This window comes from Aedes albopictus, chromosome 2, assembly GCF_035046485.1.
Source record: "Aedes albopictus strain Foshan chromosome 2, AalbF5, whole genome shotgun sequence".
NCBI classification, from domain to species: domain Eukaryota; kingdom Metazoa; phylum Arthropoda; class Insecta; order Diptera; family Culicidae; genus Aedes; species Aedes albopictus.
The window spans coordinates 431,708,968-431,781,056 of NC_085137.1; the positions used below are offsets into that span (position 1 = coordinate 431,708,968).

The 72,089-nt window shown below is 41.0% G+C and overlaps 2 protein-coding genes across 5 annotated transcripts; both read right to left on the bottom strand.

Moving 5' to 3' along the window:
* Positions 1–16,661: 16,661 nt before the first annotated feature.
* LOC109426838 (uncharacterized) lies at positions 16,662–22,107 on the bottom strand. Of its 4 annotated transcripts, none has more exons than XM_062853643.1 (5): positions 21,851–22,107; positions 21,315–21,465; positions 20,891–21,005; positions 20,108–20,222; positions 16,662–20,033 (listed from the first exon to the last, which is right to left on the bottom strand). In XM_062853643.1, the coding sequence occupies exons 2-5, from the start codon at positions 21,425–21,427 to the stop codon at positions 19,813–19,815; spliced, it is 564 nt and encodes a 187-aa protein (XP_062709627.1). In that variant the 5' UTR covers positions 21,428–21,465; positions 21,851–22,107; the 3' UTR covers positions 16,662–19,812. The 4 variants fall into 4 exon arrangements, with proteins under 4 accessions (XP_062709627.1, XP_062709628.1, XP_062709630.1 ...); XM_062853644.1 differs by lacking the exon at positions 21,851–22,107 and adding an exon at positions 21,692–21,840; XM_062853646.1 differs by lacking the exon at positions 21,851–22,107 and adding an exon at positions 21,683–21,806.
* Positions 22,108–30,655: 8,548 nt separating this feature from the next.
* On the bottom strand, positions 30,656–41,067 carry LOC109414740 (ras-like GTP-binding protein RhoL). Its single transcript, XM_062849097.1, has 4 exons — positions 40,824–41,067; positions 39,824–39,938; positions 31,043–31,157; positions 30,656–30,973 (listed from the first exon to the last, which is right to left on the bottom strand). Exons 1-4 carry the CDS (start codon positions 40,943–40,945, stop codon positions 30,702–30,704), a joined length of 624 nt encoding a protein of 207 aa, XP_062705081.1. The 5' UTR covers positions 40,946–41,067; the 3' UTR covers positions 30,656–30,701.
* Between the last annotated feature and the right edge of the window lie 31,022 nt (positions 41,068–72,089).

The window sequence follows — 72,089 nt, forward strand, 5'->3', positions numbered from 1 at the left end:
GGTCATCTAACAAAATTATTAACATAATCAAAACATGAGTAATGCGTCCGAAAATGGCACTGACCCATCTTGCCCCGCGACCCATCTTGCCCCGCCCCACCCTACCTGTACACGACCCGTGATCGAAAGTTGACTTTTGGTGGAAATAGTCGCCGCCTACTAGGTTTTGCTGATGCTGATTGGGCAGGCGATTCGGCAACCCGCAAGTCTATGAGTGGTTACGTTTTTATGTATGGAAATGGAGCAATTTCTTGGCGCAGCCACAAACAAACATGCGTTTCCTTATCGTCTATGGAAGCTGAGTACATAGCACTCAGCGATGCGTGTCAGGAAGCAGTTTGGCTCCGGCAACTACTACAGGACTTTGGCGAAAAGCAAGAAGATGCAACTATCATTAATGAGGATAACCAAGGGTGTATTTCATTTGTTCATGCGGGCCGGACATCGAAGAGATCTAAGCATATAGAAACACGACAGTTCTACGTGAAGGATGTTTGCGACCGTGGCGATGTGAAAATACAGTATTGTCCATCGGAACAGAACACAGCTGATCTGTTCACAAAACCACTTGGTACATCGAAGTTAATGCAGCATAGCAAATCCATAGGTTTGCTCCCAGCCTAGTGCAGCGCTGAGTACAACCGATATACGCTGAGGAGGAGTGTTAAAATATGCATCGTACATCGGCTCGCCCCTCGGTCAACTGGAGTCTCCAAGCTTTCTACTGAGTCGACAGGTCTACACAGCATTGCGGAGTTGAGCCCAACCAAGAGAAACCATTTTGTCATTCGTATGTGAACTTACAATCGACGCGGTCACAATAAAGTTGTTCTTTCGTTTCTTGAAATAAAACGTGTTTGATTTCGTCTTTATGGCCAACAATCAACACAATCGGAACTCGTTTCTCTGCGGTTATTTTTTGCAATCCATTTCTCAGTGATATTTTCATATGTGTAACGATCATCAATACTGTAGCAAAGCAGAAAACAATGAGCCTGTAATTAGAACAAGAGTAATCATAATTTTAGAGCCCTAGCCGTAGATGTATGACCCAGCCAACACACGATCGCATATGATGTTGAATAGGATGCAAATGTGGAGGCGATATGCGTACACTTTACACGCGGTTAAATGGAAGCATGTACGCATATCGCCTCCACTTTAGCATCCTATTCTACATGATATGCGACTTCGTGTTGGCTGGGGAGTTCATACGAGTTGTGCGTCAGCCAACATATTTTCTCCCTTTTTCTGGCTATACGTTTTTGTTGCAACTTGGCCTGTCGCTCTTGAACATAATATTTTTTCGTATAGTTGTCGCAGTAGATCGACATGGAATCCTCTCAGAAGAATTAAAAAATCCACCAATCCATTCACGGATTCCTTCAGCAGAAATTTCGTCAGTAGGTAATTCCTTCTGGAAATAACTCATGGATGCTTCTTTTTCAATACCTCTCGGAAATTCTACGCGGATTCCTTCAGGAGTTCCAGCAGGAATCGCAATTCCTTAAGGAATTTTATGTGGGTTTTACCCAAGAATTACTCTTTATATTTCTGCAGGAATGGGGAACTGGGAATTTCTTTCTACAAGAATTCTCCAAAGATTTTTGTTCTGAAATTTTTCCGGAAATTTAAGGAGTTTCTTGTGGAAATTCAATAGGAGTTCCTTCTGGGAATCTTTCACGAGTTTTATTTTTCTATTAGTCCTCTAGCAGTTTCTTCTGGGAATCCTCCAGAAGTACCTACCCACTTGAAATCATTCACGATGGAATTATGGAATTCCTAAAGATACCTTCAGAGGCAGTAAAGATTAACTAAAACTGTCCTAATCTGAAAATCTTTTTAGATTATCAACACGAGGCTAGTTCATCTCGGGACCCACGACCTTACTTTCCTTCCGAAGGAAGAGCCCATATTTTGTGAGTTTGTCTGGAGTGGGATTTAATCCCAGGTCGTCAGTGTGATGGCCATATGCTCTAACCATCCCACTAGTTCTGCTCCTCAAATCTGGAAATTCCCGTATGAAATTCTTGGAGGAATGCCCAGGGAGAATTAAGGCATGTCTGCTTCCGATTTTGACTTCTTATCAGAAATTCAAACTATTGCTGAACTGCCGTGTGCAGCACAGTTGCCCATGTTACTTTTTGACTTATAGTAATCTAAAATAAGAACAATTGTTCTAGCGTTGATTTTTTGTTGAATTTTTACTTATCCAATTCAATTTGCTCAACAATCAAATAGCTAGTTACAAAAGCCACATATCATGCACATGAACAGTTACGGTGAGGATCACTGAACTGAAGGAATTCCCAACTAACATTTATTGTGAATGTAAACGTCAACAAAGCATCCTCAATACGGCTTGATGCTGAGTTACTGTGTTGTACATATGGACGGAAGCTTCTACGCAAGCCCTATACCAATGAATCTGGCGAACTTAATCCACATGTATATTAGTGTGGGTCATCGGAACCGTTTCCTCAGATCAAAGCTTGTTTGGTTCCGTTTTGGGTCCTGAGTATCTGTGCAAAATTTGAGCACGATCGGTTGCGTCTACACTTTGCGCATTGCAATTGAAATTTGTATGGGACAAACTCGCAAATTGTGAGTTCTTCCTTCGGAAGGGAAGTAAAGCGTGGGTCCCGAGATGAACTAGCCTAGGGCTAAAAATCTCGTTAATACAGACAAAAAAAAAAAAAAAAAAAATATGGGATTTTGTATGGGAAAACACACTTTTTTGCATTTTTGTCATAAGTTGAAAAAGTTTGTCTGAAACTTTTTAACCGATACTGTAAAATGATAGCCTAGGATGTTCTGAAAAACTTTGTTGAAGACCACAAAGCGATCCGATGCTTGTGAAAATAGTTATAACAAATCAACCGCATGCATGTGTTTTTTTTAACATGTAAAGGAATAACAATAGCAACAAAATCATGCTGTTTCGCCAAGCAATGCCAACGCTATAACTTTTTTCATAAGCATCAGATCACTTCGCGGTCTTCGACAAAGTTTTTCAAGACACCCTAGGCTATGTTTTCACTTTATCGGTTACATGGTTTCAGAAAAGTTCGAGCTTGTTATGAGAGAAATGCAAAAAAGTGTGTTTTCCCATGTAAAACCCCATACAAACTTCAAACGCGATGCGCAAAACGTAGACATAACCGATCGTGCCCAAATTTTGCACACTTATTTGGGTCTTGAAATAGGATCAAAAAAGCTTTGATCTGATGGGATACTATTGAATTTTTCATTTTTCCATATAAACGATGACCCACTCTAATGTATATGCTGTGCGAGCAGCTTCTATGCCACGAAGTCATAGCTCTTTTCTCGGCTCCTATGTAACCACTAACATCGTGAGAAGGTGCTTTTTCAGCCTTTTCGCAGTTGTTTAATAATAGTTATACGGCATACTCAAGTTAAACGATTAAATATAATTAGGTTATGGATACCGTGACGCAATACATATGGAACTGGAATTATCACAAATTTAATAATTAAAGTACTTGCCGCTACTTGGAATCGAACTCCCGATCTCCGATCCACTGGTCCCGATGATGTCCTCGCTGCCACACTGCTATATATAAATAGCATAGAAAATAGCCCGTTTTGTTTTACTCCAGACAAGGCTTCATAATTGTGCCACAAGAAACCTTACCCAACTTCATCTTGCTGCAAAAGCTTGTGAAACGTCAAACGCAATAATGTTTACATTGAACAAGCTGTGTGGTTGCGCCAACAGATTCTTCTCCGCAGCTTCAAGCTGAAAGAGTGATCTTTAAACGTTTTGTATGTTGGCAACATTACAAAACGTACTGTATAAAAGCAGCTGTTGTAGTGGCTGGGACTCTTAGTCGATTTGCACATCTTCCGGCAAATCTTCCGGCATTGAATTAAAGTGCAATAAAAGCAACCCAAATAATTACACAGCACAGAGATGGATAGCTGTAAAGAATTTGTGTAGTAGCTATATATCCCGCTTAAAATATGTTTTGACAATTATGTTTACAACCGACAAGCCGTGTTGGTAAACCAACAGTTTCTTTATTACATAGAATAGAGTGGAGTAAAGGCAGCCCCAGTGACAAGCAATGGATTTCTGAAAACCGAGTTTGGTAGCTGTATGGTGCTTGTTTTGCAGTCGTGTATTAGCTTATGATTTATATTTGACTAGCTTCCCTTTTAATCAGCGTTGACTGCTTTTATTCGATGGTTACACAACAGAAAGCAAATGACTGAAGCTTATAGCGCTGAAAATGTTAGTTGGGTTGTTGTTCTTGGATCTGGGGTTTACAATTGGCACGGTAAAGGCTGGGTATGCTGCGCCAATCAGATCCCATTGTGATCTACTAGCCTCTGCCCAGCAATTCCTATCCCTACCTCCTCGTGGTACCGGCTGAAAACTACGACAACCTTAGGGAAGATCGGGTAACCAACTCCGGTGGGAATTTTGGTCGTAGGCTGACAGGGAAGAGGGGGGGTGGGTGTTGGCTTCGGCAAACCTGAGCGTCTGTTCTCCAGGAGGAGCTGCTCACAACAGCGTTTGATCCCCATGTAAGTGGCGGTTGATCAACGTCCAAGTGCCAGGGAAGGACTCTAAGCTCAACTGTGCACTATGGTCCTCCGGAAAGTAGGGGGTTGGTGTCAGGCCAGCCGTAAAAAACACTGTAATCAGCAACAGAACAATACGAACCGAGACCAACGGCAACTACACCAGCGAACAAAAAGAACTTACGATTGGAAACTCGGAACGTGGAACTGACGATCTCTCAACTTCATTGGGAGCACCCGCATACTCGCCGATCTACTGAAGGACCGCGAGTTCGGCATCGTAGCGCTGCAGGAGGTGTGTTGGACAGGATCTATGGTGTGAACGTTTAGCGGCAATCATACCATATACCAGAGCTGCGGCCAAGGATGGGATCATTAGTATGGGACAAATATCAAATCCTCGCTCTAGTCGACTTTTTAGATCCCATTTAGGTCCCATATGAACTGTGCAAAATTTCAGCGCAATCGGTGAAACTATAATTTAGCGCAAGCGGTTCAAAGTTTTCATACGATTTACTATGGGAAAAGTTACACTTTCAGATAAAAAATCCCAGAGGTCGTCCCTTGTCTCCTTAATTCAAATCGATCAATGTTTCTTGTAGAAAAATCAATTATGAAACTTTCCTTCGAAGACCGCAAAACAATTGGATGCTTGTGGAAAAAGTTATTGATTTACTACCGATTAGTGATCGAATGAACGGCTTTTTGTTTTGTTTTATCAGCAGCACTGTAGCTGCTGCCTTGGCTGCTGCTGTTTCTGGGGGTGGTGATGCCACCCGCCACCGCATGCAGCAACGACAGCAGCAGTGCTGCTAATAAAACAAAACAAAAAGCCGTTCATTGGATCACTAATCGGTAGTAAATCAATAACTTTTTCCACAAGCATCCAATTGGTTTGCGGTCTTCGAAGGAAAGTTTCATAATTGATTTTTCTACAAGAAACATTGATCGATTTGAATTAAGGAGACAAGGGACGACCTCTGGGATTTTTTATCTGAAAGTGTAACTTTTCCCATAGTAAATCCTATGAAAACTTTGAACCGCTTGCGCTAAATTATAGTTTCACCGATTGCGCTGAAATTTTGTACAGTTCATATGGGACCTAAATGGGATCTAAAAAGTCGACTGGAGCGAGGATTTATTTTTTCCATACAAGCGTGTACCATACTAGGGATCATTCATTTGCAATCATTACCATTCACTTGCAGTTAACTCGCTTCAGAAACATCGTAGCAAAAATCAATGTATGGAACACTTTTTCATTTTTGTTTTACCTGAAACTTTGTAGAAGAATATATTAGCGTAGAATCAACAGTTAAGTCAACAGAAGGCAGCAAACGCAACTCTCCACGGCGTGAATGTAATTTACATTCACCGCGTGGAGAGTTGCCTTCACAGCTCGCTCACGACTTTGGTATGCATGTGCGACCCCAATGTTATTCGGAAAACTTTCAGATAAAACTACAAGGTTAAATTTATCCATGTCGGGGCCCGTGGCGCAGTGGTCCACACGTTCGCTTCATAAGCGGATGGTCATGGGTTCGAACCCAGCCCCGGCACTTGCAATTTTTCGTCAGCTGCTCTTCCCCCCCGAGAGCAGCTGGCACCTGACCCTCTTCGGAGCATATAGCTCTAACGGACCCGGAATTTGGATATCGGCGAACCGCAACTCATAATGGACCCCCAATCGGACTGGAAAAGGAACAGCAGCCACACATCAGCATCATCGTGCTCATCAGTCTACCATGGACAGGGTAGAAGAGTGAAAGAAGCACAAAGGCGGCGACCAGTTCAATAAAGTAGAATAGAATAGAATACATTTAGGCGCTGTACAAAGTGGAAGTGCAGCGTCCAATTGGAATCGCTCACGTAGTACCCTAGTGGGCAAAAGAGCTGTAAATTAGGTTAAGTGATTAAGAATAAAAATTTATCCATACATTGTTTTTCGATAGCATGCTTCTGAACTGAGATAATAGCAAGTGAATGTAACTTTTTGCAAATGAATGGTCCCATCCCTGGCTGCGGCAACACACGCGAGCTGGGAACAGCTTTCATCGTGATGGGTGATATGCAGAGGCGCGTGATCGGTTGGTGGCCGATCGACGAAAGAATGTGCTGGTTGAGGATCAAGGGCCGATTCTTCTTCAGCGTAGTAAACGTGCACAGCCCACACTCCGGAGGCACTGATGCGACAAGGACGCATTTTACGCGCAGCTCGAACGCGAGTACGACCGCTGCCCAAGCCACGACGTCATGATCATCATAGGAGATTTAAACGCTCAGGTAGGCCAGGAGGAGGAACCGACGATTGGTAAGTTCAGCGCCCACCAGCAGACGAACGAAAACGGCCTACGACTCATTGATTTCGCCGCCTCCAAAAATATGGTCATACGTAGCACCTTTTTCCAACACAGCCTCCCTTATCGTTACACCTGGAGATCACCACAGCAGACGGAATCTCAAATCGACCACGTTCTGATTGACGGACGGCACTTCTCCGACATTATCGACGGCAGGACCTATCGTGGCGCCAACATCGACTCCGACCACTATCTGGTGATGGTCAAACTGCGCCCAAAACTCTCCGTCATCAACAATGTACGATACCGGCGACCGCCACGGTACAACCTAGAGCGACTGAAACAACCGGATGTCGCCTCAGCATACGCGCAAAATCTCGAGGCCGCGTTGCCAGACGAGGGAGAGTTCGATGAGGCCCCTCTAGAGGACTGCTGGAGTACAGTGAAAGCAGCCATCAACGATGCAGCCGAGAGCACCATCGGGTACGTGGAACGGAATCGACAGAACGAATGGTTCGACGAAGAGTGCAGAACGGTTTTGGAGGAGAAGAACGCAGCGAGGGCGGTAATGCTGCAGCAAGGGACCCGACAGAACGTGGAACGTTACAATCAGAAGCGGAAACGGCAGACCCGTCTTTTTCGAAAAAAAAAGCGCCACCTGGAAGAACCGGAGTGCGAAGAAATTGAACTGCTGTGCCGTTTCCAAGAAACACGGAAGATCTATCAGAAGCTCAACGCATCCCGCAACGGGTTCGTGTCGCGAGCCGGAATATGCAGGGATAAGGACAGAGGCCTCTTGACGGACGGACGTGAGGTGATCGAAAGGTGGAAGCAGAACTTCGATCAGCATCTGAATGGCGTGGAGAACGTAAGCACGGGAGACCACGGCAACGGAGGAAACGACGACGCCAGTGCAGCGGAGGACGGAAATGAATCAACTCCCACGCTGAGGGAAATTAAAGATGCCATTCACCAGCTCAAAGCCAACAAAGCAGCTGGTAAGGATGGTATCGCAGCTGAACTCATCAAGATGGGCCCAGAAAAGTTGGCCACCTGTCTGCATCGGCTGATACATAGGCAGGATCTGGGAAACCGAACAGCTACCGGAGGATTGGAAGGAAGGGGTAATCTGCCCCATTCACAAGAAAGGTGACCATTTGGAATATGAGAACTTCAGAGCGATCACTATTTTGAATGCTGCCTACAAAGTGCTATCCTGAGATCGTCTTCCGTCGTCTGTCACCTAAAACAAATGAGTTCGTGGGTTGTTATCAAGCTGGCTTCATCGACGGCCGGTCGACAACGGACCAGATCTTCACCGTACGGCAAATCCTCCAGAAATGCCGTGAATACCAGGTCCCAACGCATCACCTGTTCATCGACTTCAAAACGGCTTTCCTGGGAAGCTGACTAGACTGATTAAAGCAATGATGGACGGTGTGCAAAACTGCGTAAGGGTTTCGGGTGAACTACCCAGTTGATTCGATTCTCGCCGGGGACTGCGACAAGGTGATGAACTCTCATGCCTACTCTTCAACAACGCTCTGGAAGGTGTGATGCGACGAGCCGGGCTCAACAGCCGGGAACTAGGCCGGGAAACGATTTTCACAAAATTCGGTCAATTTGTGTGCTTTGCGGACGACATGGACATTATATAATGGTGCGTTACGGCGTAAGATCTACCATAACAAATTTTGATCTTGTAATTTTATAGCATTGTTAATTTAAATGCAGGAAAATTCCAAGTTCGGATGACCCTGGAGGGATCGGTTCTGCTTGTGCCTCTCACTGAGCCGAAATAATAGAAAAAATATCTTTTGATTGTATTTTCGTTCAACTCGTTTTACGTGATTTTTTTTTAAATAAATTGAGATTTTTTTTCGTTGTTTTCGCGTTCTTTTATGTAATTGAGGTTTTTTTTTTTCTCGGATCGCCAATATTTTTTTTTTACGCGTTTCAAACATTTATTGTAGTTTTCCGATGACCCTGGAGGGATCGGTTCTGCTTGGGTCTCTCACTAAGCAGAAACATAATTATTTAAACAATAAATTGAAAAAAAAAATCTCTTTTGATTGCCGGCTTTCAAAAAAATAAATTTTAACCAAGTAAATAACCAATGCCGTGGGTCCATCGCCAGCTTTTTAGGCGAATTCTTGATCTACATTATACATCTCCCAACCACCCACTCCGCAGTACTTATGGGAGTGTTACTGAGTCGGAGGCCTCTTAAGTAAGTGCTACATCAACACTTCCTTCCCCTATCCTAAGTTACGCTAAAGATGGGCGTGGCCGGGAATAATGACATTTGTGCCTTTTGTATTCTTGCATAAGATTGGAGCAAAGTTAACTCCCCGACCTTGTTCCGAAAAGCAATCCGAGCAAGATTAGCAAAAGGTACATGAATGTTGTTAGTATCCAATCTACGAAGTATACCGTAACTACGCTAACGCTAACGCTTTGCGGACGACATGGACATTATCGCCAGAACATTTGGAACGGTGGCAGAGCTGTACACCCGCCTGAAACGTGAAGCAGCAAAGGTCGGACTGGTGGTGACTGCCCCAAAAAGATGCTATGTAGTACATGCTAGTAGGCGGAACCAAACACGACCGGATCCGTCTGGGTAGTAATGTTACGATAGACGAGGATACTTTCGAGGTGGTGGAGGAATTTGTCTACCTCGGATCCTTACTGACGGCTGACAACAACGTGAGCCGTGAAATTCGGAGGCGCATCATCAGTGGAAGTACAGGCTCCAGAAGAAACTGCGGTCGAAAAAGATTCACCCACGCACCAAATGCACCATGTACAAAACGCTAATAAGACCGGTGGTCCTCTACGGACACGAGACATGGGCCATGCTCGAGAAGCTTTCGAGCGACCCGTGCTAAGAACGATCTTCGGCTGTGTGCAGGAGAACGGTGTGTGGCGGAGAAGGATGAACCACAAGCTCGCTGCACTTTACGGCGAACCCAGCATCCAGAAGGTGGCCAAAGCCGGAAGGATACGATGGGCAGGGCATGTTGCAAGAATGCCGGACAACAACCCTGCAAAGCTGTTTTTTGCTACTGATTCGGTTGGCATAAGAAGGCGTGGAGCGCAGAGAGCACGATGGGCGGACCAAGTAGAGCGTGACCTGGTGAGCATCGGGCGCGACCGTTGATGGAGAGCGGCAGCTACAAACGGAGTATTGTGGCGTACTATTGTTATTGTTGTTGATGGCTTTTCGTTTTCCGTTTGGTCCGAGGAGCTGTGCCTCATAAACGCCACTGACTGCGTACTATTGTTGATTATGTCTTGTCTTAAATGTGATGTTGAACAAATAAATGTATATACATATGTATGTGTACAATGGGCTCTACTTTCATCAATGCCCGGGAAAACCCTGCCTGAGGCAGAAAATCCCCGAATACAAAGTTGATACTAAACTAAGCAATTATTCAACTTCTCTAGATGACAACAGAACCCGTTTGCATCAATTTACAAATTTGTCCCATCGCCTACCTGCTTGTAAAACATTTGGCGTAAACGTTCAATTCGTCCTGAGCACCTGTGTCGTATGCAGTGCCGGATTTAGGCCTCGGGGGGCCCGGGGCAAACCCTAAAAAGTGGGCCCCCAGAATCAAAATTTCGAAAAAATGAACCATACAATTACGTTTTTTTTTTCTTAATCTTATGTATTATTTTAGGCCTAATAATGAAAGCTTCTGATTTCTGAACTTCTCCAAAATTCCGACAAATAGAAAATTATCCAAACATTTAATTTGATATTTGGCTCAAATGTCAAAATGCTAGCGTAAATGACATCTCGTTCAGATAGTACATATATTTTAAACTTTCATCCGAATTGAAAACATTTATACAAGTTTAAGAACTTAGCGTTCAGTTGAAAATGTACTAAAACATGCAGCAACTTTATTTGAGATTGCACGAGATCGACGAGTATTTCAAAATTCAGATTATACAAAGATTAGTCTCTTGGGAGCAACTGTAGCAATAAATCTTAATATCTTCAGTAAAACCAAACATAAAGATATGGAAAGTTACAGTTTCCAGGATACTCGGTTTTCAAAACTAGCCTTAACCCCCAAATATCTCCAGAATTCATCATCTTCTCTTTTTCATGATAGCAGCGAACTGATGCAAATAAGTATAAGGCATTTGTTTTCAAAATATAATCATAATCAACAAACGTATGTATAATTGTATAATCATTGTGAAATAATAGATAAATTTGTGAAACTATTGAAATTTATATTGATGTACAATTAATCAAAAGCTTAATCTTTCTTGCACTCTGCTTAGAGACACTTTTTGTAGCAACTTGGAGTCACGGAAAACTGTTTCCACTCGATAAGAACTTTCAAGGGTTTTTAGAGAAAATCGCATATTTTCAAATACTGCACCAAAAATTATGAAACTTTTAATTTCGAATTATTCTTAACCCTCCAATACCCAAATTTTTGATTTTGATCTAAATATCATTTCTCGTCATCTAAAATCAATTAAAACATGTTTTGGAAGCTGATTCTTTTTAATTCTCGATTTCGTGAATTTCAGTTTTTGATTTTTTTTATTTTTATTTTTGAACATCCCCACAGTTTTATATTTTTCCTGGAAGCCAATTTGGATTTTTTGAGATGAAAACATTTTGTGATTTTATGATTATTGTTGAAATATTATTATTTTAATTTTTTTTTCATAGAAAATTTTATTTTCCGTGTAATTTTAAGGAAAATAATTTTAGAGTGAATTCGATTCCCTTAAACTACTAAACAAGGATAGAATGATTTAGGAAAAATTGAAGATATGTTAATTGTAGCATTTCAATACAAAATAAACAATGACTTCTAAAAGGTGACTAAAACATCAATTTTTCAATGATTTAAAAAAAATGTAAATACGCTTTAAAATACACAAAAACTATTTTGAGATATACAGAACAGTCCTAAATATCAGCCAAAAATATAAAAAAAATGATTTTCCACGAAACAAAAATTACAAAAATGCTCAAACTATACCCCGTCTAAAGGCGGGATTGGGTATTAGAGGGTAAATGGCCAAAAATAGTTTAGATACCTTTAGGAACCCTATTATAAGCTCTTTTTTTAGTGTGACGTCCTCACTGGGACACTGTTTCTTACCTTAGTGTTTCATGAGCACTTCCACAGTAACTGTGGAACTGTTATTAACAAAGAGTTTCCTTTGTCAATGACCATTTTGTATGTGCATACCGTGTGGCAGACACGAAGACACTCTTTTCCTAAGGAAGTCAAGGAATTTCCTTTACGAAAAGTTCTTGGAACGACCGGGAATTGAACGCGTCACCCTTAGTATGGTCATGCTGAATATCCACACCTTAACAGCTGTGGCTATAGGAGCTTTGTTTAAAATATAAACGCTCATTCACGTGAATTTTATTTGGTTTCGTTGAAAAATATAAATTGTATTTCGGATTCTTGGGGGGCCCCCTTCATCGGGGGGCCCGGGGCACTTGCCCCCTTTGCCCCCCCTTAAATCCGGGCCTGGTCGTATGTATGTTGTATTAAAAGTTATTACAGTACTATATAGTGCTATATAGTATATATTACTATATAGTATATAGTACTATATAGTACTATAATATATTTTTTGCAATTTCTCATCGTAATAGGCTGTTTTACCTCACGCAAATCTGACAGGAAAAGGCCTACTTTCCCACACCAAATTAGCAGTGCTGTAATGGTTCATTACAGCACTGATTTGCGTTGCGTAATGAACCATTACAGCACTGTTTTCAGTTTTGATCAACTTCTTGATGATTTCTGGACGCAGCTCTGAAAAAATGTGACAAATGCACAGTATGACCTGTTATGATCAGACTTTCTTAAACATGCCTATGAACATCAGTGAACAGTTTGATGAAAAATTTTGTTAAAAACTATACTCTAGCGGTAATTTATGAAATTGCAAAAAACGTTGTACGCAACTCGGTGCAGAACTCGATTTTTCCAGCACTCGTCGTAATTATCCAACTCGGCAAGCCTCGTTGGATAAATGTACGACTCGTGCTGTAAAAATCTTCATTCTGCACCTTGTTGCGTAAACTACTATTTTGCAATTTCTCATCGTAATAGGCTGTTTTACCTCACGCAAATCTGACAGGAAAAGGCCTACTTTCCCACACTAAATTAACAGTGCTGTAATGATTCATTACAGCACTGAATTGCGTTGCGTAATGAACCATTACAGCACTATTTTCAGTTTTGGTCAACTTTTTGATGCTTTCGGGACGCAGTTTTGAAAAATTGTGACAACTGCACAGTTTAACTTATTATGATCAGATTTTCTTAAGTATTGTCTATGAACATCAGTGTGCAGTTTGATGAAAAAGTTTTGTTGAAAACTACCCTTAAGGGTAATTTATGAAATTGCAAAAAACGTTGTACGCAACTCGGTGCAGAACTCGATTTTTCCAGCACTCGCCGTAATTATCCAACTCGGCAAGCCTCGTTGGATAAATGTACGACTCGTGCTGTAAAAATCGTCATTCTGCACCTTGTTGCGTAAACTACTATTGTATTACCGTAATGCTGGCTTAGATAAAGATTCAGAGAACCACACACACCAAAAATCGATTGAGAGTTTCAGCAAAATTTTGCTGAATTTTGCCGAGCTGAAGGCTTCAGCAAAAATTTTGCTGGAATTCAGCAAAAATTTGCTGATTTGTTCAGTAAACTCAGCTGATCACCAGTAACGTTTTGCTGAAATTCAGCAAATTTTGCTGAAAGTTCAGCAAAAAATTTTGCTGGACCCTCGCTGGACCCTTGCTGGAGCTCGGCAAAATTCAGCAAAATATTGCTGAAAGCGTTTAGTGTGCACGCTGCTTAACAATTGTTCCTTACTCTTACTCATATTTTCACTGCTCCTGCTCCTACTGATGCATACTGGCCAACATATAGCTACCATTTCGGAATAAAAAGCATAAAGGAACAAATTTCGCTTCGTTCGAAACAAAAAAAAAACGCTTCACTTTTCAACCACTGAATGGAACATTGTATGATTTTTTTGCTTTTTCGTCATAAATTCGGCAAAGGATTTTTTTCTTGTGCGATTCACTTACCTCTCTAACACTAACAGCACGTACCAGTTAACAGCACTGTGTTAACATCCAGTGTTGCGTTATCGGCCGGGCACTCCTACATAAATACACACACAAATTCAGGAGTTCGAGGATGTACTTCCGCCCCCCATGGAAAGTTTCTACGTGGCTCACAACGATCTACCGGCTTTGATTTCAAACGAAGACATCCAGGATGGAGAAGCTAGCAGTGCGTAGCGTACCGGTTCACGTATCCGAATGTGTTTATATTCATTCATAGCTGTTGCTGTAGTTTGTACGCACCTCCGGCAAATGTTATCTTGGCTTATCTTATCTAATCGTACTTTCTTCCATGATCTGGATTACAGCCTTTAGAAAAAAATTGGAAACCTTCATTGGTTTTGCGGGTTCGTGTAAACGAACGCAATGCCAAATATGTGTATCCATATTGATGGCAACAGTTGACAGACTTCTGGCAACAGTTGTGGGCTTCGTGGCCGTGCGGTTAGCGGCGTCAGTCGTCTAGGCGTTTCGTAAGCCTCGAAGTGCGGGTTCGATTCCCGCTCCAGTCGGGGAAAACTTTTCGTCAAGCGGAAAATTCTCCATTGGGCCACTGGGTGTTATGTGTGTTGTCCGTTGTCTCGTGTATGTAATGTTCAGTCTGTACAGCCTCTGGCTGAAGACGGTGTAGTGTCTTTTAAAAAAAAAATGTCAAGCTTTTCATATCTTCGAGGTATATAAAACATACATTTTTAAATTAGGACATTGGATTTTGTTTAAGCTCACTTGGTTGGAATGTTAGAGTATGATGGTTGTTGCTACTAGAGACCGAGAGCACTCTGCGTCCCCACGACCAAAATGGATGGGGTATTTGTTAGCAGGGTACAATGTGAGATCTGGGAGTCACCTTTGGTCGGTGTGATGCGATTCATGTATAGGGGATATATGTAGTTGATAGATCGTGTGTTTATTACTTCGAAGGAAAAGCGGCACAGTTCGCTTGGTTGCATAACTTGTAGGCGTTATATGACAGACTGATATTGTGCTGTGGCATTTTTAGCCCGCTTCTGTTCTAACTGTGGCTATGAACTTATGAATATAAGGTCTGGGACCATTTGGGCAGGAGGACCTATTTTGGGCACTTGCTGCTATAACTCAGTCAATTTTGAACAGATTGACTTATTTTTTGGGACACGATCAGATTTTTTTTTGAATTCTTCAATCACTTAACCTAATTTACAGCTCTACTGTCCACTAGGGCACTGCGTGAGCGATTCCAATTGGGGGCTGTCCATTAATTACGTAAGGGTTTATAGGGGAAGGTGGGGGTTTGAAAAACCTTACGAGCCATACAAATTTTGTTGGTTCTCATACAAAAAATCTTACAAGGGGGGGGGGGGGGTGTCAAAAATCGTTAAAAATCCCTTACGTAATTAATGGACAGCCCCTTGGAAGCTGTACATACCTTTGTACAGCGCCTAAATGTATTCTATTTATAATTGTACTACATCGAACTGGTGGCCGTTGCGCTGCTTTCACTTTCTACTCTATCATGGTAGAATGATGAGCTCGAGGATGTTGATGTGTGGCTGTTGGTTGTTCCTTTTTCCAGTCCGATTGGGGGTCCATTATGGGTTGCCGTTCGCCGATGTCCAAGTATCCTGGTTCATTTGAGCCATGGGCTCAGAAGAGGGTCAGTGTCAGCTGCTCTCAGGGGTAAAGAGCAATTGACGAAAGTGCCGGTGCTGGGATCGAACCCATGACCATCTGCTTATGAAGCAAACGTGTACGATCAGATATGTACGTATAGTATCTAATCATGTTCAAAAATTCAAGTCAATCGGTTTGAAACTGAGTGAGTTATAGCAGCAAGTGCCCAAAATAGGTCCCCCTGCCCAAATGGTCCTAGACCCTACATGAGTTGTATATGAAGAGAAAAGACAGAAAGAAAGTAGATAGAAAGATACACTAAGAAAAATCCGCATCTAGTTTCCATATGCCCACACATAGAATTTTGCTATCAAGCTTTGCACTCGAAAAATAAATGCATCGCACATAAATTCAAATTACGCATTTAGAATATAAATGCCGCTGCACATATTTTCCATCCGACTATTAGATTTTATGTACAACCTTGCGTGGAGAACGTTTATGTGCGCGCATATAGATTGTAATAATGGAGTGAGATGGATTTTTGCCAATAAATATGTGCGGATTTTTTGAAGTGTACAAAGTAGGAGGAAAGGGACGTACCAGGGATTGAACCCAGGACCTTCTGCATACGAATCAGAAACGATAGCCACTAGACCACCAAACCCGTTTTGAACGATTGACTTAGTGATAGAGAAAACCAGCATTATATTAACCCTTTAACGCTCATGGTGTCTGTAGAGCACCATCACTTTTAGGCGAATCCCACCTAAAGCAGTTCACTTCAATATGTTATAAAAGCGTTTGGGAAGAGGTTATACGCTTATTAGAGTACTTTTACACTCTTATTACTGGTTCAATAGTGAAACTACTGATAAACAATCAGTAACTATTGATAAACAATTAAAAACTTTTTTTACGATTTCGACAAATTGAAGTGATTCCTAACAACTTTTGTTCGAGCACTTTTTATTCAAAGCATTTATTAGCATTCAAAACATTGAAAGAAGTCGTGGGCGGGAAGGGGTTAAAGTTTGGACGAGCGGTGGATTTTTCTTTCACGAATTAGGTATTTCGGGTTGTCGTGTTATCGTTAGTTTATTTACGTTTTTTCTAGCGTATGTGTTCTTAACTTTATAAAAAAAAAACCCAGATTAATCCACCTAGTGGTGATAGTGCCTTTCTCGTCGAATACTACTACTACTCTCGTCGAATAGTACTCAAGAGCCATAAACCGAAGTGTTCCTGAACAAATCATATTTTCTATTTTTGTCACAGTGCTCGTTGACTTATCAATGGGGGAGTAGGGTTGATAAATAATTAATGTATTTGATGAAAAAATACCCAAACAATGAGCAAATCCGCTTAACTCATCGGGTTTGGTAATAAATTTTCTGGAGGACTCTAATTTCACTTTAAAATTTTAAAATGTATTGGTTAAGGGGGATTAGGGGCATAATGGACACCCTAAGCAAATGAGTACGTTAGACCTGCATAACAGAGAAAACCTTAACATATTATCAGTTGGCTTACAACTTTAGTTTGTTTCCTACGTATTTCAATCATTTACAACAGGTAGAATGTATTTATTGTGAAGAAATAATGAAATGTAAATCGTGTGTTTTTTAGGGCTGGCAGAGAAGATACGGGGCGAAATGGACACCCATCGAGTTAACATAACATCAAAGTTAATTAATAAAACTTCTGGCTAAAATAATCCAATTGATTTTTTTTCAAACACTTTTATACGTCTAACAGTATGCAATGCGTGTACAACATCTATTTGTAATTGCCAGAGTTCATTTCGCCCCAAATCGACTACAACATTGAAATTTATATTTCGAGTAAATGCTAATCACAAATAAAATAATTTATCCATTGCTAAATCTACGTATACATGCAGAAAAGGTAGCAATTCACTTGTTTTTATGGTGGACACGCTCAAACACTCGTAATACCTTATTTTCTGCTGCTTTGAAATTATAAGAATTTCACCATATGAAAAACATATTTCAATTTCAATGATATTTAGGTTATTTCGGAGGCATATGAATGGTACCTTTGAAAAATAGAACGATGACTTGTTCCTTTATACTTATGCATTAAAAGTTTAGCAGAAAAGTCAATGGTTTCGGTAAAAAAAGGGGTGTCGGTATAAAAAGGGATATACCCCGATTTCCCCTATTTATTTGTGCCCTTCCTCAAAATGAAAAATTTCTCCATACAACGTTGATTCATCCTACTGTATAATTACGTCTCAGGAATGTAAAATGGTGTGATTTGACAAGAACGCTTCAATTTTTGTTAAGATTTTGTTCTTTTACGCATATTTATCGCTTGCATTGATTTTGTTCACCCTCGTAATTTCAGCGATGCATCCAATCCTGATTCTGCAACACTGCTGGCAATCTTAGGTGTGATCAGAGACTATTTTCTTGCTGCCCTTTTATCTGGTTATCCAACGTTTTTGATGATTTGATGTTTTATAAATATGCATGGGTTTGGTTCACCTTTTTAACTGGCCGGCGGGACACCTGAAACCGGTTCCGGAACACAACCGATTCAGATATGTTATTTGTGGATTGATTGGTAATTATCGGTGACAAATATCGGAAACAGCTTGTTAAGCGTTTCGACCTACTATTCTTCGGTCATCGTCAGATGCATTCAATTTAATTTACCCCTTCAACTTCGTCAGTTTAATATATAAGCGGTTCAGATATGATCTGAAACTATTTTCCTGCTTACCGTTCATCCGGTTATCGATAAAGCCGCTATTTGGTGTGTCGCATGCATAGGTTTAGTTCAGTTTTTTAATTGGTCGCTTCCGACGGTACACCTGGAACCGGTTCCGGAACACAACCGGTTCAAATACGGTATGAAACTATTTTCCTGCTTACCGTTCATCTGCTTATCGAAAAAGCCGCTCTTTGATGCGTCGCATGCATGGGTTTGGCTCAATTTTTTTTATTGGCCACTTCCGGCAGGACACCCGGAACCGGTTCCGGAACTCTACCGGTTCAAATATGGTCTGAAACTACTTTCCTGCTTACCATTCAACTGGTTATCGCAAAAGCCGCTCTTTGATGTGTCGCATGCATGGGTTATGTTCACTTTTATATTTGGCCACTTCCGGCGGGACACCTGGAACCGGTTTCGGGACACAACCGGTTCAGATAAGGTATTAAACTATTTTCCTGCTTACCGTTCATCTGCTTATCGAAAAAGCCGCTCTTTGATGCGTCGCATGCATGGGTTTGGCTCAATTTTTTTATTGGCCACTTCCGGCAGGACACCCGGAACCAGTTCCGGAACACTACCGGTTCAAATATGGTCTGAAACTACTTTCCTGCTTACCATTCAACTGGTTATCGCAAAAGCCGCTCTTTGATGTGTCGCATGCATGGGTTATGTTCAATTTTATATTTGGCCACTTCCGGCGGGACACCTGGAACCGGTTTCGGGACACAACCGGTTCAGATAAGGTATTAAACTATTTTCCTGCTTACCGTTCATCTGTTTATCGAAAAAGCCGCTCTTTGATGCGTCGCATGCATGGGTTTGGCTCAATTTTTTTATTGCCCACTTCCGGCAGGACACCCGGAACCGGTTCCGGAACACTACCGGTTCAGATATAGTCTGAGACTATTTTCCTACTTCCCGTTCATCAAATAATCGAAAATGCCGTGGTTTGGTGGGTCGCATGCCTGGGTTTGTTGCATTTTCATATCTGGCCGCTTCCTGGGGTACCGATCCGGAACACCTAAATGGCCATAACTCCGGAACGGCTGGACCGATCCGGACCATTTTCAATAGGAAACAATGGGACCAGATTCCGCGTCGAATGAACCGTCGGTCGTTAAAATCGGTTGATGTTTACTATCTAAAAGTTAGGTGACCTTTTTTGTACACACACACACACACATACGCACACACATACATACACACACACACACATACACACACAGACATCATCTCAACTCGTCGAGCTGAGTCGATTGGTATATAACACTTGACCCCTCCGGAGGCTCTATCAAATTTTCGTTTTTGGAGTGAACATATAGCCTTTCGGTACACCTTGGTGTACGAGAAAGGCAAAACTATCAAACAGGGCAAGGTAGCTGTTTGTGAATACAAAACAATAAAATTAAATGAACAATTAAACATAATACAAAACATCACGATTCCGCTTCCCAAGTTATCACTAGAACAACATAAGAACTCCTTAACCTATGATATGGAACACAGCCCGCAGCACCGGTCTTCCTTTTCCGGCTCAGGTACACCCTGGAAGCACGCTCGGACGGCTTCTTCCACGGCAAGCTTCACGTTTATGTTTTGTTTCGCCGAACACTCCACAAACGAGTTAGCGTTGATCGTACGTTTGAGCCTTTCTCCTTGGGCCGTGCTGACCTCGGTGTTTATGTCTTTGCGGAGATCCAATTTCGTGGCTGCAAAGAGATGGATATTGTTGGGATTCTATGTCTTGTCTATTGGTTTTACGAGCAAATCAGTTAGAACTTACCTATTAACACAATCGGAATTCGTTTCTCTGCGGTTAGTTCTGGGATCCATTTCGATGTGATATTTTCATATGTGACCCGTTTATCAATACTGTAGCAAAGCATAAAACAATGAGCCTGCAAGAGAGCATGAGAGCAAGAGCAGTCCTTAAATATTAAATTCCTAACCGTAGATGTGTGAGTTCATGGGGGTTGTGCGCCAGTTTGAATAATTTCCTCTTCAAAGAGTGCCTGGGATCGAATCCCACTCCCGATAAACTCACAAAATGTGAGTTACACCTTCGGATGGGAAGTAAAGCGTGGGTTCCGAGATGAACTAGCCTAGGGCTAAAAATCTCGTTAATACAGATAGAAAAAATGCTTCGTAATGCATAGTGCTTGAAAAGATCACCCTCAACAGACTGTTAAGGCACACCGAGGGTGTAGATGGTCTCTTGAGTAACTGGTTCGGCTTCCGCAAGGGGAGGTCGACCGTAGACGCCACGGTCTTCGAAGCTACTTCAAGATCGATTACTAGTATACGACAACGAGGTGGATCAGAAAGTGGATCATCACTACGCTACTCAAATGGATTTCTTCTCCCGCACGAAGCTGGTCTGCTATTTCCCTGTTCATGGTCTGTCGGATCCCTTGATGCAGCATTTCCGGCCGTGGTCTATTATTCCCGTTTAATTCCAGAATATAGAGTAGATACTAAACTAAACAATTACTCCATTTTTCTAGATGACAACAGTACCTGCTTGTATCAATTAATGAATTTATGCTATAATTTTCACCATACTTACCTTCTTATAAAACTGTTGACGTATACGATCATAATCTTCCTGACCGGCTGTGTCGTGTAGCTGTATCGTGTGCCGCTGTCCGTCCAAGGTCATTTCTATCGATTCTTTGTCGTATCTGAGGTTGAAGATTAGAAAACAATCATGAGTGAATACACACCTAGAGTACACACCAATCGATTGCGCGCTTTGATTATTGAAATAGTATCGTTGCCGGCCATCATCATAACGTTGAAAAATTTGAACGCCCGATTGAACAGCATTTCAGTGACACATGCTTGCACCGAAAGCTTGAGGGAATTTTACACCTTTTTCTCGGAGTTCCAGTTTCAAACGAAACAAATTGACGGCAATCGATTCCCACTTGAACGCGCAGCAAAACGAGAATCAGCATTCCTTGCTACCGGTTCCGGTTTCGGCCACTTACATGGTTGGCTGATAGAAATTCTTGAAGCTTTCATCCGTGTAGGCATGCAGCAGACAAGTCTTCCCGACAGTACCATCTCCCACCACAACGATGTTCAGCATGTCGTGCGACATTTCGGTCACCTTCTCTCAACAGGTACCGGACAGGAGATCTGGAATTGGATTGGGAAATTTCAGCTACAATATGCTAAATTGCTTTGGGACTGGTAGTAGTTTAAGGTGGCTAATCCTTGCACGGTTGGTGATGCGTAACGACATCCACGTAAAAGTACGGAATACCCTAGGTTGAACCCTACAAATGCTATCCCTTTATCCAATATATAGAACATTAGCTGTAGATGTAGTTTTGCTGGACACCATTGGATGTACTGTTCTGACCTGCATGTTGGCACTCATGTGGTTTGCAAATATTGACACTGAACACTCATCAAATCACTTCATAACCGCACAGTGCTGAGTCAATCAATCCAAGTCCGACCCGGGAAGCAAACATTCGCCCACAATGGCCACCGTTTGCAACTGAGCTGATTCACTTACCTCTCTGATAGCAGCAGGTACTAGTTAACAGCAATGTTATCGGCCGGGCACTTAATCACCACCTTTGGCCTGCATGAATACAAACGCACACAAACTCAGGGGTTCGAAGATGCACTTCCGCCCTCGCTGGGAAATCTCTGCGTGGCTCACAACGAACTACCGGCTTGGATTTCAAAGGAAGACCACCAGCCTGGAGTAGCAGTGCCTAGTTCACCGGTTCTCGTATCGTAATGCGTTCCTATTCATTCATAGCTGCTGCTGCGGCTGTTGCAGTATGTACGTACCTCCCCGACAAGTGTGATTTTGGCTTATCTTATCTAATCGTACTTTACTTCCATGATATGGACTGTATTGGCTATGTGGGTTCGTGCAGACGAACGCAATCCCAAGTGTGTGTATTCGGCTTGATGGTAACAATCGATAGATTTCTGGGAAATGTCAAGCTTTTTTATCTGCAAGTAATATGTAACACAAATTTCAATTAAGACGTACGATTCAATTTAAAAGCGGAGTCGAATATGCACTCGTGCTCAAAGATATGGCTATAATCTTGATCAGATTGACCAGTTTAACCTTTGAGGACACGCGTCTGTTTGATTTTAAATCTGCATCGCGCTCGCGCTATGTACGGCGAGGCGAGTGAGGTTTTTGGTAGTGTTGTACTTTTTACAACGGCGCGCGTCCTGAAGGGTTAAGGAGAATTTGACAATCCCCGTTTTATAGCTTATCGCTCATTTGAGTTAGGTACTAAACAGTTAATTACTGGAGATTGCTTTTTCAATACATTGTAACGTGAAACAATAATAAAACAAAGTTTTCAGCTTTAGCAGTAGGGATTATAAAACATCACAGAATGCAATAGAAAATATATCAGCGTTCAACATAGATCTGGTCCTCACAAGCTCCTACCTCATGCTTCCACGGGTCAAGCGATGACAAAGATCGCCAGTTAAGAGTTGTGTGCTTAGCTGGTAGTGCAGCCTGGGCACTGTTGCCCTTCTGACTCCATCGGAAGTGCGGCTCAAAAAGCGTCTGTTCTGACATCTGCGTCTGTGTGAAATGCTCCTGGCAGCCCTACTACGGTGGGTAGAGGACCTTCCCAAGTAACCAAAAGCTCCGCTTCCCATGGCAAAATGCACTTTCAAGTTCAGGGAAGTTCAGAAAAAGTTCCGAATGGAACTTTCTGGCTGCTTAGGAGGCTAACGATGAGCCTTGCTGGAACTTCGGACACAAGTTCCGGCAAGGCTCATTGTTAGCCTCTTAAGCAGCCAGAAAGCCTTAAGATGCTACTCGGAACTTTGTCGGAACTTTCAAGTTTATAGAAGTTCAGTTCAGTAGCATTGTGTTCCAATGAAGGTTAAATGTCATTTTTTGCAGAAAATAACTGTTAAAACTTACATGAATAAAAGATAAATTTCAATTTATCAAATCAATAATAATACAAAAAATACAAATAATACAATAATACAAAAAAACATGTCGCCCACTGGATTCGAATCAATAGTCGCTGCGTGAGAGCCCTAGGCTGTACCACATTACTACAGTTACGATTGAGTGAATAACGGATGAAGTCTGACTTGAATCGATTTTCTTTCGGCAGCTACCTTTGAACACATAAACAGTAGTGAAATTAGCTTGACTTTCTCAAGCGTCTTCAGCAGCGCAGCGTTAAGTCAGCAGGCTATCACGCAGGAGAATCCTGTTCAAGTCTACATAGGAGAGCGACGTGTGGGAAAATATAATAATCAGCATTATCAGCAATTACAGACATAAATCACTACACCATCAACAGGTGTTCTGTCAGAAGCTGCTACCAGGCTATCCAACTACGTAATGTGAACTTTCAAGCTCCAAAATTACTTAAAAATAAAGCTGCTTAAGGCTAATGAGCATCCTCGAACAATCTGCTTAGCTAATAAAGTACCCTCTTATCTGAACTTTTAGTTACTTGGGTTAGGCCAACAACATACTGTTCTCGAAACCCAAAAACCGTTACATAAACTGAAAATGAAAGATTACGAACTGATTCAACGGCAACGGCTTTTACCACGAAACAACGGACAAGAATTGGAACATGGAATGTATTAACCCTAGCCCAGCAGGGTAAACTGGCACAAGTAGTCAATGAGCCATGTCGTTTGAATCTTGAGATCCTAGAACTGAACGAAGTCCGTTGGCCTAACTTTGGAGAACACACACGCAGAAAAATAAATTGTAAACACAATTAAATTCTAGTTCAAATCAACCGATTTTTCAGTTTACTATAGCGACAAACTGATTTCTAGTTTAAACTGAACTTTTCTATTGTTTGATAATACAAATATTTTCATTTGTCGAAATTTTTGACAGTTTGTTAAAACAAACAGAGATATGGTATTTTCAACATGAAATAATGGATTGATTCAAACGACTGCACTTTTGCCACTACCAAACCCGGAATGTGATTGTGTTGGTGACGGCAGCAACTGCGGCAGCTCGGAAATCTATTTTTAGACCGTCGGTAAGTGGATGGGGAGGAGAACGACTTAAAAAAAGACAAAAAAGGCGAAACCGATCAACTTTTTGTGGATGCTGTCGTGAGTACCTGCGCGTTATCCATCACGGCCAAAGCTGCACTTGGAAGTTGGCGTGATGGATTTGCTACACCTTCTTCGTTGTGGCGATGTTGGGGTAAGCATTTTATAGATGTGTGAGTGCTTTCGGACCATTTTTATGGTTTTTATTTTGTTGAAGCAAATGAGATTTTTGACATTATATGAAATGATGGTAATCGGTTGTTTTTATCGATAAACTCTAAATGAAAACAATTGAATATTTATTTATTTATTTATTTATTTGCTAATTGCTACTACATCTCTGACAAAAATTGTCACACAGACTGTTTTAAAAAAAATTAATCCTATTCTTAAAAACTAGTTTACTTATATTAAAATCGAAAACGTCACACACTTGATTAAACAATCTACAACAAAAATCCAACGGGTTAAACAGTCCATAGTTAGTGCGGTGGCCAGGAATCCACAACAGTTGCCGATTTCGGAGCTGACGAGTAGGCGCGTAGAGTCTTACGTTCTCGAGAAGGGAGGTGCAGTCGATATTGCCCTTGATGACATCAAAAATGAATAGTCTTTGCAGCATAATTCGACGACTTGCTAGCGGTTGTAGACTTATTAGTGCACATCGTTGCTCGTAGGGAGGCAGTTGAACCGGGTCGTTCCATGGGAGATTCCGTAGAGCATACCTTATGAAACGTTTCTGGACATTTTCGATACGGTTGACATTAACATCGTAGTATGGTGCCCAGACTTGAACTCCGTATTCCAGTACGCTTCGCACTAAGGCACAGTACAAGGCCTTTAAAGCATACACATTATCGAATTGAGCTGTATTGCGGCGCAAGAATCCGAGCATCGCTAATGCTTTTGCAGATGTCACCGCGACATGATCATGGAATCGAAGCTTACTGTCAAGCACCACACCGAGGTCCTTAATCGAGCTAACCTTTTTTAGTGGCGTGTTGTTGAGGGAATAAACAAACGTAGTAGCAGACTGGCGACGTGTGAACGTGATCGCGTTACATTTCGACACGTTCATCTGCATTCATTCACATTACACCAGCGTGACACGCACTCGATGTCAGCTTGCAAAGCACAACAGTCCACAAGCGACTTAATCACGCGGAAAAGCTTCAAGTCATCAGCATACAGAAGCTTGTTAGAGTTGAGTTTGCTGCACAGGTCGTTGATAAAAAGGATGAAGATAAGCGGGCCAAGATGACTGCCTTGTGGAACACCAGAGGGAATGTCAAATACATTTGACTTAGCGTCATGTACTTTGACAAACGCTTTGCGCATCGAAAGATAGGACTTCAACCATCGAATAATCCATGACGGAAGCCCAAGGCGATTTAGTTTTTCTATTGCTAACTCATGAGGCACTTTGTCGAATGCCTTGGAGAAGTCAACGTAGATGGCATCGACTTGGTTACTCTTCTCCAGCTCGCTTATTATGGCGTGAGTGTATGCCATGAGGTTCGTTGTTGTAGATCGCTTTCTTACGAAACCATGTTGATAATCAGATATCGTAGACTGAACAACTGGGTACAGTGCGTCATGCATTAGGCTCTCGAAAACTTTTGCGAGACAATTTAGTATAGATATCGGGCGATAATTCTCAACGCTGTGCATACTGCCAGTCTTGTGAATTGGGGTGATAGAGGCCAGCTTCCAAGCATCTGGAAACACTCCTTCGAGCAATGAACGATTGAAAATCGAAGTGATCGGTGATGCCAAAGATTGAGCACACTGCTTGATGAACATAGGTGGGATCATGTCAGGACCGGGACCTTTTGACGCATCCACTGCACTTTCCAATATAACTTTGGAATAAGTAAATTCTCAGTTTGAAAATCAACCGTGCGTTTTATTGTTTTAAACAAGCGCCATTTTTCTGCGTGCAGATTGGCGTCGCATCAAATTCTGCTATACTCTGGCCTACGAGGCGAACACGCTACACGCTTCTCGCTATCGTGAAGTTTCTGCTAAGCGCTCACGCCCACGCTGCGTTCATGAAGTGAGAACCTATTGATGAGAGGATAATTGTAACCAGTTTCGGAACACGGATTTGAAACCTTACCATCATCCAATGTTACGAGCCAACCGATGCTGCCGAAATGCAAGACAAAGAGAACTTTTACAGCCAACTGAATGTTGTCGTGGATGAGATTCCGGAAGGTGATACATATCAAGATCTTCATCGGCGACTTCAGCGTGAAGGTTGGTTCCGACAACTCGGACTATGAGCACGCCATCCCAAGTAACAATCCTAATTCTATTTGGTTTTATTTGTTTTTATGATAGTTTTATCGGAACATTGCATATTCTAGTTGATCTTATCGGAGTTTCAGCTGAGCACAACTATTCTTCATCAATATGTGGTTTTAACAACACCTCCAAGAATACTTGAGGTTTAGTTCATAAAACCATAAACACAACAAGAACTGTTGAACTTATTTTCAGTTTTATAAGGTTCTTGTAGTTATCTTCAATCGTCCGTTCTTGATCAAGAGCAATTGTTCTCACATGAGAACAGTTTAGTACATGAAAAATACAAGAAAAAACTCAAGCATCAGATTTTGATTCTCATCGTTCCATTATTGCTGCCAATCAAGAACACCTACCCGGAAACCCAACCGCGACGCGGTGCAGTGCCAAGTTCCTCCGGTTGCAGCATCCGAAATAAGGTTGGTTTGATCATCCAGTCGGGAGTAAAAAAATCGACCAGCAAAATCACTTACCTGTTGGAAATGCTGATCGGAGGAATAAGGCGCTGCACCACATCAAGGCCGGTTCCCGAAAAAGCTCTGCCTGGTTGACAACGGTACCGGGCTGATGATCGCACGAAGTTCACAAAATCCACCGCGGTGCGATAATTTATCGTTTGTTTACAATTTGGCGTACATGATTTATGACGTTCTCGGCGGAGTTTGCATAAACCTACATCAAGATCGTTATAAACCTGAGTACTCTTGAGTAATACTTCTTACCCTTGCATAAGATGAAATAAATTTAAGACGTTCTTGATGGAGACCAACCAGACTGCATTGAGAACGTTATAAATCCTAGTATTCTTGAGTTATGCTTTTAGCTCTGGCATGAGTTGAAAGAAATTTAAGACGATCTTATGGTGATGTTGATTAAAACCATCGATGATGGACCGACCAGCGGCCTAGATTTCAATGGAAGCCATGTTGAGAAAACTCATGAGCAATGTTCGCATGACCAGGAATAATATTTTTAAATATTTTATTAGTGCGTTATAATGGAAGCGCGTTGCAATTTTCGGAAGTATCTTGCAACATATATACGATGAATTTTGCTTGGCATTTGGCATCCTTGCTACATTCCGGAAATATTTCCAATTTGTGTAATAAATTAATCCCGATTACAATAATGTGTCATTTTCATTGTGTTTTTAATTTCAATTTAATTCACCAAACTTTTCTGTCGACATAAAAGTTGCATCAGCAACAACACTGACAAATTTATTATCGTTTTATCGTGCACTTCAAGAATTCTACAAGGAGAGAGCAATTCGCCTTGAGGACAACTTGGGAAGTACAACAAGTTTTAAGAGAAATTTAAAAACAACTCTCCAAGAGCATCTTAGGATGGGCCTCTTTGATCTTATGGCGGGTTTATGGTTGAGTTGATGTCGTGTTGTAGAGCAATTTGATTTATGCATGGTTTTAAAGAACAGGTGTTGAAGAATACTTCAAAAGCATTATAAAATTAATTTTGTTACTTGGGATGGGACGCCATGGTCTCGGGGAAATGAGCGAGAACGGAGAGCTGTTTGCCGACCTTTGTGGCAACAATGACATGGTGATTGGGGGATCGCTTTTTCCCCATCTATCAGTGCACAAAGTGACATGGGTTTTCCGTGATGGCATCACGGAAAATCAAATCGACCACATCTACATCAGCCGGAAATGGAGACGGAGCCTTCTTGATGTGCGGAACAAACGTAGCGCCGATATTGCGGTCGACAATCATCTCTTAATCGGCGTGATCCGGCTGTGCATTGCGAGGATCCATCGACAGGGTAAGAAAATCGGGTGCCTGACAAGGTCCTTCATCGAGGAGCTAGACAACTGTATTGCGGATATTCCGGAAAAAGGAAGCATAGTCCAATGGAGCACCATCAAGAACGCCTTCATTGCCACCGGCGAAAATAATTTGGGTAAGTTATGCACCCGGAGAATGCCACAGATCCCAGATGATACCTGGAGGAAGACAGAGAAGCGAAGGAACACCAAAGCCGCGATAGAGCTAGCAAAACACGTGGAGCTAAGCCGTAGCCTGTCAGTGCTATTCGGCTCTCGAGAGAGAAGTGAAACGCTCGTGAAGACGGGACAAAAGAGCGTGGGCTGACTCCCTAGCCGACGAAGGCAAGAAAGCCGCAAACACCTTCACGATGTTTCACGTCGCCTAAGACGGGACTAAGATGAATGCTACGATGCCTGTGAAAGAGACGTCTGGACAGTTATTGACCGACCCGGGTGATCAATTGAAACGCTGGTTCGAGCACTTTGGAAATCTTTATCAAGTATCGGCCACGCCATCAACACCTCAGCATGATCCGCTAAGGGTTCGACGCATTACCCGTGTCATCACCGAAGCTTCATCAGTGCAGGAGATTGAAACAGCCATCCGTAGCTGAGATGCTCAAAAGTGACCCCATAGTGTCAGCACAACTGCTGCATCAATTATTATGCAACATATGCGAAAATCCGACATTTCTGACCGACTGGATGTAAAGTGCCCCACACAATGCATACGTCTGCGTGTGCGTGACAGTAGTTTGACACATTTCCCATGAGAAAACCACATAAAAACGCAAACCTCGACGGAACGGACGGTATGTGTTCCAGGCTTCAGGCGTCTTAATTAAGGTACCCAAAAAGGGCAACCAGGCTGTATGCGACAATTGGCAGGGTATCTTGTTGCTGCGTTCTCAAAGTTCTCCGCAAAGTGATCCTTAACCGGATACAGGAGAAGATTGTCGTAACTCTCCGACGGCAGCAAGTAGGATGCCGTGACGGACGATCCTGTGTGGACCCTATTGTCACGCTCCATATCATCCTGGAGCAAATCAATGAATTCCAAGAGTCTCTTTACCTGGTGTTCATTGATTACGTCAATCACAAAACTATTTGAGGTGCCCTTAGGCGCAAGGGAGTCTCTGGGAAAATCATCGGCCTCATTGAAGCACAGTACAGGGCATTTTCGTTCAGAGTACTGCACAACGATATCTTGTCCGATCTCATCCGGGTCTTTGCTGGAGTGAGGCAAGAATATATACTATCACCGTTTCTCATCGTAATCGACGAGATCCTGGTAGCTGCGATTGATCGTGAGCTAATCGTGGATTGCTGTGGCAGCCCATTATCATGGAGCACCTAAATGACTTCGAACTGACTGATGACGTTGCTCTCTTAGCTCAACACCGCTCTGAAATGCAGCGTAAGCTCGATGATCTTGCCGATCGCTCCTCGGCGGCAGGTCTTACCATCAACGTCAACAAGAGCGTATCGTTGGATGTACACACGGTCTAACCCTTCGAGGTTTACGGTAGCTGGTCGAGTAGTGGATAATGTTGAAGGTTTCCAAAGTCTTGGTAGTCAAATGGCGGCACCAAGATCGACATAGACGCACGCACCAAGAAGGCGAGGGCTACTTTTGCGAGTTTAAGAAATGTATGGAAAAACAACCAGATTAGTCGACGCACCGAAATCCAAATTTTCAATTCGAACGTGAAATCTGTGCTGCTGTGCGCCAGTGAAGCCTGGTGTGTATCAGTGGAGAATACTCAACTGCCTGCGGTATATAATTCGTGCATGGTGGCCTCACAATTGGATCTCCAACGTAGAGCTCCATCGTCGATGTCATCAAAAGCCGATAGCGACAGAAATTCGGGAGCGAAAGTGGAGGTGGATCGGCCACACTCACACTTTACGCAGGGGCGGAAACGAAATCTGCAAGCAAGCGTTAGATTGGAACCCAGCAGGTCATCGACAGAAATTTAGCCTTGCTACAGGTCAAGGCGATGGCTGGCAATCGCGCAGGATGGAGATCTTTCAACTCATCCCTCTGCACCGTGGGTGCTCAGGACTAAAAGTAAGTATTTACAAAATAGATTGATTGATTTGTCTTTATTAGAGAGACTTTCAGCCCTTGGCTGGTTCGTCTCTTCTTCACAAAATAGATCTTTTTTTTATCATAATTACTATTCAACTATTTTTGCTAGCCATGATTTTTAGCAACCCAGCCCTGACAGTAAATGTTGTACACTACCGCCGAAAGGCAACAGTCTGTTCGGGGTGATGATATGTAGTGCTTCTACAACAGCATAACCCGCACCAACGGGCGGGTTCCGGTTCCGGGTCAGGCACTCCCTGGCTGCACACTCGGACGGCCTCATGCACTGCAAGCTCTATGTTTTCGCTCAGTTTTGCCGAACACTCAACGAATGCATTAGCTTTGATCAGCAGACTGAGTTTTTCTCCTGCGTCAGTGCTGACCACTGCATTATCCGGGTTATCGCGAAGATCCGATTTGGTTCCTGTAAGAAGGTACAGGTTGTCTTAGTATGTTGAGTGGATCATCATAACTAGGGTTCTTGGGAAATTACCTATCAGAACGATCGGGATGTGATGTTCTGTTGTCAGGTCTGGGATCCATGTATTAATGATATTTTCATATGTGACAACATTATTGATACTGTAACATAGAAGAAAGCAATCTGCCTAAAATTATAGGAACAACCAATACTTTATTGTGATTAATTGAACCAAACAGGAGCAAAGTATATTAAAAGATCTTAACACTCTTACTGCCATGCTAAGAATCACTTTCACCAACTCCCATGCCTCAAAACAGTGGGAATGGTATCTTTCAACTTTAAATACTTATTATCTCAGCCGTTCGCAAAATTTTCGAACCAAACAATTTTCACAGCATTTGAGATGATTATAACATGTTTGAATTATTTGTTGGACCAAAGTTGTATTTTTGAGTACTTTCTGGTACAATTTCTGGAGTTATTCCAAACATAGTAGCACAGACAAACAGACGTCTCACTCTACTCACTTCTCATCGTTGTTACCCTTTTTAACGGTTAGTTCAAATATTTTGTAGTTCGCAAATCGCTCGGTCACGGCGCTCGCATCGTTTTTGCTCCTGTTTGACGTTTGCTCACTACTGCCACCTACTGAGTGGTTTGCGTAACACAGCCTGGTTAGCATTGGGCGATTGTGTTTTCGTGACGATGATTTTCATCGCAGTTTGTTATAAGTGATACGTCTGTTTATCTGTGATAGTAGTATCTACATACACTGTGGTGCATAATTGTTCGGACAAACGTCGATTTTCATATAAAATGGCCAAGTTTGGGATGCTGTAACTATGGTTTGCGTTGATGGATTGAGCTCAATTTTTGACACGGAACTACTAATATGCTGAATTTTACGTATACGAAGTACAAAATGTTTTCGTTCACAGGCCTGGGCGTGGCAAGGCGTTCAAAATATGCAAAAGTGATCGGACAGCGGTACCCCTTTGATTTACACGCGTGCCGCTGTCCGATCACTTTTGCACATTTTGAACGCCGAATGCCATCTGGCCGAATGGGTCGTGTGACCGAATGCCGTTTGGCCGTATTATGATCAAATATTCAAATATTTCCTTCTTTTAATCATAGGATATTCTTTCTAGTTTTGACATTAAGGGATTGATTGGCGTTGAAACTATCAAATTTAATCAAATATTTTCCTTCTTTGATTCATAGGCTGTTCTTTCGAGTCATATTCATGCGGAGAACAGTGGCATAGTCATTTAAATTCATCATCCATTTTTCGGCCAAACGGCATTCGGCCAAATGGCATTCGACCAAATGACCCTTTCGGCCAAATGGCGTTCGGCTAAATGACCCGGAGCCGTTCAAAATGTGCAAAAGTGATCGGACAGCGGCACGCGTGTAAATCAAAGGGATACCGCTGTCCGATCACTTTTGCACATTTTGAACGCCTTACCACGCCCGAACCAGTTAACGAAAGCATTTTGTATTTCGTATACATAAAATTCAGCATACTAGTAGTTCCGTGTCAAAAATTGGGCCCAATCCATCAACGCAAACCATAGTTACATCATCTCAAACTTGGCCGTTTTGTATGAAAATCGGCGTTTGTCCGATCAATTATGCACCACAATGTACATACACACAGACATCGTCTCGATTCGTCGAACTGAGATGATTGGTAGCGTATCGCGCCACTTGGGCGGTGGCTTCTATATTCGTCTGTTTTCCACTATAACTCAGTCAATTTTGAACCAATTGACTTGAAATGTTGTACACGAGTAGATACTATACCTATCTCACCACATTCCAAAAGTTGTGTCAATTGATTCAAATTTGACTGAGTTATCGTGGAAAACAGACGAATATAGAAGCCACCGCCCAAGTGGCGCGATTCCCTATACAGTAGGCGTTCGATAACTGCAACATGTTTACGTTTCACTTACCGAATGAAATTCGATAACTGCAACAACTGACAGACGTCAAAGAACTGTCAGTCGCTGCAGAATGCAGCCAATGTGCATTCAGAAAACATCGCACTGCAACAAGAGTGCATGCGAAAAACATCGCATCGCTGTTGACATTTGATTCTGACGGATAGCGGTGCGATAACTGCAAAATTGTTGCAGTTAGCGGACTTGCAGTTAAAAAGCATTGCAGTTAAACCGTTTGCACCGAGCGAACGTCTACTGTATGTGACTTGGCCCCATTGGCGTATCTAGGATTTTTTCCTAGGGGGTGCCTGGAGGGTGCCAGTTTCAGTGGGTTCCGGGTTGTTTTCCTTTTTTTTTTTTTGTAAAAAGAAATACCGATCCATCCTCAATTTCTTAGTATAATGAAAATTTAAACGCGCTATATTTTAAAGAACGGTTTTTTTTAATCCGAACCGTTGTACTGACTTAACACTCTCCCCGCCATGTAAGCACAGAGAACAGACATCCAGGCTAGAACAAATTTCATTCGGAAAGTTGTGTAAGGATTTGAATCTTTACTTGAGTAAGGTTGCAAACCAATACACGACGACAACACTAACGCCATCAAACACCATATTGCCACAGTCAGTGGTGAATTGAAACATTTCAAGTGGTGAATTAAATTAGTATGGCAAAATAACCGATTGCAGCGCCACGCTATTGCCACTTGTGTTGCCGATTTCAAATGGCCGTTAAATTCCTTACACAGTTTCGGAACTGGACTTGGATGTCTGTTCTCTGTGATGTAAGGTTTGAGAACTTGATAACTTGATTACGTATAATAAATGGAATTTGTATTTTCAGTTTGAACTTTACAATCATCACAACCCCTTTGTTTTGCGGATTGAATACTTTGATTAAGAATACATTTTTAGAGCAATTATCAGAAGTGTAAATCTCGGAAACTATGAAATATCTACAAATTTGCGTGTAACTTGTATTCATCGTGACATCCTCTTTGTTTCATTGCATGATAACAACCCTTATAAAATAGTTTTCAAGAACAATTGTAAGAGTCTTTTTTTCTCCCCTGTTGTGGAAATTAAGCCACTGCGTCCAATAAGCTGTACTTTTGTGGCATTGTAAGAGTTATAAATACTTGAAATTGCAAAATCAGGATGCATATTTGCATTTTTGGTTTGACCACAACATTAATAGAAAACTTTGATTTTTCTCTTCGGGACTCTAATTCTATGCTAAAATATAATAAAGAAATTTGGGTTTTCGGCAAAACATTGTTTCGGTAATTCCTCAGGGAATATTCCCGGCAATTTATTTGGAAATTATTTTGCAATTTACTTTAATTAAGGCTATTTTAATTTCCCAGAAATTCCTTTGAGTTTGGCCAATTTCTTCGAATTTATTTGGTAATTTGTCTGGAATTTGATACTAAACACCTTTTACGCATCCTTTGAAAATTTCATCGGAAATTACTTTGGAAATTTCTTTGGCAATTCCACTAGGAGTTTATTTGCCTTTTTGTTTATTTCATTGGCACATTTATTGAAATGTTCTCTCGGCAGTTCCTTCGCCAATTTTTTAGTAGTCTTTCAAGCGATGTTTTATTAATGTCAGCAATTCTATTCATATTTGTCTTTTAAAGTTCTTCAATTTCTCCTTAGGCAATTCCTTTGAGAAGCCTTTGGTGATTCATTCGACATTAACTCTGGGAACTTCCTCACATTTTTTTTGGAAATGTCTTCAGCAAGTCATTCTACTTGTTTTTCGGATTTGCGTCGTTTTTTTTTGGACTTCCATTATCTATGGTATTAGCTATTTCTTCACCAATTCCTTCGAAAACTTTTTCGTAAGTTTTTTTTATAAATAGGTTCTATAATTTAAATAAAAATTCTTTAGGCAATTTCTTCTAGATTTCTTCAGTAATTATGTAAGGAGTTCCTGCAGCAGATGATTTCGGAACACCTTCGGCAATTCCGATGTTGCTTGCATTGATATTTATTTGGGAATTTATCAGCTTAACCTTTGGAAACTTCTATTATTACTTTAGGAATTTCTTCGGTAATTCCTTTGGAAATGGATTCGGCAATTTTCTAAGAGATATCCTCCGGGAATTTCTTCAAAAAAATCTCTGGCGGTTCTTTAAAGATTCTGTTACTGCAATTACTTTAGGAATTCTTTCTAAATTTTCTTCAGAAATGCCTTTAATGATTTCGAAAAATTCTTTGAGAATTTCTTCGAAATTTTTTTTATGAATGTTTGTGGAATTTTTTATAGAATATTTTTTGGCAATTTATTTTGAAATTGGATTCGGCCAATTTCTTTAAAAAGCTTTACTATTTTCATGAGGAATTTCTCTGGCAGTTCTTATATGAATTCTTTTGGCAACTACTTTGAAAGCTCTAAGGTAATTTTGATGGATTTTTTCCGGCAATTTCTTTGGGGATTTGTCAGGAAATTTTTCGTGAATTTCATAGGATTTTCTTTAAGCACATCCAGTTGAGCATTTCTGAATTTCCAGAAGCAATATATTTAAATATAATTAAATCATAAAGAATTACAAAAGTAATCACGATAAAATTTCCTGAGAAATTTGCAAAATAACTGAAAAAGAAATTGCTAAAATAATTACGGAAGAATAGCCATTGAAATAAAGAAAAAAAAATCCAAAGAAATTGTTGATTGCATTCCCAAAACAACGTAACTAGCTTAATATCAGTTTCTTAAACTAAAGTTTGCTTAAGAGCGATTTGTTCCCCTACTATACAGCTAAAATGTTTGTTGGGTTCCAATGAAACTACCGAAAAAATAAAAAATAAATAAAAAGAACAATAATGCCGAAGGAACCCTCAAAGAAATGGCCATACTGCGGTTTAGCAAATACGGAGTCGTGTGTTCTCGAATCCCACCAAAACGCGATTTTTTTTTTCCACAAATTCATCCTTCATTTTGTCAATTAGCAACATTCTGTGCCTTCTAATTAATTACAAGTTTTTCCCGTACATTCCTATAGGATTTCACTAGAGATTTCTCTAGTAATGCCTCCTAGGATATCTCTGGAAATTCCAACTATTCCCGAAATTCGTTTAGGGATTCCTCAAGAGATTTATATTGGGATTCCTTCAGCTAGAATTCTTTAAGGAAGGCCAAGAGGAGTTCCAGGTGTAATACCATGATTAATTTCTAGAGTAATCCATGAATTCTTGGATGATTATTTAGAAAAATCCCTGGAAGAATCAAAGGCATTTTTGGAAGTATCCTAAGAAAACTGACTAGAAGAATCCCGGCAAGAATTCCAGAAGTAATCTCTAGAGGGATTCCTGCAGGTATTACAGTAAGAATTTCTGGAGGAGACCTGGGAGGCATTCCTGAAACATTAGAAGCAGCTAGAATCGCTTATGGAATCCTAGGAGGAGTTCCTGGATGAAATTCAAGAGGAGTTCCTGGAGAAGTCCAACAAGAAATATTTGGAGAAATCCTAGTTTTTTTTTAGGATTTCCAGGAAGACACACCGAAGGTACTTCTGCAAGACTCCTACGAAGATTGTCTTGAATAATCGCAGCAAGTTTTTGAAGGAATTCCTGGATAAACTCTTAGAAGAGTCCGTAGAAGAATTCTGGGAGTAAGAATGACTGGAGGAGTCCTAGGAGGAATTGCAGGAAGAACCACAACAGGAATAGCTTGAGAAATCCAGCTGAAATTCCTGGATGTAAGCCAAGAGGAGTTCCTGTAGGAATTCCATGGGAAATTTATGAGAGAATCCGTGGACAAAATATCTTGGATAAAAAATCCTGGAGGAATCACCGGAGCGTTTCTGAAGAAATCACAGGAAAAATCTCAGGAGGTATTCATAGAAGGATTCTGGGATGTATCACTGTAGAAACCTCAGCTGAAATCCTAGAAGGAATTGCTGGAGGAAACTGTACAGGAATTTCTAGAGAAATCCCATCAGGAATGCCGGGGGGAATCCAAAGAAAAAATCCTTGGAATACCTAGAGAAGTCCCTGCAAGAACCGGTAGAGGTATTCTGGAAGAATCTATAAAGAAGGCCCTGATGGAATCGCAAGAGGATTTTCTGAAAGAATCTCAGGAAGAATTCCAGCCATAATACTAGGATAAATTCGTATAGGAATCACTAGGAAGAATTTCTGGAGAAATTGATGGAAGAATCACAGGAGGAGTTGTTTGAGGTATTCTTGGAGGAAGGCCAAAAAGAATTTCTGCAGCAATTCCATGATGATTTTCTGGAGAAATCTTTGGAAACAATCTCTGGAGGAATTCCTGGATGAGTTCTTGGAGAAATCCCTGGTGGAGCAACCAAAGGAATTTCTGCAAGAATTCCAGGAAGATTGCCTGGAAAGGTCTCAGCAAAAAAGTCAGGAGAAAGCTCTAGAAGAATCCGTAGCATAATTTCGGAAGTACCACAGTTAGAATTTCTGGAGGAAGAATAGCTGGAAGAACCGCATGAATTGCTTGAGCAGTCACAGCTGGAATATCTGGAGGAATTCTTAGAATTCCGGGAGCTATCATAGAAGTAATTTTTAGAGAAATCCTAGAATCAGCAATGCCAGGGGTATCTTATGAGAAGATCCTCTAACAAATGCCTGGAGGAATACCTACAGTACTCCTTGAAAGAATAGGTAGAAGCATACTGGTGGAATCCCTGTTGGAATCGCAGGAAGAATTTCTAGAGGAATCTCAGTAATATTTCCCGAAAGAATTGCAGCAAGTAAGTATGCCAAGAAAAATCCCTAGAAGTATTTCTGAAGAAGTCTTAACGGGAATTGTTTGAAGAATTCCAGTTGAAATTCATGGAGGAATTCTTGGGAAAATCCCCTGTGGAATTTCTGGAAGAACCTCTGTAAAAAGTCCTGAATATATCCTTGAAGAAATGTATGGAAGAATCAATGAAGGGATTTTATATAAAAATCTCAGGGAGATCTTCCCGAAGAACTTTCCTAGTAGAATTCCAGAAGGTACCACAGTGAGAGTTTTTAGAGGAGAGACATTGCTGGAAGAATCGCAGCAGGAGTTGCTTGAGGAATCCTTGCCAAAATTCACGGAGGAAGGCCAATGTAAGCAAATTCCATGAGAATTTTTTGGAAGAGCCTCTGAATGAAATCTCTGAAAGAATTCCTGGAAGAATCACCGGAGGAACTTCTGAAAGGATCCCAGGAAGATTGCTTGAATAATTCCATCAGGAATTCTTAAAAAAATCCCAATAGAAATTTTTAGAGGAATCCCTAGAAGAATTCCGAGAAGAATCATAGTAAGAATTTACAAAGAAATCCTAGCAGAATTTGCTGGATCAATCTCTGCAGAAATTTCTAGTATGTACAACCCCATTAGGACTGCCTGGAGTATCCTAATTCCTAAGGGAAGTTTATTGCAGAAATATCAGGACGAATCCATAAAGGAAGCCTAGAGAAATCACTGTATGAATAGATAGAGGTAGGAATCTATGGAGAAGTCTGTTGATTGTTCTTACCAATATCCAAAAACGCCAAAATCTGCGCCAAAACGTACAACAGTTATATAGGTAATTCCGGGTGTGCTTAAGTTTTGTTCAAATGTGCCATTAATAAATATTGGAATTATTGTGTGAAGCTTAAAATTTGAGGTGACTGTCAAGGAAAAATTCTAGGGGGTGCCAAATTTGTTCTAGGGGGTGCCAGGCACCCCTGGAACCCCCCCTAGCTACGCCAATGCTTGGCCCCCCGAGCCTTCAATCGAAAAATCGTTTCTGAGTGAATATATAGCAGGAATAAGAGAATCAAGGCCATGAATAAGAAGACAATACAACAATTAGTTCATAGACATCACATATAAAAAGCGTTGTTGAGAAATCGTTTGATCGCTGCTACGTTCACTGTTGAACAGATGAATTTCAATTGTAGGTACCGTAAAACGGGGTATCTTTAATAATGCGGGTAACTTTGATAGTGCGGCAGGCATTGTGTAATTTATCTTACAACTATGATTCCTTCAACCAATTAAGAAAAAGGTAAACGTAAATCAATTCTATACATATGAAAGTTCATCTTAGACGTATTTTCATTAAAATCTAGTTTATATACAACTTTTTGAACAAAAAATAAAAATGGTTGATATTTTTGCCATTTATCAACCCCTTCAAACAATCTGCTATACGACTTCGTTAAAACTATTTTTTCAATGAATGGACTCTTATTCTCGATAGATTCATCATAGTAGATTCCAAATCTGGCCTTGAATCTCTTAACGAAATGTGTTTTTACGTAATGGAAGCAATTTTGTAAATTGGGATATTATTCTCCATACATTGATAAACGCCTAAAAGTATACAATGCCCTTGTAATTTCATGTAGATAAATATCTGTTGTTGAAAATTTGTTAATAAAACATTAAAAAGCTACCCAAAAACAGAAAACTAACCATGAATAGCATGTAATCATATGTTGATGTATCGTTAAGTATTTATTATTACAAAGATAATGATTTGTGATAGCTTAATTTATTGTGTTTTGCACTCAATACTCCACAAACTCATTTTTATATGTAGAATTTAGTAAAAAATCAATGTTTTGATATAAAAATTCTATCTTATATATTCCACAAGCCTTCTCTCATCATGTTCATACTCCTAAGTTTTCAATCTGTGATTATTTTTTGAGATTTGATGTGTTTTTATGGCATTATCAAAGTTACCCCGAAAAGAAAATCTGATTTTCGGTTAAATGAAAAACTAAAAGTTATCCAAAACATTTCAGATTATCGAATCTTGTAATTGCAATTGATAACTGATACCCCAGTACTTGTTTTAAAATTATAAAACTCGGGGAAATACTGTTACATGTAAAAATATTCGCTGAAAAACTATCAAAGTTACCCCATTTTACGGTAACTATCGGTGGATTCCCTTTCTTACATTTTTGTAAAAGTGCCGTCGTAGACGTTCAAACTCCTCTTGTCCTGCTGTGTCGTGCAACTGTACGGTGTGTATCTGGCCATTCAATGTAATTTCAAACGCTTTTTTGTCGTATCTGTTGATGATAAAATATATAGGTTAAAAATCATCGACTATCGATTGCGTTATCCCGACTAGACATTTATATCAAGTTTATACTACATATTTTGTTATGAAGTAATAGTATTTTTCTACATCTTATTATGTTATAAATTAGATGCCAGGATGATGTTAAAATAAGTAAAGATGTAACAAAAAGTACACCACGCCGAGGACCTGGGATCGAATCCCACTCCCGACAAACTCGCAAAATGTGAGTTCTTCCTTCGGAAGGGAACTTAAGCAACATAATAGTTTATGTCAAAATTTTATACAATTTAGTAACCTTATTTTCTGAATGTCGAAGAATCAATACTAAACTATATTCGAATGAACTTTTAAACATCATTTATAACACAATATGATACCACTGAGTTATAATATTGTATAAGCACCAATGATGAGGAACATGGTATAATCCAAGGAGTTCTGAATACAGTAGACGTTCGATAAGTGCAACATGTTTACGTTTCAGTTACCGAATGAAATTCGCTAACTGCAACGACTGAAAGCCGTCAAACAGTTGTCAATTGCTTTTGGACGCAGCCAGAATGCACTCAAAAACATCGCAATGCAGCTGTAGTGCATCTGAAAAACATCGCAACTCTGTTGACGTTTCGATTTTCACGGTGCGATAACTGCAAAATTGTTGCACTTAGCGGACTTACAGTTAAAAAGCATTGCAGTAAAACCGTTTGCACCGAGCGAACGTCTACTGTTTATTATAATTATGTTATTGTTTTGTTTGGCCCCCTAGTCGGGATGTTAAATAAACTCAGGGATTATAAATACATTTAATTTTTTGATAGAATGTATGGCATTGGCACTTGATCGTGCAACAAAACATGAATCCGCTTCTTACATGGTAGGCTCATATAGACCACCGAATGGTGCACCCGAGTAGGCATTCAGCAAGCTAGTTTTCCCAACAGCACCATCACCTACCACAAGAATGTTCAGAATTTTATGTGACATTTGAGACATTTTTGCTCAGCAGAACCTGAAAATAAAATAAAATGTGAAGTTAACTGGCTTTGACATTGGGCATTGAAATTTTGGTATTTGAAGATATCTTCCTAGGGATGGGTAGGGGATTACGGTCTGCAGAACGCGACGATCAAAACATGTACACCAGCCGCTGCGAAGTTGTGCGCGAAATTCGATTGTGATAATAATGAATTCGGTCCGAGTCTAAATGGGTGCAATTGTCGCGATATTACGAAAGGGAATTTTCACGATTTTTCGACACCCCCTTGTATTTTTTTTGTATGAGAACCCAAATATTTTTGTATGGCACGTAAGGTTTCTCAAACCCCCTTCCCCTCATAAACCCTTAACCTTCCTTAGTCCCTAAAAAAAAGTTACAAATAAGACCCTGGAGTCATTTTTGACCCCAAACTTAGAACGGCTCTCAAAAATCAGTGGTTGGGCCGATTTTGATTTTCTTTGGCCCAAATGAAAGCCACATATGTCTAGTTTTCAAAACCCCCGGAGAGTTCCGGATTTGGTCACTGTGGCCACCGGGAACCTGCTTCAACTGAAAAATGCCGCTTTAGAGACCCTAACTTTGGCAAGCTATAACTTTGCAACCAAACAAGTAATCAGGACCGTTCAAGAATCGTTGGAAAGGTATTCACGTGGGCTTTGATTAAAGACATTAATATTGACTAATTCTTAAGAACCGGTTCCGGAAATCCGGAACATCCGGAAAGTAATGTTTTTCACGATAATGTGCTAGGAAGCACATTCATATTATTTACAGGATAGAAGTTTTTGCATCAAACTTCTTTAGGCCATAATACAATCTGTCGAGAACTATTTCTGTATGTTTCTGGTTATGTCCCGTCCTTCTGGAACCGGTTCCAGAGATCCCACAAGATGGCCAACGAGTTGACTGTAACGAAATTGAACGGTTTTCCGCGCTAAACACATCTGCGTTGATTAACTCATGAAGAAATCTCAATAATTTTACATACTCCATATTGTTATGATATGTAAAAATATTGTTGGACATTGTGGTCTTATGTGGCCACCGGAGTGACCACCGGAGAAATCCGTATTGAGGGAGTTTCATGTTTTTGCAACAAAGATAGGTATTCGACGGCTCTAACTTCATGTTTTTTCATGGCCATGTAGCTTCTGACATTAATAGAAGAATTGACCATTCTGGTCTGTTTTGGCCACCGGAATGACCACCGGAGATATCCGTATTGAGGGAGTTTCATGTTTTTGCAATAAAGATAGGTATTCGACGGCTCTAACTTTATGATTTTTCATGGCCATGTGGCTTCTGGCATTGAAAAGAATAATTGACCACAATGGTCTGTTTTGGCCACCGGAGTGACCACCGGAGAAACTCGTATTGAGGGAGTTTCATGTTTTTGCAACAAGGATAGGCATTCGAAGGCTCTAACTTCATGATTTTTCATGGACATGTTGCTTCTGGTATTAAAAAGAACAATTGAATATTCTGGTTCGCTTTGGCCACCGGAGTGACCACCGGTGAAATCCGTATTGAGGGAGTTTCATGTTTTTGCAACAAATATAGGCATTCGACGGCTCTAACTTCATGATTTTTCATGGCCATGTGGCTTCTGGCATTAAAAAGAATTGACCATTCTGGTCCGTTTTGGCACTGCCTCGGTCCACGGCGACGGCGACGACGACGACGACGAAATGATGATGAAGAATAAATTAATGACAGTTTGGTTTTTGGGAGACCACGCAAAGTAGTTGGAACGAAACGAGGATAATGATAGAGCATATGATGATGAGGATCAACAACGGGGCGCAAGAAATTTTTTAGGGGTTACCAATCGTGATGTTGTCAGAGGCGTAGCTGGATGTTCATCATACGTTATTTATTTATCGGCGTAAATATTGTGTATACGACAGTTGTGGAAATTTTACTATACTGTTGTTGAAAGCTTTATTGAATTAAGGCTCTGATTCATTTGACGGACTTTGTGGTTTGATGTTTAATGTTCCTGATTACTCCTGGGCACTGGGTTTTATCCCTGGCCCTGGCCAGTCTCTTTCAACCTATTTTATAACTTTCGAGACTCTTATAAGATCACTGGTCGGGGGGCGCAATAGAAATCCGCTTAATAGGAGACTAAGAGCTTATAGGTTTTCGGCCTTTTGGGGGTATGGCCTATTATCTCGGGTGTGTTAAGAGTTAGCGCAATACTTTCTTCGGCAAAGTTTTAGGGCTTGATAAGATCTACCATTTAGAACTTTGGTTCATAGGATTAGTTGGCAACTTGGCCGCTAGAGGGACCATCAACAGTTTGATGCTAAATTGCACTACAGAAACCATATCAGGTTGTCAAGCAAACGTTACGATATGCGACAGCTCAAGACTCTGATAATTTGGAAGGATAGTGTCTTCGGAAAAGTTGTTGGGTACGCCAATAACTTACTGACGATGAGTTGTGAAGTTCAAAATTCCTCCACTGGGCGGCGCTAGTGAATATGCAAATTTTAGAAATTTCATAGCTCAGAATCCTGGTAACTTACGAAGTTGGTGTCTTCGGCAAAGTTGTTCAGTATGACATAAACTTACATAAAAATTAACACTTGTTTCGCAATTCTGCCACTAGGCGGCGCTAGTGAACATGCAAATTTTAGAAAACTTATAGCTCAGAATCCTAATAACTTAGAAAGTTGATGTCTTCGGCAAAGTTGAGCAGTATGACATAAACTTACATAAAAAAAACACATGTTTCAAAATTCTGCCACTAGGTGGTGTTTACCGTTTTTTTCGTCTTTTTCCGACTTTTTTTGTAATTTTTCGGCTTGGCAAAACTAGTGTCGCTCCCCCCGATAACTTATTAAGTTGGTGTCTTTGGAGAAGTTAATCAGAATGACATAAACTTTCATAACAATAAACACTTGTTTCGCAATTCTGCCACTAGGCGGAGCTAGTGACCATGCAAATTTTAGAAATCTCATAGCTCAGAATCCTGATAACTTAGAAAGTTGGTGTCTTCGGCAAAGTTGATCAGTATGACATAAACTTACATAAAAATTAACACTTGTTTCGCAATTCTGCCACTAGGCGGCGCTAGTGAACATGCAAATTTTAGAAAACTCATAGCTCAGAATCCTGATAACTTAGAAAGATGGTGTCTTCGGCAAAGTTGATCAGTATGACATAAACTTACATAAAAATAAACACTTGTTTCAAAATTCTGCCACTTGGCGGCGTTTACCGTTTTTTTCGACTTTTTTTGAAGTTTTTCGGCTCAGCAAAACTAGTGTCGCTCCCCCCGATAACTAAGAAATTTGGTGTCTTCAGCAAAATTGACCAGTATGACATAAACTTACATAAAACGGAAACCTTGTTTCGCAATTCTGCCATTAGGTGGCGCTAGTGAACTTGCAAATTTTAGAAATTGTATAGCTCAGAATCCTAATAACTTAGGAAGATGGTGTCTTCGGCAAAGTTGATCAGTATGACATAGACTTGCACAAAATGGGACACTTGTGACAGAATTCTGCCTCTAAGTGGCACCAGTAAACACGCAAATTTTAAAAATCTCATAGCTCAGAATTCTGCAATCTTGGAGAGACTGTATTCTTTATTGATGAGATACTTGGTTTGAAATTCTGCCCCTGGGCAGCATGCACATTTTATTAATTGTATACCTTGATGTCAGTCGGACTCGAAAGGAATCCTCCGTAGAACTTTAAGAGTATGCCAGTTGAAACTACTAGACGAATTAATTTTATTAAAAAAAATAAAGAATTGCGAAGTGTTCATAAAACTCACTACATAAATGGATAATATTTGTGACTGAATTCCTCGATTGCAGAACTTGATAATTCCCTAATTCAAGTGAAACATTGTTTGTCTTCCTCAAGAAAGCCCTTCTCCTACCAACTAAGACAACTTTTCATTCTGAAAAAGCTGACTTCACGAAAGTATAAGAAAATAGAGCCAGCAAGAAAGGAGAAAGCATATCAAGAACTAACAAATAATGTGGACATATCTAAAAAGATAATGAAAAGAAACGATGTGATTTTCAAGAACAGTGAACATAGACGGCCAAAACGTTAAGTGGTGTTAACCAAAATATACGATGAAAAGTTTGTTTGTGAACCGAAGTAAAACTATCCTCAATTCTCGAACTAACCATATTACCATTGACAGTGCAGTATCAGACTACAAGAATCGCAGTATATTTTAACATGAATTGCCACTACTACAGAATAATCTTGTTGAACAATAAGAATAACAACTGAGCATAAAGATAATATGTCGCGTGTCGAAGCATGAAAATTGAGCCGTCGAAAGACTGCTTCTGGTGATAAATCTAGATAATATGAGCGTTTAAAAATAAACATAGGAGTTCCCTAGTATGTGTTTCTCCAGGTGGTCACTCCGAAGGCCAAAGCAGACCAGAATAGTCAAAATAGTACACAATCATGAAGTTATAGCCGTCGAATGCCCATCTTTGTTGCAAAAACATGGAAGTCCCTCAATGCGATTTTTTCCGGTGGTCACTCCGGTGGCCAAAACGGACCAGAATGGTCAATTCTTCTTTTTAATGCCAGAAGCCACATGGCCATGAAAAATCATGAAGTTAAAGCCGTCGAATGCCTATCTTTGTTGCAAAAACATGGAAGTCCCTCAATACTGGTTTCTGCGGTTGTCACTCCGGTGGCCAAAACAGACTATTGTGGTCAATTCTTCATTTCAATGCCAGAAGCCACATGGCCATGAAAAATCATGAAATTAGAGCCGTCGAATGCCTACCTTTGTTGCAAAAACATGAAACTCCCTCAATACGGGTTTCTCCGGTGGTCACTCCGGTGGCCAAAACAGACCAGAATGGTTAATTCTTCTTTTCAATGCCAGGACCCACATGGCCATGAAAAAACATGAAGTTAGAACCGTCGAATGCCTATCTTTGTTGCAAAAACATGAAACTCCCTCAATACGGATTTCTCCGGTGGTCACTCCGGTGGCCAAAACAGACCAGAATGGTCAATTCTTCTATTTAATGCCAGAAGCCACATGGCCATGAAAAATCATGAAGTTAGAGCCGTCGAATGCCTATCTTTGTTGCAAAAACATGGAAGTCCCTCAATACGGGTTTCTCCGGTGGTCACTCCGGTGGCCAAAACAGACTATTGTGGTCAATTCTTCATTTCAATGCCAGAAGCCACATGGCCATGAAAAATCATGAAATTAGAGCCGTCGAATGCCTACCTTTGTTGCAAAAACATGAAACTCCCTCAATACGGGTTTCTCCGGTGGTCACTCCGGTGGCCAAAACAGACCAGAATGGTTAATTCTTCTTTTCAATGCCAGGACCCACATGGCCATGAAAAAACATGAAGTTAGAACCGTCGAATGCCTATCTTTGTTGCAAAAACATGAAACTCCCTCAATACGGATTTCTCCGGTGGTCACTCCGGTGGCCAAAGCAGACCAGAATGGTCAATTCTTCTATTTAATACCAGAAGCCACATGGCCATGAAAAATCATGAAGTTAGAGCCGTCGAATGCCTATCTTTGTTGCAAAAACATGGAAGTCCCTCAATACGGGTTTCTCCGGTGGTCACTCCGGTGGCCACATAAGACCACAATGTCCAACAATATTTTTACATATCACAACAATATGGAGCATGTAAAATTATTGAGATTTCTTCATGAGTTAACCAACGCAGATGTGTTTAGCGCGGAAAACCGTTCAATTTCGTTACAGTCAACTCGTTGGCCATCTTGTGGGATCCCTGGAACCGGTTCCAGAAGGACGGGACATAACCAGAAACATACAGAAATAGTTCTCGACAGATTGTATTATGGCCTAAAGAAGTTTGATGCAAAAACTTCTATCCTGTAAATAATATGAATGTGCTTTCTAGCACATTATCGTGAAAAACATTACTTTCCGGATGTTCCGGATTTCCGGAACCGGTTCTTAAGAATTAGTCAATATTAATGTCTTTAATCAAAGTCCACGTGAATACCTTTCCAACGATTCTTGAACGGTCCTGATTGCTTGTTTGGTTGCAAAGTTATAGCTTGCCAAAGTTAGGGTCTCTAAAGCGGAATTTTTCAGTTGAAGCAGGTTCCCGGTGGCCACAGTGACCAAATCCGGAACTCTCCGCGGGTTTTGAAAACTAGACATGTGTGGCTTTCATTTGGGCCAAAGAAAATCAAAATCGGCCCAGCCACTGATTTTTGAGAGCCGTTCAAAGTTTGGGGTCAAAAATGACCCCAGGGTCTTATTTGTAACTTTTTTTATGGGAGCTCCCCTAGGGGTCGTCCAATGTTTTGGATGAATGGAAATGATAGTTTTCCACAAAAAAATAATTGTCTGAAAATTTCACATTTCTAGGCCTTTCGAAACAAAAGCTATAGCGAATTGAAATTCGGAAAAGGTCAAAAAAGACCCCAAGACCTTACTAAGGTTAATGGACGGCCACTGAAATGAATGATTTCTAGATATGTCTGAGATCAGAGATTCCAGATACGAAGTAATTGTAAAAACCCTTTATTTTATTCAGTAATAAACGTTACAATAAAATGTGCAATCGCAATGGGATTACAATCCACGTGCTAACTCGATATTTCGTTTTTTTTTCATCAAACTTTGGACTGTGCGTCCATCCAACTGGTTATTCCCCAATAATATGTGTAGCATGACATTCGTTTGGCGTGTCCATTTATTCTGACTTAACCGCGCTTCAGCAAAACTCGGCATCATTATGTGTTTCTCTGTAACGCTTCCTTGCAGTGTGCAAAACATAGAGCTTGCAAGTGTTAAGATAAATATAGTGTAGGTACATTCTAACGCGGTACAAAGGAACTCGCTGGTGTGATGCAACAAATAGCGCGGGTAATGCAAGCAGTAGAGTCCTCCTAGACCTGGTGAGTATGAAAAATGCATTGTTTCTCTAACGATGAGGAAAAATGCAAATAAGTATATACCGTGTGCTGTATACCGTACTCAGATGAACTCGATGCTGAACTGGTTGAGCTAAGCACTACTGGAAAGAAAGCATACCGCGCGCGCATTCCTCGGAAAGCTCTTTTGTGCACATTTTGTCGTTGATTATGACCTACGCCATGATGGTGCAGTTGGGACTTATTTTTCCCTGCTGTGGTTATAACAATGCTACCATATCACATGGAATGAAGATCGCATAATGTCGGTTGTTCAGACGAAATCCAGCCAGAACCAGAATAAAATAGTTTGAAATATTCTCTTACGCTTCAAATTGCTTTTGATATACCAGATGAGGACCGCTCTCCAGAGTTTTGACAATTTCATTTATTTAGAATTACATCAAATTTACGATAAAACTGAATCAACAATCTTGTACCGACTTTTCGAACCCTCTAAGCAGAATACCCTCTTCGAATGAGTGCAATCAGTTTCGTACCTTTTTAATTCCGCCCTGTGTTGCTTATCCTTTGACAGATACGCGTATTTCGACTACCACTTGTAATCTTCATCAGTGTCAGTTATCCACTAGATGTGGATAGCTGACACTGAGGAAGATTACAAGTGGTAGTTATCTGTCAAAGGATAAGTAACACAGTGCGGAATTAAAAGGTACGAAACTAATTACACTCATTCGATGAATCAACAATATTTCTCCACAATTCACAATTCGCTTCTGCCGTTTTTCCATCCTCGGTCACTCCCGATGCTGGCCAAGTCACGCTCCACCTGATACACCCATCGTGCTCTCTGCGCTCCACGCCTTCCTGTGCCCAGAGATGGCATGCTCCTCAGAGCGCTAAATGAGAAGATAAAAAAATACACATTACTCACAGCCTGCAAGATGAGAAAGAGTGCGTGTAAAGAATTATCTTCTGCGTGGTCGGACTGCACGCGCTCGGCATCATTGTCGCGTCGCGCACGACGGTGAGCGCAGGAAAGCAAGAGAAAGTACAGCCCAACACACAGCTCACATCGCAGCGCTGCGCTACTCTGTACTGCCGAGAGCCTACAACTTGCAGCTCAGTCAGCGCAGATGTGTAGCACATTCCTAGCAATGAGCGAAGCTCACGCAGAAGAAGTTTGAGCTCTGCGACGGCTCGCGCAGCTCGTGTGGCAACTTACACATACGCATACTCACGCAAAGTTTTACGGCTGAGCGATGTGTGTTTGTTGCCGGTCCGCATTCGTAGCAAAACAGAGCGGCGCACATTTGATTGAAGATGTGTACGCAGAGCTGTTTATCAGTGTATCTATGCCATCTCTGCCTGTGCCAACCGGACCTGTCGCGAAGACCAACTTTGCAGAGTTGTTGTCCGGCATTCTTGCAACATGCCCTGCCTATCGTATCCTTCTGGTTTTGGCTGGGTTCGCCGTAAAATGCAGTGAGCTCGTTTTTTTTTCAGGGACCCCTTCTTGATACTTATCCAAGACCAATACACGATTACGCAAATAAAAAAATAAAAAGTTGAAACCCGAATTTATTTTTAAATTGGGCATGTTTTCAAACCTATTGTCGAGGTAGTTTTACTGGAGAACCAAATTGTATAACCTTCGAAGATATTTAAAACAGGGCTAGAGTGTGACCAAAAATTAGTGTTATTTTTAGGATAGACCATTTTCTAAATCTTGAGGTTTTTTGATTGTTTTTTTTTATAAATTTTAAATAACAATAATTAATATTTTCCTGATTTTTCACCGCACACATATCTTAGAAGATCCATAATGAAAGGACCAAACATGCTTCGAGATAGAGCATCCTAAACATTTACAATTAATTTTCGATAAACTCCTTAGTCTATTTAATAATGAGTTAAACTCATGAACGGATGAACCAATCAGCATCATTTTTGCACTATTCAAAATTTCTTCATAGGGGTTCTTTTTTTTAGAGGCAATTCTTTTTTTGCGTAACGTCTCAACCGGGACAAAGCCTACCAAGATGCTTTTACGAACACTTCCACGGAGTGCTTCCTCTGCCAATGATCATTTTGCATGTGTCTATCGCGTGGCAGGCACGAAGATACTCTATTGGTGATTTGTTGTTGCATGAAGAAGAAGAAGAAGAACGATGGTGTTTTGAAAAAATCCTATCCCTACAACACAGGGGAAGTTTTTAAAATGCCTCTATAAAATCTAAAACAAAATCTAATTAAAAACGGTTTGATGTACGGTGTTAGACTTTGAACGGACTACAAATTAAGTACCTTATCAAGAAAAAAAAATTTAAATTCAAATTTATACGTTCAACAAGTAGTCCGTCCAAAGTCTAACACCGTACAACAAACCGTTTTTAATTAGATTTTGTTTTAGATTTTATAGAGGCATTTTAAAATCTTCCCCTGTGTTGTAGAGATAGGATTTTTTCAAAACACCATCATTCTTCTTCTTCTTCTTCATACAACAACAAATCATCAATAGTCCTGTTCAACGATGTAGGTTGAACTTGCTCCACCACGCTCTTTCCCGTTTGTTGAACAATGGGTAAGAGTAGGATGCAGCAACTTCGAGCAAGTTCAACCTACGTCGTTGAACAGGACTCATGTTAGGGAAGTCAAGGATATTTTTTTACGAAAAATCCCTAGACCGACCGGAAATCGAACCCGTTACCCTCAGCATGATCTTGCTCAATGCCCATTTGTTTACTACGTCGGCCATATGGGCAGGTATTTCAGTTTATGTAGTTTCATCGAACATTGAGTTCATTAGTAAATGTGTCACAATGAATTTCAAATAATCAGTACCCAATATTTTAATTACTAGACATGGAATTATATTGTCGGGGCCCGTGGCGTAGTTGGTCACACGTTCGCTTCATATGCGGATGGTCATGGGTTTGATTCCCAGCCCCGGCACTTGTAATTTTTCGTCAGTTGCTTTTCACCGAGAGCGCCTGACACTGACCCTCTTCTGAGCCCCATGGCTCAAACGGACCCGGATACCTGGATATCGGCGAACTGCTACTCATAATGGACCCCCAATCGGACTGGAAAGGAACTACGGCCATCCATCAGCCTTGTGCTCATCATTCTACCATGTATAGAGTAGAAAAGTGAAAGCAGCAGAAAGGCAAACTGTTCGATAAAGTATAATAGAACACAACTAGGCGCTGTACAATACTGTAGATGCAGTTGTCAATTGAAATCGCTCACGTAGTGCCCTAGTGGACAATAGAGCTGTAAATTAAGTTAAGTGATTAAGAATAAAAAATAGACATGGAATTAAAACAGTACCGTCAAACGCGGTTACTTGCAACAGCGGTGTAACTTGCAACACAATGACATACTAAATGTGAAGTATTTTCTAATAATCATGAAAACTAGTATGCCCTTCTATTTCGGTTATAGAGATTATGCATACCAAAGATTGATTTAGCGGAAAAATAAGTTTTGTTTCTTTGTTTATTGCTTAGCTACACTGTTAAAACTGTTTGCTCATTTTATGCCATAAAAACAAGTATGAAAATCGTGTTTCACCTCTCCCCTATGGTAAGTGCGATAAGTCTGATGACCTTAGTTGCAGTTAGGGTATCTAATAGTAAGCTTAGCTAAACGATAAAAGTTTAAAACTTACCTACTAAGTAATGTAAACAATCATTATTATATTCGTCAACCACTATGGGGTAACTTGCAACAGTTAAATTTGACAAAACCTGCTATTATTTATCTTCATTTCACGATATATTTGACAGAAATAACCGAAACGGATCATTTCTTGATTTCGTAACGAGTTCATTTTCAAATGACAACTCATTTTATTTACATTTTTTTGAACGTGATTTTCAAACATTGTTAGGAAATACCATATTATGGAGTTTTATTTATGTTACATATTTTTAAAAGTTTAATTTAGTTTATGGGCGCTTTAAAACTATCACCAACATCCATTCTGAACCTAGATGGACTAAATTATTTCAGCAAAGTACCCAAATTAATGACTTTGATATTTACAAAGTTCAATAGATGTGTTTCAATCATGTTATTTTAGCTGAAATTGTCAAACACCACTTCAAACTGAATACTACTTAAAGATGACTCACTCTACCTTTTCAAGAAATGACAATTATCATTGTTAACATTTTGTTACGAGTACTATGTCACGAAATCCATATATATATTCTATATTTGAGGGACATGAGACCTGTTGTTCAACGATATACTCTCACTTGCAATTACTATCAACCCTTTTATGAAACATTATATGTCAATTGGTTAGTGTACATCTTAACAATGCATTTTTCATGCAATACATCAAAAATTTACTATACGACTAAACACTAGAATGTTCGTGCTGTTTAATGATAGCTAACTTAACTTCATGTCCTGTGTTGCAAGTTACCCCACAGATGGGGAAACTTGCAACAAGCATGTATTTCGCACCTCCTGATTAGGTGACAACATATTTTGATAAATCAATTGCTGCATAGTATTCTACTCTGGGTAATTAGCGTACACGATGCTTTACAGGATGGTTCAAATGTTTAGATTTTCAATGATATTGCTTCAAAGTCGAAAAGTGTTGCAAGTTACCCCATTTGACGGTACAAAGCGTCACCATAATAATAATTACTTCCCTTCCAGATTCAATTTAATTAGCCACACCAAAGTTTAACATAGAAACTTTTTAATTAAAATGCTGCTCATTTAGCTGTAGCCAATTTGTGTAACCATTACCAATCCACTAGACCGCCATTTAATAAAGCCGTTCTGGCTCGCTTTCCAACCAAAATGGACACCATTTAGCATTCAAAAATCAATAACTAGTGCACAAAACTTTTTCATTTCCACACCAACCAAACTCCAATCGGCCGAAACCGGTGCTGGGTGCAGGGTGCCATCCAACCAAACTAGGTATACAGCATTCAATAGCGTCACACAGAACTGCATTTATGGCGAAAGTTCGAAACCGTTTCGTTATTCATTTCGAAGCTCAATTTATGCAATTTAATGATGCAACACAGCCAGCATTCCTGGCCGTTTTCGCTGTAGGACCGAGACCGAGCTAACAGGAGAAAAATCGAATCAAAAAGAATATAACCACGATAGCGCACGACGACGGACGGAACCCACTCCAAGAAACGAACCAGCGCGGCGTTGTGCAAAGTGCTGCTGTCCTCCTAACTGCTTCCGAAAGGAAATTGACTGTTTGCTAAATAGGAACGATTGCAAATACTACATACCTACCTAGGAGATGCTGCGAAACGAGGAGGAACGTGCAACCCTGAAGGCGGGTGATAGAGCGTTAAACTTTGCATCAAGTACCTACAGGGGATAGACAAAATGATCGGGACAGGCAAAATTTCCACTTTACAAAAAATGTCCAATTAGCTGTAACTTTTCGATAAGTGCATCAAATATTCTAAAATTTTCACTGTAAGTTGATCAACTAGTTGTGTATTAGTGGACAAAATTTGGAAAAGATCGGGCTATTCTGCACGAAGTTATAAGCATTTTAGAAAAAGGTAGAATTATCCGATAGCCAACTTTGAGCTGTTATATCTCCGGAATCAATGAATCGAATGCAATGAAATTTAGTCCATTTATGACTTATAAAATGAGCTCTAAAAAACGTTTGACACAACTTGAAGTTATTAACGAGAGAAAAAGTTATAGCGATTTCATAAATTTTATGATTTTTTAGTAAATTGGTCTATTTTTAATATGCACCCCATTACTTTTTCAATGAATTGCCGCCTATGTTGTTACTTTCTTTCAAAACATATCTGTATTCGAGAGAATCAGAGGGAACTTAATTGAACTATAATTAGCATCTTGAATTTTTAAACGATGTTGAAATTTAAGACAATTGGGTGTTTTATTAGAAAAATAATCTAATCGTTATAATTTTCTTCCGTGTTAAGAATTTTTAGTTATGTCAAAAGTTTTTCGAAGCTCATTATATAAGTCATAAATGGTCAAAATTTCATTGCATTCGGTTCATTAAATCTGGAGATATAACAGCTCAAAGTTGGCTATCGGATAATTTTATCTTTTTTTTAGAATCTATATAACTTTGTGCAGAATCGTTCGACCTTTTCCGAATTTTGTTCACTGTCACACGAATAGTTGATCAACTTACAGTGAAAATTTGAAAATATTTGATGCAATTATCGAAAAGTTACAGCTATTTGAATTTTTTTTAGAAGGGAAAATTTTGCCTGTTCCGATCATTTTGTCTATCCCCTGTACCTTGGAACCGGTACCCGAATACCTAGTTGTTTATTTTGAGTACCAGCCAACCAACAACAAGTTCGACGCTTACTCTATACTAACTGGTAGCACCTTACAATGCTCTACAGTAGGCGTCAAATATTTATCTTGAAATGGCAATTTAGGTATGCGAGGAGGAAGGCGAACGGAATTCTCTAAGTTGGAAGATCAAACAGTTGGCAAGTCACGGAGTGTGGAGTAAATGGAACGAGCTCACCAATAAACTTCTATCTTCGTGGCCATTGGAACGGCATCTTCCAGTGCCTGATATCATACAACTTTAAGACGCACTTGAGGACAAACTGATTGCAACTAAAGTCGCACGTGGAGGACGTTGCGTTGCCTGTTGCATCTGTCATGAAACGGCGAATTCTGCAAAAGACGTGACGTGGTGTTGGAGACGTGTTAGAATTTTTGAAAAAATGTCCTTAGCGTTTGAAAGAGCGACTCAACTAAGCTGAGTTGGTTGCCCAGACGTGTCCCTCTTGTAAACATGTGCATTTCATTTGCGTCTTGAGTATCCGATAGCGCTGTCTAGCTGTGGCTTTGGCTTCTGGTGTTTTCGCTCCCTCAATCGCAGCTTTGGCATACCTTCACTTTTCTATTTTTCTCTAGATGATGTTTGCGATCAACTGGTTTTTAGCCCTTTACTTCCCTTCCGAAAGAAGAACCCATATTTTGTGATTTTGCCGGGAGTGAGATTCGATCATAAGTCCTCGGCGTGATAGTCACGTGCTTTAACCATCACACCAGGTTCGCTACAACCTTTTCAAAGAAGTTGCCCATGTAGATGTCACCTTTTTGAAACCTTATCGATTCTCCAATCCTCTTCTTCTTCTTTATGGCTCTACTTTCCCACTGGAACTTAACCTTACTTACCTTATCGATCAGGCTAAGGCCGGGGTAGCCTCTGCTGTACATATTAGCCGTCTCCATTCCACTCGGTCCATGGCTATTTGTCTCCAGTTCCGCACTCTGCGTAGGGTCCGCAGGTCGTCTTCCATTTGGTCAACTCACCTAGCTCGCTGCGCAGCACGTCTTCTTGTACCGGTCGGATGACTCTCGAGAACCATTTTAGTCGGGTTGCTATCCGACATCCTGATGACGTGACCCGCCCATCGTAGCCTCCCAATTTTCGCGGTATGGACGATCGTTGGTTCTCTCAGCAGCTGATTCAGCTGGTTCATTCGCCTTCTCCAAATCCCGTCTTCCATCTGCACTCCGCCATAGATGGCACGCAACACCCTCCGTTCGAAAACTCCAAGGGCGCGTTGTTCATGTTTCGTGCCCAAAGAGGACGACAGGTCTAATCAGCGTTTTGTTAACTTCGTTGTTACGGCGAACTTTATTCGATCGTAGAGTTCTGCGGAATCCAAAGTAAGCGCGATTTCCTGCCACAATGCGCCTCTGAATTTCTCTGCTAGTGTCGTTGTCAGCGGTCATAAGTGAGCCCAAGTACACGAATTCTTCAACCGCCTCGATTTCATCATCGTCTATATAAATTCGGGGTGGCGGGCGCGATGATTCCTCCCTGGAGCCCTTTGCCATCATGTTCTTTGTCTTCGACACATTCATGACTAATCCCAATCCGATTCGCCTGGCTTCACTCTTTAGTCGGATTTACGTTTCCGCCATCGTCTCAAATTTACGAGCAATAATATCAATATCATCAGCAAAACCAAGCAGCTGAACGGACTTCGTGAAAATCGTTCCACTCGTGTTTATCCCCGCTCTCCTAAAGACACCCTCTAAAACAATGTTGAACAGCAAGCACGAAAGACCATCACCTTGCCGTAACCCTCTGCGAGATTCGAAGGGACTCGAGAGTGTCGCTGATACTCGAACTACACACATCACTCGATCCATCGTCGCCTTGATCAATCGTATCAGTTTTTCCGGTAATCCGTATACGTGCATAATCTGCCATAGCTGTTCTCGATCGATTGTATCATACGCCGATTTGAAATCGGTGATGTGATGTGTGGGCACGTTGTATTCGCGGCATTTCTACAACACTTGGCGGATGGCGAACATCTGGTCCGTTGTAGCGTGTTCACCCATAAATCTAGCCTGATATTGCCCCACGAACTTCTTGCAATCGGTGATAGACGGCGGCATAAAATTTGAGAGAGTATCTTGTAGGCAGCGCTCAGTAGTGTGATCGCGCGGTAGTTTCCGCAATCCAACTTGTCGCCCTTTTTGTAGATGTGACACACAATATCATCCATCCATTCCTTCGGCAATACATTCTCCTTCGACATCTTGGTAATGACCCAGTGTAGTGCTCTCACCAGTGCTTCTCCACCGTATTTTAGAAGCTCGCTTGGTAGTTGATCTGCTCCAGCGGCTTTGTTGTTGGAATTTGATCTGTCTCTCTTCAACTTAGTGAATGGCTTTCTTTGCCTGCCATTGCATGAATTTGTATATTGTGAGGCAAGTACAATGATACACTATGCCCAGGGAGTCGAAAAAATTTATCCGACTGGAACGGAAAACAAACCCGCCGTCTCCGGATTGGCGATCCATAGCCTTAACCACTAGGCAGGACCCCTAGTTTCCAATCGTGATCCTTAATTCGAACTCATAAGAATCGCAGAGCAATGTTGGCACCATGATTCCATGACTTCATTGATTTGCAGTCTAGTTTGTAAATTATTCTATGCCGAATAACATTGAAATGAATAATATTTTCCCCAATTTGTATCACAGAAAACTCGTGTTTTGAAGGCATACTCAAACACTACTGTACAGTAACTTTCATTGCAACCCCCAGTCGCTCACCCGGTCCCACCCAGCCCAGCATCAACGGAAGAGGAAAAGTAGTTTTTCCATACTTACGCGTCCCATTTGTTGTTTTCGAAAGTTTTCTTTCAACGAGGTGCTACGGCTGGAACGTTCTTTCGGCGCAAGCGACGGCGACGACGACGGGTCGACTCGAGTGTACTCACTGGGCGCACGGAACACTACTCCGCCACCAGGTCCACCACGGCACGCCGCGGCGCCTTTGTTACTGTAGTTGGAAAGGTTACATTTGAATAACCAGCAGCACAACAAAAAAGTTTGTTTGAACTTTAGCACTTGTTCTCATCACCGCACGAGTCAGTCATTATGTTGATGATGGTTAAATGATGGAAGTAAATAATTTCTCAGCGATTAAACTCGAAACTCTCCGGTGATGGAGGTGAGATTTCTGGGTTAGTGTGGGCCGAATGTGAGACATAATCTCTTTTGAAGTTCTTATAAAAAGTTTATTAACAATCACAATTGTTGTAAAGTTTGTGCAAATCTCTGGTGAAATGTCTGCATGTTTCTATTACAAATTAACTCATATATCTCTTCCAATAAAAACATGAAATTACTGTCAATGGCCAAGTTCTAATAAAAAAAAACATAATTACATGAGAACAAAGACAAAACTCGCATTGCACCAATCTAATTCATCCGTATAATGCGATGAATCGTGGACGTTAAGTGAAGTTGATCAGAGCAGCTTTAGAGTCTTCGAACTAATAGCACCGACGAACCGACGTGACAGTGGTGATTCAAAAGTGTCCCCCCCAAATTTAACGGTCGACCACCGAAGCGAGCGATCGCTTCTGTCAAATCAGCGCAGACGCGAACCGTTTCCTATATGAACACACGGGGGTTCGGTGTCGAGCTATCAAATCATCGCGAGCCGTTATAGAGGTGGCGATAGTGTTTGGCTATTTTTCATCATGGCGTCGCGGACAACAAATTTGAATTTATTTGTTCTAGCTGTCACGTCGGTTCGTCGGTGCTAATAGTGCTGCGAACAATACTCGTCGGTAAACTGGAGAACGTCATCTGGCGGCGTCTCGGAAACTATGAATTGTAATAATGAGATGGATATACTGAATCAAAAGCATGGCAGGCTGCGGTGGGCTGGGCACGTAGCTCGTATGCCGGAGGAACAATAAGCTAAATCCATATTCATCAAAGGACCAGAAAGGGAGCATCGGCTCGGGTCCTCGGGAAATCCTCCAGCAGATCCTCATGAATTCCTCCAGAAGTTCCTCGGGAACTCCTCCTGAAATTCCCTCATAAATTTTCCGAGAATGTATGCTGGAGTTGCCCGAGAATTTCTCCAGGAGTTCCGAGGGGAATTCCTCCAGGAGTTCCTTGGGATTTTTCTCAAGAGTTTCTCAAGAACTGCACCAGGAATTCCTTGGGAAATTTTCCAAGAGTTCCTCGAAAATTCCTCTAGAAATTCATCGAAATATGTTCCAGGATCTCCTCGGAAATGCCTACAAGGGATTCCCAGGAACTCCTTCAGGACTTCATCCGGAATTCCTCCAAGAGTTCCTCAGGAATTTATCTCGGGACTTCCTCTAGGAGTTCGTCGGGAATTCTTCCAGAAGTTCCTCTGGAATTCCTCCAGGAGTTTTCCAGGAACTCCTGCGTGCATCAGTAGCAGCTTGCTGCTGAATGTTCCTTCTTCTCAAAAGCTGGGCAACAGTGGGCTCTGATAGCGCACCGGTGGTGGAAATGAATTCGTCGCGTCGTATGTGCTATGAGGCCGGTTAACGTGTTTTAATTGCAGTAGATACCTATAGAATGCCCCCAGGAGTTCCTGGTGAATTCCTCCAGGACTCAAGAACTGCACCAGGAATTTTCCAAGAGTGCCTCGAAAATTCCTCTAGAAATTCATCAAAAAATCTTGCGGGAGCTCCTCGGAAATCCCTAGAGGGGTTTCTCAGGAATTCCTGCAGGACTTAATCCGAAATTCCTCCAAGAGCTCCTCGGAAATCTATCCAGGAGTGTCTCGGGAGTTCTTTCAGAAGTACCTTGGGAATTCTCCAGGAGATCCTGTGGGGATTCCTTCATATGTTTTCCGAGAGTTTTTTGCAGGAGTTCCTCGAAAATTCCTCCAGGAGTTCCTCGGGATTTTTTCCAGGAGTTTCTCAAGAACTGCACCAGGAATTCCCTGAAAATTTTCCAGGAGTTTCTCGAAAATTCCTCTGGAAATTCATCGAAAAATCTTTCAGGAGCTCCTCGGAAATTCCTACAGGGTTTTCTCAGGAATTCCTCCAGGACTTCATCCGGAATTCCTCCAGGAGTTCTTCGGGGATCTATTCAGGAGTTTCTCGGGAGTTCCTCCAGGAGTATCTAGAGAATTCTTCAGGAGATCCTCTGGATTTGTTCCAGGAAATCCTCGAGAATTCCTCCAGGAGTTCTTCGGGAATTCTTCCAAAAATTCCTCGGGAATTCTTCCAGATGTCGCTTTGGAATTCTTCCAGGAGTTCCTCAGGAATTCCTGCAGGAGTTTTTGAGAAGTTCCTCCAGGAGTTCCTAGGGAGTTCCTCTATAAGTGTTGCGAGAATTCCATGGGAATTTCTACAAGATTTTTCTCCGGAACTTCTACAGGAGTTTGCCAGGAATTGCCCGAAGACTTTATCTAGAATTCCTTCAAAAGACCCTCGGGAAGTTGTGTTGGTTCGACTGTGATTGGAGATCAGAGATAGTTTCGGCTTTGCAGTCTTGTTTTAGTGGAACAAACTATTTAATTTTGTCCGACGTTTCGACACCGGGTTCGGCGTTTTCTTCAGGGAGAAAATTGATGTTGTTCTTTGTCTTAGGGTATGGTTGTTCTGTTACGGTCAGTATAAGGTTTTGGTCGGTACATGTCATATGGTTGGTCAACTGGTCAATATTTTAAAATTCAATTTTATAGTTTAGTCACTTTTAGCTTTGCTCACTCTGTTTTCGGGCATTTATCCTGGAGATCCTCGAGAAATCCTCCAGCAGATCCTCATTCGTCCAGAAGTTCCTCGGGAACTCCTCCAGTAGTGCCTCTGAAATTCCTTCATAAGTTTTCCGAGAATGTATGCAGGAGTTTCCCGAAAATACTTCCAGGAGTTCCTCGGGAATTCCTCCAGGAGTTCCTTGGGATTTTTCCTGGAGTTTCACAAGAACTGCACCAGGAATTCCTTGGAAATTTTCCAGGAGTTCCTCGAAAATTCCCCTAGAAATTCTCAGGAATTCCTCCAGGACTTCATCCAGAATTCCTCCAAGAGTTCCTCGGAAATTAATCCAGAAGTTTCTCGGGAGTTCCTCCAGGAGTACCTCGGGAATTCTCCAGGAGATCCTCAGCAATTGCTCCAGGAGATCCTTGAGTATTCCTCCAGGAGTTCTTCGGGAATTCTCACAGAAGTTCCTCGGGAACAGGCGTGGTACAGGCAGAACTCGGTCTTACGGAGGAAGAAGCGTCAGCAGGAAGAACCAGATCGCGAAGAGATGGAAGAGCTGTTCCACACTAAGGAAACACGAAAGTTCTACGAGGCAGAGGCTTTGTGCCACAAGCGGACATGTGCCGAGACAACTCTGGAATCTTCATACAAGCAAGCGTGAGGTGCTCAAGAGGTGGCGGCAGCATTACGATGAGCACCTTAATGTCGACGTTACGAGCACCGAAGGTGGCGTGTTTTCAGATCCATGAAAACGTGCGCAGGACGAAAGATTTCCGGCCCTTGACCTTCAAGAGATCAAGGAGGAGGTTGGCCGGTTGAGAAACAACAAAGCCGCTGGAGCAGATCAACTACCTAGTGAGCTTCTAAAATACGGTGGAGAAGCACTGGTGAGAGCACTACACTGTTTCATTACTAAGATTTGGGAGGAGGAAGTATAACCGGAGGAATGGATGGAAGGAATCGTGTGTCATAACTGCAAAAAGGGTGACAAGATGGATTGCGGGAACTATCACGCGATCACACTATTGATCACTGCCTACAAGATACTCTCAAAAATTTTATTCCGCCATCTATGACGGGTTGATAGAGAGTTCGTGGGGATTCATTGCGCTACAACGGATCAGATGAGTTAATAAATTTTTAAATTTAAATCGTTTAAAAAAAAAAACTACAAAAAACTACATTCGAATTGGATAATAAATAACGTTCGGATAACTAATAACGAACTACTACAATCGATTAACTACTTACAACTAACTACCCAGTGTCGGTAGAGCCTCTGACCTTTTATTGATTTATGATTATGTTTTGCATTCCACACTTGTGTTATGTCTTTCATTGGCTGTGTTTAATTTAACTAGAATGGGTGCTGCTGAACTGGTGTTGCTAAGTTGGTGCTGGCTGGTGTTGGCAAGTGCTGCTAGGGTGGTGCTAACTGATGTTCGCCATACGCCAGGTGTTGCAGAAATTACGCGAATACAATGTGCCCACACATCAGTTGTTTATCAAGGCATCGTTGCTGTGTTCGACTCTAGTTGGAAACTAATGTTTTGTGGCTTCTCAGTCTTGACAAAATCAAAACGTTGTTATGTAATTTTGTCCGACGTTTCGGTTCGTTTGGGACCTCCTTCAGGGACTCAATAGTTACAGTGTTCTCGTCCACTGTGGTGGCAGAACCTGTAACTGTCGCATGGATCAAGTTTTCCCGCACAAACGCAGCCAAATCGGATGCCATATCGGAAACAAAACTCGGTCCAAAGTAGCACTCTGGAATTTAGTACCTAACCCGAGAACGATCACCATTGCTTTTCATAGGAGAAATTTCAGGATCTTCAGGAGTTTTTCTAAAGCAAACTCGTCAGCTAAGGAGTCCCAAGAAAATCGATGGACCAATCCTGGAAGAAATCCTTGACCACGGAGGATTCTTGGAATGAGTTTTTGCTGGCATCCGGGGATAAGTCTCTAAAGGAGTACCGGCCCAAATCCTGAGAGGAATCCCTGATGGAAATTGAGGAGAAATTTCCCAATCAATCCTGAAAGAATTCTCTAAATGGGATTGGAAATCAATGCAGGTATCCCAAAAGAAATTCCTGGAGATATCGCATGCTATATTATATAAATGGAGGAATCCCTGAATCCCAAAGGCAACGTTGGGATGAATTCTTGATAGAATAGTGGCAGAAATCCCTGAGGAAACTCCGGAGAAATCTCCAAAAAATACGAAAGGAATCCCTGAATAACTTCTTTGAGGAATCTCTGCGATAATCTGTAAAATAATCCCGGAAGAAATCCCAGGAAAAAATATTGGAGGAATCCTTGAGGGAATCCCGGAAGGAAACGTTCACAGAAACCCAGAAGAAATTACCCAAGCAATCCCGGGAGGAATTCTTCGAAGAATCCATAGACGAATACTCTAGAGAATGCCAGGAAGAATTTTAGGAGAAGTCTTGGGAGGTATCCGTGGAGGATTCTCGGCCTTAATCGCATTGAACATACTCCATTAGCACCAAGGAATTTGGGAAGATTCATTTACTACGTCCATCGTTTTTCGGGCTTGCTTTCTAACAAGCCTCTCCCCTCTTTTTCACACCATTTTCCTGTATCAAACTTGTAAACGCTCCCTTTATTCAAGGTTGATATAAGCTAGCTAATGCCTGTTCGGATTCCGGTAGAAGAAATGTTCTCTGTTGGCTATAGGAAGGAACGGCCATGGTCATTCTTCTACTCTATGGGAATGCATCGGATGCAAAGTGCGTTGGCAACCGCAAGCTTTATGGGCGATAAGCAATTTATTTGCCAATGCAATCGTTCTACCCACTTAGCATAATCTATAGAAGAAGAGTGTGGACTGCATTGGCGAACGAAGGAACGTCGGCCGTAATGTTGGTTATCGATGGGGAAAATCGAGATAAAACGCCCGTAGAAGAGGAAAACCATAGATCAATACAAAGTTTTTAAATAACAAGTTTTTGTCGGTGAACCTTTCTATGTATATTTTTGAACGTACTACAACTTTCACAGTGCGTTTAACTGTATGCACGTTTTTGTATATCTCTCTTGGTTATAGCTACACTGAAAAACGGCTTGCAGTTGAAATTACTATTCTGAGGGTCAACTTAAATGCACAACGCCACTAGATTTGTGCAGACTGATTTTCGTTTCATCTCAACAGATTTGATTTATGTTTTCAATTCTACCATGGACCCGATTTACAATTAAAAAAAAGTGTCTGTTGGCAACCGGATTCGAACCAAGAACCTTGAGATCACCAGGCTAGCACGCTACCACTCGGCTATCGAAGCCGTCTATCAGTGTAGTTAGTGATAGCTAAACCATTGCACGTTTTGATATTGTTCGTGCAGTTGAAAATCGGAATTTTTGACACGCGCAAATCTTTCTCCCAAAACCGTGCGTCGGACGTACGTCAGGCAAAGTGCGCTAGATAGAGGGCCAGATCCGCTGCCCAGCGCACTACGCCCGACGTTAGGTTCTACGTATGAGTTTAGAGAAAACGCTATTGCCGCGTGCGGGAAAACTTCAGGTTTTAACCGCGACGACAATAGTCTACAATCTGCTAGTAGCGCTTATAGGGGAGGCTGGGCAAAATGCACCTCCATTGATCGGTTCAATTACAGCCTTCACATTAGTATGCAGCACAATTTGTAGTGATTATCCCTATACAAACACCACAATTGCGTCGCGTCGTATGTGCTATGTAGCTGGTTAACGTGTTCCAAATTCTGTAGATACCTATAGCTAGTATCTACAGAATTTGGAACACGTTAACCAGCTACATATAGTTTTAAGGCAGTAATAAATTGTAAAATGTATAACCATTGTAAAAAAAACAAAAGATTTCGGCTCAGTTATGCCCATGTGGCGCCCGAGCCTTCCAAATAAACGAATAAGTAAAAAAAAAACCAGCTACATAGCACATACGACGCGACGAATTCATTTCCACCACCGGAGGCTGATTTGTGTCAGAGGAAATGGTGCGCTATCAGTGTCCACTGTTGCCCAGTTGTTGAGAAGAAGGAACAGGCTGCACCCAGCAATGATTCCGAACCAATGATGTTGCTACTGATGCACGCAGCAATACGATAATGGTATCATTTTGATTCCGGTTCGTTAGGTGTCACGGAAAACGACATTGACCGGCTTAGGTCCTCTTGATATCGAGAGAAGCTTGTCAGCCTGCATGGTTTTCGCTCTACGTTCGGATGCCAGAAGTTTCGTACTAATCCATCTGGCGACGGAGCTTCAAAGTGCCGTGCACATCACTTGGGAAAGCCCGAACTTGTGGAATAGTTTTCTGCTATGATACCTCTAGCTAGTTTGGTGTCCAAACGGGCCGATTTAAGTCAGATTCGTTTGCTGACGTGCAGAAGCATCTGTCGTTATGGCGAAAGCCTCCTGGACGCGCCGTGTACTCGTTCTCCGTAATAAATGCAAGATTGTGCGTGTTCGATAAGCAAATTATCCCCTTTTCACTGTTCGTGTCCAGGAGTGTTATCATCCCTGTCCATGACACGGGTGTCGGTAGAAAGCGTATGCCTCGCCAATCAAGCTAAACACCTGTAATGAAAACGTGCCATTCTGAACACTTGCGTGGTTTACGGATTTTTATTATTTTCGGATTAATTTGGTCATAATTTTCCTAACTGCACTGCATAAAAAAGTCCACGATGGGGTAATATTTGAAAATATCGCAAAAAGTCTGACGACGGCAACGGCGACACGTATGCTCATGGAAATGGGATGCTCCTTCAACTTGTTGATAACTGCTAACAATAGTTGACAGCATGGGAAAAAAGCTTCCTTTCATTTTGTTCCCAACCTGCTACATACTACAATAACTGAGTGACTGGTTGGCTGCTGGGCTGCCTGCTACATTGCTATAACGATCATGATGTGCTGCGAGATAGTGCTCCCCCTCCGGATGGGCTATTCAACCAGACGGACTATCAACCTCACCCAACTAAACTAGGAGGGGGGCACCACCAAGTAGCTATAGTGGGTGCCGTGGGAGCCATGCTGCAACATGATGAAAACCGAACGAAATACAATCCCATTCTGAAAAATAAAAAAAAAGGTGGCGAGTTTTTATGTTTTGTGCTCCACAGTGTGTTGTATTTGCGGACAACCAACGCCAAGAACAGTAGTGTTGTGAGGTTTTGTTTGTTGTAGAGACGTAGAGGAAACCACCAAGGGACGAATAAGAAGATAAGAAAGGAACATCGGATGCTGGTGGCGATGGGCACATATTTTAAGATTCAACTATCATCCTGTGCAACCGCTACTAAGAAATCACCCAATACGCCGATGCATTGCCGCGGGTGACAACACACGTCCGACAGCACGAACCTCACCCACTACGACTGACTCGTCGCTTCTCTGCGGACAGCAGTGATCGGGCCCGAGTACATTATATGGAGGGGCATACGCTGTTGCCGTCTCACCCCACACACATCCAATCATCAACTTTTCAAGGCATTTCTGAAGGATTTGTCCTTTGATGAAGATTTGGTCCGTTGTCGATCGACCGTTGATTAGATCGGCTTGATAATTTCCCACGAACTCAATCGTTTTCGGTGTCAGGCGGCAGACACCGCCGTTGGTTGGTGGAAAAGAAATGGACAATTTCCGCGCCTGCCTTCTTCTTCTTCTTCTTTATGACTCTACGTCCGTACTGGGACTTGGCCTGCCTCGCTTCAACTTAGTGTTCTTTAAGCAATTCCACAGTTATTGATTGAAGGGCTTTCTTTGCCTGCCATTGCATCAATGTGTATATTGTAAGGCAAGTACAATTTATTCTATGCCCAGGGAATCGAGGAAACGACCAGAACGAGAACCGAACCCGTGGTCTAAGGATAGCCGCTTGTTGGTTTTGAGCTGACGGATGGCATTCTTAATTTTCCTAACGTAAAGTTCGTTCAGTCTGTTTAGCCATATCCGTGTCTTTTGTTAAATGGATCAAGCGTAGAAGAAATATGGCACTGATATAACCCAGCTAAAAAAAGATACCTGTAGAACACTCCCCCTTTTTTGCAGAAGTATACCACAAACTTTCCATTAATTTCCAGTAGTGGTACTAGAAAATAATGCGAATTATTTCCTCGATGAATTTTAAGATGAATTTCCGTCAAAGGTATGAAAGAAATATATGAAAATATATTTCAGCATATGTTCTTTAAAAATCAGTAAGAAAATGTATAATTAATGCTTGTTTATCGAGCCACAAAAAAGATCAATTAGAAGACGCAATGTCTTCTGATTACGTACCATTTGACAAGAAAAAACTTCTTAGCAAAGCTTCAGAAATATCCAAATACAAACTAAATAAACAATACTTGGAGGAGTTTAGGATGAAACTTAAAAAGCCCTTCGAGTTTTTTTGAGAAATTGTCCATGTAGGATATTGGTTCCCTCATTAAGCACGTGGCTCCCATCTTCATCTTAAAAAAAAGGAATCAAGCACTGTTTATATTGTTTCAATTTTTTGTATTTTTTGTTACAATTGAGCACGCATGAAAACAAAAGGTACGGAATCAATCGTTGCCGTAATCGCTTATTTTCGAATAGGATGAATTCAGGAGCGTCAGATGACTTGTGGCACTCACATCCTACTTTGTAAACATTGAAGGTCCCATTAGACGTGACAAATATTTGGCCAAACAAGTCCAACAAATGAACAACATAACGTGAACTATATATATGGATAAATGTCGGACTTCAATGGCAAATATTTGACATAATGACAAACAGTGTAATGGCGAAACTATGCTCTCATGACATAGAAGTACTCGTAGTCCTGAACAACTTTCCTACCTGTCATTCCTATCTGGCTTCAATCTTGTGATATATCTCACCAAAGTCGTACCGGAGGTGAACATGTACACTAGCACCACGTGGTGGTAAAATTCCGAAACAAGTTCTTTATCACCTAGAAGTGCTTATAGTTCTGAAAAACTTTGCCAAAGATCGTACCTTCCTATCAGGCTTCAATCAAAGTCGTACCGGAAATCACTATGTACACTAGCGCCACGTGGTGGGTGAAATTCGAAAGTATGCTCTTCATGACCTAGAAGTACTCGTGGTCCTGAACAACTTTGCCGAAGATCGTACCTTTCTATCTGGCTTCAATCTCGTGCTATATCCCACCAAAATCGTACCGGAAGTCACAAGCGCCACATGGTGGTGACATTCCGAACTATGTTTTTCATCACCTAAAAGTACTCGTAGTCCTGAACAACTTTGCCAAAGATCGTACCTTTCTATCAGCTTTGAATCTTCTGCTATATCCATCCAAAGTCGTACCGGAAGTCACTATGTACACTAGCACCACGTGGTGGTGAAATTCGAAACTATGCTCTTTATGACCTAGAAGTACTCGTAGTCCTGAACAACTTTGCCGAAGATCGTACCGTCCTACCTGGCTTCAATCTTGTGATATATCCCACCAAAGCCGTACCGGAGGTGAACATGTACACTAGCGCCACGTGGTGGTGAAATTCCAAAACAAGTTCTTCATCACCTAGAATTGCTTATAGTTCTGAACAACTTTGCCGAAGATCGTACCTACCTATCAGGCTTCAATCTCGTGCTATATCCCACCAAAGTCGTACCGGAAATCACTATGTACACTAGCGCCACGTGGTGGTGAAATTTCAAACTATGCTCTTCATGACCTGGAAGTACTCGTAGTTCTGAAAAACTTTGCCGAAAATCGTACCTCCGTATCAGGCTTCAATCTCGTGCTATATCCCACCAAAGTCGTACCGGAAGTCACTATGTACACTAGCGCCACGTGGTGGGGAAATTCGGAACTATGATATCCATCACCAGGAAGTGGTTGTTGTTCTGAACAACTTTGCTGAAGACAGAAGGTTGCTATCTAGTCGAGGTTCCGAAAGAACTCGCTACAAAGACATGATACTTACAATCGACCTGAGAACCAAACGGAACCGGAAGAAGTGAAAAATGTGGAACTAATGTTTTTCCTTCGTTCTCACCGGAAGCTGCATGAAATTTTCAATCGGCTTTCACTACACCTCTCTAGGATAATGTAGGATTCCGTTAACGCAAAAAGATTGAAATTCGGTTCACTAACTACTGAGACATGGATGTGTAAAAAAAATAGTTCCACGTTTTTTTGCCTGTCGGTACTTTACGTTACAAAAACTCTGTTGGTATAAGCAGTGTTATGAGATGAATATTTATAAACTGAAGGAGATCGTGAAATATTTCTTACGAAAAAAAAATCAAACGACATTGCGACTATTTTTATGATGGTGGTTTTGTTCTTTTTTTCAGAAGTCGAAGCAACATTTCTTGAAGATTATAATGAGGAAGATTTATGGAGAATAAGTAAGTGATTTTTGGAGAAATTTCACAGAGAATTTCTAGAATGATTTGCAAAAAAAACATTCAGTGCTTGGTGTTAAGATGTTTATCAATGATATCAAAAAAAAAAAAAAAAAAAATGGAATTATTACTTTATTATAAAAATTTTTAGTCCTAGGATGCTACATCTCTTTTTTTCTAATCCAGGTTCCTTACGGCAGTTCCTGGACAAATTTTGAAATTTCAGATGCGATTTTATTTTAAATTCTTGTTATACTACTCAATTTACTTAATGGTTCAAATTGGTACGAAGTTTCTTAGAATTAAAAGACACTACACCGTCTACAACCAGAGGTTGTACAGACTGGACGATCACAAACATGGTACAATGGACAACACACGAAACACCCATCAACATATATACCAACTGTAAATTAGTATGGGACAAACATCAAATTCTCGCTCCAGTTGACTTTTTCGATTCCATTTAGGTCTCATATGAGCTGTGCAAAATTTCAGCGCAATCGGTGAAACTATAATTTAGCGCAAGCGGTTCAAAGTTTACATAGGATTTACTATGGGAAAAGTTGCACTTTCAGATAAAAATTCCCAGAGGTCGCCCCTTGTCTCGTTAATTCAAATCGATCAACGCTTCTTGTAGAAAAATCATTGATGAAACTTTCCTTCGAAGACCGCAAAACAATTGGATGCTTGTGGAAAAAGTTATTGATTTATGTGGGATTTTTCGACTGGAACTGGATCTTATTGCGTAGAAACGACTATCTCAGTCTTAATTTACGACGATTTATTTTATTCTACCCGACGTTTCGGCCATGGGTTTTTTCCTTTTGCAAGGGAAAAATTGTCTATCGTCCTTGTCCTTGTTACAATTTGCATTTGCATTTGTCAATTTATCCGGGTCATTGCTTTTTTGTACAATTTTTGGGTAATTTAAATGATAATTTTGGTCAGAGTTTTGCTTACACATTATTGATTTATTACCGATTAGTGATCCAACGAACGGCTTTTTGTTTTGTTTTATCAGCAGCACTGCTGCTGCCGTTGTTGCATGTGGTGGCGGGAGGCATCACCACCCCCAGAAACAGCAGCATCCAAGGCAGCAGCTACAGTGCTGCTAATAAAACAAAACTAAAAGCCGTTCGTTGGAAATCGGTATCAAATCAATAACTTCCCAGACAACCAGTAATCGTATAAGATGTTGCATAAGATGATAAAGTGGAGGCCATATGCTTGCATGCTTCCATTTACGCGTATGTAAAATGTACGCATATCGCCTCCACTTTAACATCTTATTCAATATATTATACGATCACTGGTTGACTGGGTTTTTCCACAAGCATCCAATTGTTTTGCGGTCTTCGAAGGAAAGTTTCATAAATGATTTTTCTACAAGAAGCGTTGATTTTTTGTTTGAAATTGTAACTTTTCCCATAGTAAATCCTATGTAAACTTTGAACCGCTTGCGCTAAATTTTAGTTTCACCGATTGCGCTGAAATTTTGTACTGTTCATATGGGACCAAAATGGGATCTAAAAAGTCGACTAGAGCGAGGATTTATTTTTTTTCCATACAAGCGTTTCCCATACAGTGTAAATATATGGTAAGAACATACAATAAACCATAATAAGCCAATTGTTAATATAGGATAAATTATTCTTAAAGTACCAAAAGTTTCCTTCTTCCTCTTTCTTGTGTAATAATATGAGAAATTATGCCAAATTCTGGAAGAATTAAAATATAAACTTCTGGATGACTTGTCCAGTGGAGAATTTTCCGTTCGACGAAAAGTTTTCACCGACTGAAGCAGGAATCGAACCCACACTCCGAGGCTTACGAAACGTCTAAACGACTGGTGCCGCTTACATGCGCCTAAATTGAGCCATGCACGCATATGGCCTCCACTTTATCATCTTATGCAACACGACTACTGGTTGTCTGGATAGGTTTTATCCCTTTCGGGACGGAGCACATAAAAGTGAAATTTCCATAGAAAATGCTGAACTTTGGCTTTCCAGAGCTTTTAGAATTTCTAACAAAACAACACTTTTTCTTCCTCATTTGGAAGAACTACTCTTTTTTTCAATTTCTATCTTTGACAACTTAGAAAAAACAGAAATAAAAAAAAATGCGACAGATAAAACTTTTTCATGTTTTATGGATTTTGTTCACTTTCTGTTAGCAATGGTATGGCAAATCTCAGATGCAACATACACACAAGTTTGTTTGCACACATACAAGTACAAGTAATAGGTCATTTATTTAAACAATTTACATTACATAAAACAATGGTTATATAGATGAAAAAAATATGTAAAACTGTTGTTACTGAACAGCACAATTGTGTTGGACCGTCAAGATAGGGTTATGTATGCCTATATGAACAAAAACTAATTTGCACGGAATCAGGGTCACCTAATTTTCTGGAAAGTCCATTTTCAGGGATCTCTTTATTTGATGCTCCTTCAAAGCACGATTACGCAAATAAAAACCCAGATTAATCCACCTAGTGGTGATATGTAGTGCATTTCTCGTCGAATATGTACTCATGATCTTTCAGTCTACGCAATAAATCTTGCGTAAGAGTCAGTGATCAGCCCTTAATCTTTGTGCTTTGGTAGCGGACTGGAAGGAGGAAATTCTCATAACAGCGGTCTGGGACTGTACTGCCGTGTGCAGCATAGTTGTGCCATGTTATTTTTTGACGATTTTGACTTTTTATTATGAAAAGGTCTATTTTTACGCATACTTTCAGAATCTACTCTCGACTTGACTCTCGATTAGTATATTTTGTTCAGAAACTCCATAAAAACAACATCAAGTCAATTTGTCCCTTGTTCAATTTTGTCATCATAAACAGTTCCATGTTCAATTTTGCAGCATAAGCTGTCCCATGTTCATTTATTTTTTTCTTGAAAGCTATCCCATGTTCAATTTATACGTATAAAAAGCTATCCGACAATCTCTGAAGGAATCCTGTACCGAAAATTCTGAATAATTTGAAAAATTCAACATGGGACAGCTTATGCTGCAAAACTCGACATGAGACAGCTTATGATGGAAATTTCAACTTGTGACAGCTTATGCCGAGAAAATCCCGAAAATTGCTTGATTTAGCGGCATTATAGTCCCACCCTAGTTTTTTTTATTAAGGTAAATTGAATGTATACACTTTTTTTTGCTCATACTTCAATGATAAATATAAATTCTAACGCTATGCTGATATATTCACTTTGTGTTTTTATTACACTTGTCCGTAGAGAAGGAAACAAGACTGGAACTTAAATCACGTTCTTCTCAGTTCGCTGTTTTGGAACATGAGACAACTATGCTGCACACGGCAGAATAGCGCTGAAGGGCTACGGCTTTGGCTCCTCGTGTTTTCGCTCACCTTATCGCGACTTTACCGTTCCTTTGCTCCACTTAGGTATAATCTGTGATCAACTGTTTCCTCGGGTATGCAGTACACCCAAATTATTCTCGCCGGTGGCGATGGAGGCACTCCATTGATCTTCTACGCTTCCAACTTCCGGAATATCCTTGGCAAACCATTGCTTCACCAGCAGACCTTTTCACCTCAGTGTATTCCGATTTTCTCCTCCAGTCGATGGATCCTCGCAATGCGCAGCCGAATCTCCCCGATTAGAAGATGATGGTTGGACGCATTTTTGACGCTGTGTGTCTCCATCTCCATCTCGGCTGATGCAGTTGTGGTCGATTTGATTTTCCGTGACGCCATCACGGGAAGCCATGTTACGTTATGTACTGCTCGAAGAGGAAAGAGCGATCTCCCAATCATCATGCCAATGTTGCCTCAAAACTCAGCAAAAACCATCGCATCGGTTGGTGCTCTGAATCTGGCTACAATTATCCTCTCGGTCATAGGCCC

Bases quoted from the DNA above. Each gene is read 5' to 3' on its own strand.
- LOC109414740 (XM_062849097.1), bottom strand. From the start codon at position 40,945: ATGTCTCAAATGTCACATAAAATTCTGAACATTCTTGTGGTAGGTGAT. The intron at 39,939-40,823 runs GTAAGAAGCGGA...TATCATCAACAG, and splicing joins GGTCTATATGAGCCTACCAT to ATACGACAAAAAAGCGTTTG. The intron at 30,974-31,042 runs GTAATTTCCCAA...ACCTTCTTACAG, and splicing joins CATCCCGATCGTTCTGATAG to GAACCAAATCGGATCTTCGC.
- LOC109426838 (XM_062853643.1), bottom strand. From the start codon at position 21,427: ATGTCGCACGACATGCTGAACATCGTTGTGGTGGGAGATGGTACTGTC. The intron at 20,223-20,890 runs GTAAGTATGGTG...GCTCTCTTGCAG, and splicing joins GTCAACAGTTTTATAAGAAG to GCTCATTGTTTTATGCTTTG. The intron at 20,034-20,107 runs GTAAGTTCTAAC...ATCTCTTTGCAG, and splicing joins AATTCCGATTGTGTTAATAG to CCACGAAATTGGATCTCCGC.